This window comes from Medicago sativa, chromosome 7 (assembly GCF_051527215.1).
Source record: "Medicago sativa cultivar Bolivia chromosome 7, Bolivia_mono, whole genome shotgun sequence".
In the NCBI taxonomy this organism is placed as follows: domain Eukaryota; kingdom Viridiplantae; phylum Streptophyta; class Magnoliopsida; order Fabales; family Fabaceae; genus Medicago; species Medicago sativa.
This window is the reverse complement of record NC_140755.1, coordinates 17,839,728-17,911,089: the sequence shown is the minus strand read 5'-3', so window position 1 is coordinate 17,911,089 and position 71,362 is coordinate 17,839,728. Positions and strand designations below refer to the sequence as shown.

Genomic DNA, 71,362 nt, shown 5'->3' with positions numbered 1-71,362 from the left:
ATATGCTATAATACAAATGTTTCCTCTCGGTTATTACAAAGATGAATATGAATATGAAGATAGTGATGAAGATGATGATGAAAAATGTGAAGATTGGAAGTTGTTTATGCTAAAACTAGGACATGATGGAACACTTCCACCTGAAATAGAAAAGATTGCGAGATGTATTGTAGATAGATTTAAGGGTTTACCACTTGCAATCAATGTGATGGCTAGAACTATGAAAGGGATTAATGACTTTCATCAATGGAAACATGCACTCAACAAACTTGAAAAATTGGAAATGGGACAAATGGTGGAAGAAGAAGTCTTCAAAGTATTAAAGCCTAGCTATGATAATTTGATGGAAAAGAACTTGCAAAACTGTTTTTTGTATTGTGCATTATTATCTATTGATGATTATGATTGGGATAGGGATTGGGATGAGTTTGAAAAAGATGAGTTGATCATGAAGCTAGTTGATCTTGGGCAGATAAATGGGAGTATGTGTTTGGAAGAAATATTTGTTGAAGGGAATACCATATTGAATAAGCTTAAATCCCATTCTTTGATTAGTTCTAATTATTATTCAGTAGTCACACATCCCATGGTGAGAAATATGGCCTGTTATATATTGAAAGAGAGTAATAGGAATGCTATAGTGAAGTTCAAAGAGAGTTTGACCGAGATACCTCTCTCACATGGATGGGCAACTGATTTAGAGTTGGTTCATATGCGGGATTGTAATATAGAACAAATCCCAGAGAGCATGTCACCTAATTGTCCAAAGTTGTCCACCTTGATTATAAATAAAGTGTCCATTAGTCATGTTCCTGAGAGCTTTTTCAACTATATGAATAGTTTATCAATGCTCGATCTATCCGATAATGAAAAACTAGTATCTTTGCCGAATTCGGTGACTGGGTTGAGGTCTCTTGTTTCTTTAGTGCTCAAAAGATGTGTTTCACTGATACATGTGCCCCCATTGGGAGAATTACATGCATTGTCAAGATTGGTTATTTCAGCGATTTCCATTGAGCAATTACCACTAGGCTTGGAAAAACTAACAAATTTGAAATGGCTTGATCTATCCAAAAACATGGGTTTGAATCTGGAATTAAGATATTTTTCATACAATTTGATTAAATTGCAATACCTGGATCTCCGAGATACGCGTGCTGCGATTACAGTTGAAGATGTTGAAGGGATGAATATGCTGGAATGTTTTGGAGGTGCCTTTGACTACAAATGTTTCAACCAATGCATGCAAAAAAAACTTGAAATTAGTTTTGAGCGCATCAAAACATACAATCTCATATTAAGAAATGTATGTAGTGAATTAATAGGAGGTGATCAGTTGTGGCGTTATATCAATTCGAATAGATTTGATCCAGTTGAGCATGAAACTAGGACTATACAATTTGGAGATTGTGAAAATTTCTCCCACATACTACCTAAAGACCTTACATGTCTGCTTATAATTCAAAATAGTCATTGGGTTTGCTTATGTGATGCTCTTTCATATAACACTTCTTCTTCTTTGAGGAAAATTGGAACTTCTAATTGCCAACAAATGGAGAGCTTGTTTTGTTTATCCGGTTCTTGTTCCTTTTGCACCAAGATTCACAGCCTTGAAGTTTTGGAACTTCAATGTTTGAAAAGTTTAACCATTGTCTGTAAAGATGATGATGTTAGACAACCTTTGACACAAGGTGGCATATTCTCTTGTCTAAAACAATTTTGTATTTATAATTGCCATTTGATAGAGAAGTTGTTTACACCACAATTAGTTCTGCAACTTCAAAATCTGGAGACAATAGAGGTATGGGATTGTGCTTCAATGAAAGAGATATTTGCAGTGAGCAACAGTGATGACAATGACAGATCCATCATTTCACTTCCTAAGTTGGCCCGATTATCCTTGTACAGATTACATCAATTGAGGATCGTGTGCAAAGGGAGTATATCTTGTTGTGGATCTTCACCAGAAGTGGTTATCGTTGACTGTCCTAAGTTGGTTATCTTGTTGTGTATCCAATTCCAACCATTAAGAGATGTTGAGATTCCTGATTTTTGGTTTGTGTTTTTAATTAATGTCTGATTACATTTTGACGTTGAACTTTGTACAAAATATTAGATTATATAAATTATTACTTGTCAACGGTACAATTTGTATTCAGTTCTTGCAGATCCATCATTTCCTAACTTTTTTTTTTGGTTGATCATTTCGTTACTTTTTTATAAACAGAACGATGTGAAAATTTGCAATTACGTGTCTTTTTCTTCTATCATTTTTCCCAAATATATCATAGTTGAAAGAATATCAAATATTATAATTCTTGTTCTTGGATATAAAACAAACAAGGGTGCATGGGGAGTATAAATTTTATTTTTCAAGGGAAAAAATGTCATTTGAAATTATATATAAGTGGTATGGAAAAAAAAAAGTTGTCAACCCATAATTTTCCACGTAATGTAAAGCCAAACAAGCTTTATTAGGAAAATTTGATTTTATATATGATAATGATAAATTATAATTATATTGTTGAACCGTCATAATATTCCTAAAGGCTTAGAAGCCCTCCAGAAAGGCTCTAAGACCTCCAGAAGGGTTCTTGAGACTCTGGCGCGCTCGCCTTAAGGCATCGCCCATCTGAACTTCTAGAAACCTCTAGAAACCGCCTAAAATACACAAATACCCCTGTTGCTTGGGAACCAAGCAAACGAAACCCAAGCCCATAGCAGGCTATAAATACTACTCTTGAGAGCATTCTCAAAGCATCCAATAATCAGTCTAAACCCTAGCGTATGATTCTTAACCCTAGAATCCTTACCGTACTTTTGCAAGTACAGTTGGCGCCGTCTGTGGGAAAAGGTAAAACTAACTGATAAGTGTTATACCCTAATTTTGGACCTAAAAATACTTATTCAATTCTTATTTTCTTGCATTATAAGTCATTTGAACTGTCTCTGATCAATTGCATCTTTCTCTGCATTTTATTTCAATATTACTTGCAAAATTTACATAGAAGGGTATTTTAGTCATTTCCTGCATTCAATTCATTTTAATCCTTGAAAATTGTTTGAGTCTTTTAAATTGGTTTGTATAAGTCCTTGTTTCAATCTCATGTCAAAATTCATTTCAAAAAATATCAGTTGAGTCATTTTAAGTCAGTTTTGCCCCTAGGGGCATTTTGGTCTTTTCATGTGTTAAAGCCCTGTTTAAATTCTAAAAATTGTCTCTGAGTCTTTTAGTTTTGTTTGTATAAGGTCTTGCTTTAATTCCCTGTTAAAAATCCATTTTAAAATTGCATCTGAGTCATTTTAAGTCGTTTTAGTCCCTAGGGGCATTTTGGTCATTTCACGTAAAATCTCTGATTCATTTTAATCCGTTTTGTTGCTTTTAATCGTCTCGCTTTACGTTAATTTTTCAATTTAATTTTTCAAATTCAATTTTTAATTTTCATTTTGGTCCTTGTATTTTTGTTATTTGCATTTTAATCCCTTTTTAAGTTTGTTAAAGTCAAAGTCAAGGTTTGTTACAAGTCAAGCGCCACATGGCATCACATCATTGGTCCAAGCATTCCCACATCACCTATAAATAGGTCAAAGTTGGTCAAGGCTCATTCAACAAATCATTTTTCACAAAACTCCACAAAAATCATAAACTTTATAATTATTTTCTCTCAATTTTTTCCCTCTCTTCTAACCAACTTTCAACCACCCTAACTAACTTTCTCATCCTCTATCTCCACCCTAACAAACTCTAACCACCTCCACCTTCATCCCTAACAACCTTGAACAACCATCAAACTCCACCACAATCCTCCATAACCACCACAACCTTCTCAAAAACCGCCATCATCATCATCACCTTCACACTCAATACTCATCTGAATCCTCCGTTAACGACACCGTTCCGGTTTATACAATTACATCGACATCAATCAAAATCCATTCACGAATCCACCAAAGCACAATCGGCATCTACACCGTTCAAATCCGTATAAAACCGAATCGGTAGCGTGAAGAACAAGAGACGAGTCTGTTGCGAATAAATCGAAGCCTCCGTTCTCCGATTGAAATGCAAGCTGTAGAAACAAAGGAACCATACCAGAATTCGAAAACAGAACCGAGTCGAAAACAAAGAAGGAACGAGCAGCAACAGTTTCTGAATCACGAAGAATTCGTGAAAAGAAGAGCAAGCAGGAACAAAGGGATCGTACTTGTTCAGCAGCGCCTCAAATGAAAGCATCAACGACTGGGACCGTACGAGTCTGTTGAGATTGGAAACTTCAAGAAGACGAATTGAAATCAAAGACGGAGAAGAAGATCAAATCGGAAGAAGAGGAGCTGAAAACCGAGTCTCATAGCAGCGAAGCAGACCGATTTAGAGGTAAAAGTTTCTTGTTCCTATCTGTTTAGATCTATGCCATATGTGTATGTGTTTGTGAAAATTAATCTCGGATCTGTCATTAGCGTGAGAAACGATGTTTAAAGATGTAAAAGGTTTTGAAAACGGAGCTGTTTGGGTCGTCCGACGCGGCGGCGCCGCCCTGTTGGGCCGGCAGCCACCGTGCCGGAAAGCTGAGTCTCGTCGGAGAAGATAGGGGGCGGCGGTGTTGTATCAGAGACGAAGGGAGCTTGTTTTAACTGAGAAAGAATAAAACGTGAAAACAATTTGAGCATGAACTCAGCAACTTTCTTTTTATGTCCTTTCCATTTTTGTTTTAACCCATTCTTTCTTTGACCCACAACCCATGTGCAAACCGACCCAAACATGGATCTACCCCCATACCCTCTTAGGCCCAACGTTTTTCTTTTGCTTCTTTTCCCAGTATGCTGTTCACACCCCCCTTTCCTGCATGCTTGTGTTAAATTTCACTTTTTACACCCCTATGTTGCTCAATTTTCATGTTAATGTCCTAATCTTTTTTCTATACGTTTCTAAGTACATTTGTGGCATTTTTGCAGTGTTTTTACAAATTGAAAATTGATAAAAAATAATGTAGGAATTTTCTTGCTTATGTGTGATACTTTGTGAAGAACTAGAAAGAACCTTGCATGATCTTGGCCCTTAATCTTGAGTATTTGATATGGAACCTTACTATATGAATTTTATGAAGATTGTGACTTTGAATCTATGAAATTGGTGCTGTTTGTGAATATTTCATTAATGCCTTGTATTCCAAGTTATGTTTGTGAATAAATAATGTGAAATTTGCCTAATTTTTGTCTTAAATGCTTGGTAGTGTATATTCCTTTAATCCTCTTTGTGAAAGCTGAATTGAAATTCTTTGGGAACCCTTTGAAATATGAGGATTATAGGTCATATTCAAGCCTTTCATTGGTGATGAGTTTTTTAGGCCTATTTCACATTGTTCTTGCTTGTTTTTTATGTTAACTTTCTTACTTTTGTTATGATAGCTTTGACTTGCTTTATATCTTGTGCTATTAACTTTTTTTTGTTTCATGTTTCATACATCATAAGCATTCCATATCTCATCTCTTTCTCCACTTTAATTTCTTGCACTTTAAGTTTCATGCAAAAAATTAGAATGTAAAGACTTAGGAATTCTTGTACTTTACTTCTATACAATTTCAATTCTTGCAAGACCATAGAATGTATCTAGGCCAACGATGTAAAGGACAATGGACTCTAATAATGTACACCGACACAAGCACCGACACATACACACACTCCACTTTAGATATATAGTTAGAATATGCATGTTTAGATGTATGTTTAGGATTGTATGTTTAGATGAATGTTTAGGCTTTATACTTAGAAAAATCATTTTCAAAAAAAAACTTGAACAAATTTCATTCAAATCATTTTCCAAATAAACCTTGGGATCAAAATCCCATTGAATTTTCCTTTTTTCATTTTCTTAATCAAATTCAAATGAAAATAATCATATTTGACTTCTTTTGCAAAATGACTAATCCAACCTCACAATTTCATAAATCTCATGCCCTTAAGGCCTCTCTCCCTCTCATTCTTCAAAATCCATTTTCAAACTTAAAATCAACCGACAAAAACAAAAAACATTTTTGGAAGAGAACTACGGTGGATTTGATCCCTTAAAAGGGTACGTAGGCAAGGAATCAAAATTCCTTCAATTCAAATAAAATAAAAATTCAAACACATTCTTCTCCCTCCAATTCTTCATTTAGTAACTCTTAGGTTTAATAAACACTTTCAAATAGCATTTAAAAATAAAGCGCGCGCGTAGAAATTAAAGACGGTTCCTATAGGATACTATAGTCGTTATGGGTGCCTAACACCTTCCCGAGCCGAAAACCAAGATAAAACAATAAGTGCTAGGAAGTGATACTTTCATGTTATATTTTAAGCACTTTTTGTTACTTATTTTGCAAGTTATTTAGGGAAAAGCCGAGATAAACGTGATAATTGCCTTTTTACGCTTTAATTGCCTTACTTTACCCAATTGCGCAGGATTTGACCTCAAGACACTAAGCAAAGATGGAAAACCAAAGAAAAGTGCAAAATGGACGAATGTGCCTCATTGCTCGCGAGGCGAGCACAACAGCTCGCAGTGGCGAGCATCAATTCAAGCCAAAAGCCGTAAGCACCCTCTTGCTCGCGAGGCTAGCAGAGCTACTCGCCGTTGCGAGTAAGGGCAGTTTGACCCTCCAAAGGTGACGTGGCAGAATCTTAATGGTGAAGAAAGCATCACTCGCCATGGCGAGTAAGGTTGCTCGCGAGGCGAGCTCAAGCATAGCAGGAATTGTATAAATAGCCCCTTTGCTATTCTTTGAAGATATCTAGTTTTTTTAGTTTCTCTTAGTTCTTCATAGCTTTTGTATATTTTAGGGAGAGAAATAGGGTAGATCATATAGAGTGAGAGTGATTTTGGAAGTTGGATTCTTGATCCTTTGTTGAGACATCACAAGGTGTAATGAATCTTTCCTTTTCAATCCATCCTTGCAAGGCTTCCATGATGATGTGTAGCTAAATATCCTTTGTTGGGATGAGAGGTACTTGATCCTTGCTAACATGTAATCTTTTGATCTTGCAATATATGGTTCTAGCAATTTATATTCAATAATTGTTGTTATTCTTGTTGTTAATGCTTTCCATGAGATTCTAGATGATTTGGACATGAACTCTTGAATCTAGACCTAGAGTAGCAATATATCTTAGGTTAACTTACTTGACATCTTTGTTAATCTTTGATAATCACCATAATCAAGAGTTTAATGCTTTCGGACACCTAGTCAGGCTGGACACGGTCGATTAAGTGATCCGATCGTCTTTGTGATCGTTTAAGGGATTTGGACACGAATGTTTAAACGATACCTTAGGGTTATTTATATCGCTTTGGACACGAAGGATAGTGTAGAATTGATTGTGATAATATTGGTTATAAAGCTAGAATTTGTATGGATCATTAGGTTATGTGTGACGCTTGGTTAAGGAACTCTACTCCTAACAAGTTTCAATCCTTATTTATCTCAACTTTTACTTTTTGCAATTTAGTTTAGCTAGTTACAACAACAACAACAACAACAACAACACCGCCTTATCCCACTAAGTGGGGTCGGCTACATGGATCAAATGCCGCCATAATGTTCTATCAAAGACCATATTTGGATCCAACTCATTGACCTCTAAATCTTTTCTAATGGTTTCTCTAATAGTTTTCTTAGGTCTTCCTCTACCTCTTTTAACCTGACTCTCCTCCATTTGATCTACTCTTCTTACCACGGCGTCTACGGGTCTTCTCTCTACATGTCCAAACCATCTAAGCCTATTTTTTACCAACTACTATAGGTGCTACCCCCACTCTCTCTTTAATGATGTCATTCCTAATCCTATCATGTCTAGTCTTACCACTCATCCAACGCAACATCCTCATCTCCGCTACGCTTACTTTACTCTCGTGTTGGCTCTTAACCGCCCAACACTCCGTACCATACAACATTGCCGGTCTGACTGCTGTCCGATAGAACTTTCCTTTCAGCTTAAGTGGTACTTTCTTATCGCACAAAACACCTGAGGCTCTTCTCCATTTCAACCACCCAGCTTGAATACGATGATGTACATCAACTTCTATTTCTCCGTCATTTTGTACTATGGACCCAAGATATCTAAACCGTGTAACTTGGGGTATGATATGATCTCCAACTTTCACCTCTAAGGTAGACCCACTTCTCCTTTTACTGAAGTTACATTCCATATATTCCGTCTTGTTTCTACTCAGGCGGAAACCGTACGCTTCTAAGGCTTGCCTCCAAGTCTCTAGCCTCCCGTTTAACTCCTCCCTCGACTCACCAAGCAAGACTACATCATCTGCAAAAAGCATACATCTCGGTGCTAACTCTTAGTTTAGCTAGTTACAATTCAAACAAACAAGTACTCTTAATACTTGGAATGATAATTGATATTGAAATGTCCTTGATAGCGCACTATTCCCTGTGGAGACGATACACAAATACTTATCTTGTTTGATGAAAAACTACTTCATCACTAACCTAGACCACACTCATAAACCTAAAAAACCTTTCCGGCAATCTCGAAAGACGATGGTCGGCGAAGAACAAACCAACACCGTTACTCACATGGCTTCAAAATCTTCAATACAGCTCCTCGGAAGCGGCGATCGGTCGGTAACCAATCAGGTTCTATTTTTCTAAAATTAAGCTTATTTGATTGGAACTAATAACATGTACCCACGCCACTTTCATCAATATTTTATATATGCATAGATATCCTATGTTGATTTTAATGGATGAACGTAGGATACCTTTCTAGCCGCCATATTTTATTTATTTTATTGGTTGAAGAAGTTACATGCTTATCGATTTCATATAGGAAACATTATGGGTACAAATTAATAAGACAATTATATGTTCAAATTCAAGACTCGTGTTGTGCAATTTTTATCATTGTTCTGTTACGGCACAGTCATGTTATGATATTTGTTATGCTCTAATTACCGATCTTTAACTTGTTAATTCATATGGATGAATTACTCATTGCGTTTCAAATAAGCCTTAAGGGTAAATAAAAGAAAAATTGCTATGGATCATGTTAATATATTTATGTTCACTTTGTTCATGTTTGTTTCGTCCGTAACTATTGGATTCCCTGACTAGCACAGAAACTCCAGTAGTATAGTAATTAATATTTTGGGATGGGACTTTCATCCTTGATTTTATTACTAGTACAGCAAGGGTATTGTACTTCCCAACTAATTTTCAGGGCCTCAAGATTCAACAAACGAACTCAGTTTCTCATCTCCATCAACCCGGTTATTGGTGAATGAAGTGGAATGCATGGCTTTCTCTCAACGCCAACAGTGTCAGGAAGATTCAACCAACAGAGGAGCTCAATCCATCACCATCATAGTCATCCTTATGAACAGGTGGAGATGAATTCATTATAGTTTCTCGTGATGCCAACAACGCCATGGAAGAACGGTTTTACTTCTCATACCTCTCTTATCGTGCTATACCTTGAATTGCCTTGCTTCGATTTTAATCAACAACTTATATCTAAACCTAACAATTTAAATCGATCTTTTCTTATTCGATTATTCTGTCTTTTATCTTACTTATTCAACATCTTGTTCGGGGTTATTTGGTCCGATCGACTAACTATTGTATGTCTCAATCAGATCTTACAATTTTCTATGTTTGGCTCTGTAAAAAATTACCCTCATGACATATTTGTTAAATTCATATTGCTGCATAATTTGAATTCAACTCCACTCTCTGTCATGAATTTCAAAGAAACATGACCGGCATCAGAAGTAACACTTCCCCGTTATCAGGTTCTAAATTGTTATATTCATGAAGAGAAGTAGAAAGTAGGATAGTTGGCAATGCTTTTTTCCAAGATAAGAGAACGTGTATAACATAAAAGAATGAGTGGGCGAGTTATCTCTAATTTAATGAGGGAAGAAAGGGGAGTCGTGACTTCTAATTTAAGAGAAGTAGCAGTATAGAATAGAAGATTTAGTCCTAATAGAAAGAAGAGAGCAGAAACAGGAGTCAATCATAATTTAATAGGCAATGGAAGAATTATTAGGGAGAGATACAGAGAATAAATAGTAGGCTACTTAGTTCAGATTTAATAGAAAAACGAAGAGAGTAATACAGTGGTAGTTTTTTATTTGTAAACTTTGTCGGTAATTAAATCTCAAGCACCTTTCAACTACTCTAGGTACACCATGGCAGAAGTAAAGTGAAGTATTGTCAAAAGGTCACATATGAGAGATTCTGGCGAGGAAAGTCTTGGTATTTAAGTGGTCCAAGTGACCCACCTCTCTTTCCTGGGAACCCCTCTCATGTACCGTTTACTTTACGAACTGAACTAACTGTTTAGTAAAAACATAAATAAATAGTTTAAATAGCACCAGACTCTCACATAGAAAAATGAAATTGAGCAGAAGACTTAGTCCCGTTCATAGGAGGAAGTAGAAGACATAGAGAATAAAATACCAATCAATTTAAAATTCAAGTTAGAAGAAGGAGTATAAAAGAGGGGAGTGAGCGAGTTAGTTCGATTTTAATAGGAGAATGCTAAGTTAATGGTGCGAGATAGTCCTGAGTTAGTAAAATTGAATAAGATATTTATTCCCAATTTAAATAGAAGGATAAAAAAAAGAAGAAGAAGAGTAGAAAATATAGGCAAGCTAAATAGGACGTAGAAAGAGATTAATTAGTTCCCTTTGAATATGATTGAGGATGATTAAAACTCTTTTATTTCTTTATTTACTTTGGAAGGTCGGAAGTAACGTTATATTTCAGATGAATAAAGTTTGGAAGGCAAACAAGCCCGCTGATGAGTCATAGATAGTATTATTTATTGCCTTATTTAGTTTAGTTTTATTTTAGATTTGATTTTATTTTATTGCATTTTATTTTAGTTTAGAATATTTTACTTCAAATTGTGTTTTATTTTATTCTAGGAATAAATATATGGTGGAAGGTGTCTTGGAGCAAAAGAAAGAGGACTGGAGCAAATACAGCGCAAGAATACGAAGATACGGGACAAAAATATGTTCCCACCAAGTCAGAAGCTTGGCACGGCCAGTGCCAACATGTGGCACGACCGTGCCACCTCCAGGAGTCTCTTTTGCTTCTTTTTCTTCGGGCCCAAGTTACCCTGTTGCAGCTTTACTGTTTTACCCTTTTAGTTGCTTAGTTTCTAAGTCAATTGTAAAGCTATAAATAGAGTAGCTCTCCACCATAAACAATCATCTTTTACTTTGTTTATTTCAATTGCTATTTCAATAAAGTCTTTATTTCGTTTTACTTTCTTCTTTGCAATTTACTTTTATCGCATTCTCTCTTCTTCCCCCATGTCTACGATGAACATGAGTGAGTAGACTTCTTTGTCTTGGGATCGTTGGATAAGTCTAATGACGTAATCCGGATCAAGCCAAGTCTTAAACCCTAATTAATTGTTACCCTAATTCCTAATCTAAATTCACCGTTTTAACATGAATTAATTATTATCAAACTGTGGAAGCGAACGCGGAGGGTTTGATAATGGTTAATCCATCATCACATATATCAATTCATAAAGCGAATGCGGAGCTTTGATATCCGAACAAGTGAATTTAGACAAGGTTTGCAAAACATGAGAATAGTCTAGCAAACCTTGGGACACATAAAGTTTCGATCTTCAAGGGTCCCAAAGGCAATCACCCATGAGAATAGGTGTGGTTGATTGGAGGGATACACTCACTGACTTCGAGAGGAGCTGTGATATGCTAAAGAGAGACTTGTCCTTAGTAATTAGGATTAACGTTTAATTATAAGTTTAAGGCTTGCTTGTGAAAAGATTCGTTATTATGATGAACCAATGATCCCAAGGCTTTTTAATATTATTGTTATTTACCTTCAAAAACTGCACTCTCCAACTTCTTATTTCTTTCTCTTCTAATCAATTTCTAAAAGCTAATTGGATTGACCAACTCCCTAGCGGAACGATAACTCTACTTACTACTATTACTTCGATAGGCCGTGCACTTGCGGTTTGGCCCTATCAAGTTTTTGGCGCCGTTGCCGGGGAGTTAACTAATTTAATTAGCTTTTTTTTAGTGATTAGAATTCTCTCTTCTTCTTTCTCTTTTCTTTTTATTTTTATTTTTAACTTTTTATTTTTCTGTCATTGTTAACTTCTTGGGTTCTCAATTTTTTTTATGCGAAAAACCAGAAATCGAGTTGTAATAATCCACGAGATCGAAAGGTATTTGCATAGACGAAAGAGAGACGCACGAAATAACTCCGCCATGGCCAATCGCACTCTCAAAGAGTATGCAACGCCGTCTACGGCTGAGCCACAAGCTGTTATTGTGTACCCAACGGTTGAGGATGACAACTTTGAAATCAAGCCTGCCCTACTTAACTTGGTGCAGCAAAACCAATTCTCGGGATCCCCCACTGAGGATCCCAATCTTCACATCTCTGTTTTCCTACGAATTAGTGGAACCATGAAGGAGAACCAAGAAGCCGTAAGACTTCATCTCTTTCCCTTTTCCTTAAGGGATAGAGCTAGCGCTTGGTTCCATTCCCTCGAAGTCGGTTCCATTACTTCATGGGATCAGATGAGGCAAGCATTCCTTGTCCGTTTCTTTCCACCATCTAAAACCGCTAAACTTAGAGACCAAATCACGCGGTTCAACCAAAAAGATGGGGAATCTCTCTATGAGGCGTGGGAGCGTTTCAAAGAAATGCTAAGACTTTGTCCCCACCATGGCCTAGAGAAGTGGCTTATAGTCCACACTTTTTATAATGGCTTGTCTTATACCACTAAGATGTCTGTTGATGCAGCTGCAGGTGGAGCACTTATGAACAAGAATTACACGGAGGCGTATGCCTTGATCGAAGACATGGCTCAAAATCACTACAAGTGGACCGACGAAAGAGCCATCACTAGTTCTTCACCCTCCAAAAAGGAGGCAGGTATACACGAAGTCTCTAACTATGATCACCTTGCTTCTAAAATTGATACACTAACTGAAAAACTTGAAAAATTCAATGTTAGTGCTATCAATTCTGCTTCTACTCCTTCTTGTGAAATATGTGGTATAACTGGTCATGCTGGTGTTGATTGCCAACTAGGTAGTGCTATTAACGGTGTTGAGCAAATGAATTATGCTCAATACAACCAAGGGATGAGACAAAATCAAAATTTTTATAAAAACCAAAATCCCTATGGACAAGTAGCACCACCCGGTTATGCAAACAACCAAAGATTCACTCAGAAATCCAATTTGGAAATTTTGTTGGAAAACTCTATTGCCAACCAAAGCAAACAACTTCAAGAACTTAAAAACCAAACTGGATTTCTGAATGATTCTCTATCCAAGCTCAATACCAAGGTTGATTCTATTGCTACTCACTCTAAAATGCTTGAAACTCAAATCGCCCAAATAGCCCAACAAGTGGCTACATCTTCCCAAACACCGGGAGTCTTTCCTGGTCAAACCGAAGCCAATCCCAAAGCCCAAGTTAATGTTATATCTTTTGGGGGTAGTAAGTTAGGCGAAACTTTTGCTAAGGTTAAAAACATTGGGAAAGAAAATGTCAAGCCCTTAGGTGATAAAGTTGTGATAGAAGAAGCAAAACCACTTGAAGAAAACAAAACTCCATCCCCCTTAAATCCTGATAAGCTTAAACTAGAGGGTAAATTTGAAAAATTTGTTAACATACTTAGGAAGATTTGCATTAAACTTCCCTTTGCTGAAGCTTTGTCTAGGATGCCTCTATATGCCAAATTTTTAAAGGAAATTTTTTCAAAGAAAAGGGCTATAGAGCATAATGAGACAATAGCCTTGGCTAAGGACACTAGTGCAATCATTCAAGAAGCACCCCCTAAGCTTAGAGATCCAGGTAGTTTTGCCATACCATGTGAAATTGGGAATGAAACCATACACAAAGCCTTATGTGACTTAGGAGCTAGTGTTAGTTTGCTGCCTTTGTCTCTTCTTAAAAGGATAGGGATAGGAGAGTTGAAACCTACCGAAATGGAACTAAAGCTAGCTGATCGTTCTACCATGAAACTTGTAGGATTCGTTGAGGACATACCGGTTAAGATAGAAGGGATATACATCCCAACTGATTTTGTAGTCGTTGACATTGAAGAGGACAATGACGTCCCCATAATCCTAGGTAGACCTTTCCTTGCAACTGCAGGAGCTCTCATCGATGTTAAACTTGGTAGGATAGTCTTTCAAGTGAGTGATAAGATGGTAGGATTTGAGTTGGAAAATGTTATGAAGGGTCCCGCTCTTTACTCTTGTTGCATGCTTAACGACCATGTTGTGAAAGAACGTTTTATAGCGCCATCTACACAACATGATATCTTTGATCCATTCTAAGGACTCTTTCAAACCGTCAAGCTAATGACATTAAAAGAGCGCTTCGTGGGAGGCAACCCACGCATTTAATAGCTTTTGTTTTGTTTTCCTTTGTTTTAATTTGTTTTGTAGGTATTTGTCCAAGTGTGATTCGAGAAAAATCATGAAATTGAAAAAAATTTTGAAGCCTCCTTACCAGAGTGTTGGCACGGCCCGTGCTGAGGTTGGCACGGCCGTGCCATGGTTTGTAACACAAAATCAGCCAGGAGCCACAGAGTGTTGGCACGGCCCGTGCCAAGGGTGGCACGGCCGTGCCCGACTTCTAGCCCACTATATACCAATTTTTCTTATTCTTCTCCATTCATTCTCAAACCACAAACCTCTCTCTACCTTCAAACTTCTCTCTAACCCTCCATAACCTTCAAACCTCCATATCTCACTCAAATCTTCATCAATCTACTCCATTCTTTCACCAATCAATCACAAACTTCATCCAAAACAAAAACCAACAATCAAAAACAACTTTCATCCACCAAAACCAATAATTCACCAAAACCCTAATCTTTCAAAACCTACCCCAAAAACCACAAAACCTTAACCAATCTCCACATCCAAACCAACAAACCTTCCTTAAACATCAACCCCAACCCTAAACCAATCCTTTTCACCAAAAATCCTCCCAAACCCTAAACCTTCAAAACCAATTCCAACAAGGGTCAATGGCTTCAAGAAGAAGTGGTAAAGAACCAGCAAGCTCTCAAGGAGGACCTCCCCCAAAGAAGCAAGCACAAGTTAAGAATCATGGAATAAGCTTCAAAAACAACAAGCAAAGGGACAGGTATAAAATTCTAATCTCTAAGCACTTGCATCCTTCTCGTTATCCTGATCCCAACACTTTAGATGTGCTAGAGCTGTTTGATGATGTTTCTAGGTTGATAGGAAAGTTAGGTTGGACTGATTTGCTGAAACCTATGCGGGGTTATGAAAACTTCACTTATGAATTTTTAAGCTCAATTGTTTTCACTAAAGATAAGTTGAATTTTGATAACCCTAACCATAGAGTTGTTTTTCGGTTGATGAATATTGATTATGACATGTCACTTCAGCACTTTTGTGAGGCCTTAGGTTTTGCAAATGCAGGATATATTCATGATCATTGGGATCCTAGCCTAAAACCGGATAACTATGACCCAGCTGCCTTTTGGACACGTATCACCGGCGTTTCCAACTATGTTCCTAGAGCCAACAAAGCTAGCAACATCCACAACCCCGTACTTAGGTACCTCCAAAGGGTAATGGCTTGCACTATTTGGGGTAGAACCGAGCTAGGAAACACTAGAACCGATGAATTGTTCATGCTATGGGCAATGCTCCACAACCACCCCGTCAATACTTGTTTTTATTTGATTGATTACCTAGACTTTGTCGGTACTAGACCGGCCGGTAGAGGAGACATAGTGGTGGGTGGCATCATTACATATATAGCTAGATGTTTTGGAGTGGGTGAAGATGAGGGGATCAAACCAATTGAGGGAAACAATAGGCTTAACATAGAAACCCTTATTGCTATGAATTTCATCAAACATCGTCCACCGCTCCATTACCAACTTAAGCTAAATATGCCAATCGTGTTTTTATTGCCTAACCCATCTCGGACTACCACCGAGGTGGAAGAAAATTGGTTGTATGTTAATGATGTGCAGATTCTTGGTGAGCAAGATGATGAAGAGGGAGAAGGTGCTAACTTGCACCATGATGAAGGAGAAGGTGCTAACTTGCACCAAGAGGGGCACCATGGCCATGAAACCGGTGAGCTTAATGAAAATCAAAGATGGACATGGATTCACAATGAAATCGAGAGGATGAGCACCGAGCAACAAAGGCAAGGTGTTGAGATCTCCGGCCTTCGCAATGAAGTTCAAAGGGGCAACCGTGTCAATGATGAAAATAATGAGATGCTCCGTCGGATGATGCAACACCTCCAACTTCAAGGTCCTCCTTATGGACCTCAATAACATGTGAGCTTTCCTCTTCCTCTCTTCCCTTCTTCTCTCTCTCTACTCCTCTTCTTCTACTCCTTCTTTCTTCTTCCTCTACTTCTTCTTCTCTTTTAATTTCTTTTTCTTTGAATCATTGAGGACAATGCTTCCCCTAAGTGTGGGGGGGGCCTAATAAAGTGTCTAGAGTCGTAGTGTTCCCAAACTCTCTTGAACTTTATTCTTTTGTTTTGATTTTATAGCAAGAGGCATAACTAAGTAGCTTGTTTTTAATGTAAATATGGCATGAAAATTTTTTGTTTTGTCTCTTCTTTAAAGGTTGTTTCTTGTATATGAAAATAGTTTCTTGTGTTTCTTATGTTCTTGCTATACCCATGTCATGTTTTATTGTGAAATTCTCCAATGAGAAAAGCACCCGGTTGCAATCCTTGAGCAAATGTATGAATAGGTATTTTAAGGAACACGTTCTATCTTTAGTGTTAACTTAGACCCTTTAAAGTCTTAAGAGTAAAAGTAGTATAAGTTTGTGTGGGAAAATTAATCAAATTGTTCTTAATTGTTATATTCTTATTAATTTGTTAATGTTAAATGGGGCGGGAGAATGGCACCAACATGTGGGGGAAAGGACAATCCCTAACTTCCTAATTGTGGTGGTGACTCCCTAATTTGAACCTAAAGTGAAACAAATTCATCAATGCTAGGGGGAAAGGACAATTACATCCAAAAAGACTTCCTACGCGGAGATGAAACAAACAATAATTTTGCAGCACTGCTTAGGGTGATTTTGAATCTAGGGGGAAAGGACAATTACATCCGAGAAAACTTCCTATGAGGATAGATAGCCCCTAAGCATCTGCAGCCCCTTGTGCTTAATTGTTAAAGCTAATTTAATTTTAACTCAAATTCCCATCACTCTTATATGAAATGAAGAAAGGACTTTTCTCGGTTACTTTAGCACTAAGGATAGAACCTATTCCTCATAATATCTGTCTTATACAGGAACAAGAAAAGGGTTGGACTGCACACACACACTCACTTGAGACTTGATGTTGGGTAGAATAGGTTCATGAGAAGTATTTGAAATTGTAATTAGTGTACTTGAGGCAAAGCCTTTCTTTTGAGACATTTGTTCTTAATATTGCCATAATCAAATCTTTTGTTGCTGCTATGTTTGCTGCCTTTTTGCTTGAGGACAAGCAAAGATTCAAGTGTGGGGGAGTTTGATGAGTCATAGATAGTATTATTTATTGCCTTATTTAGTTTAGTTTTATTTTAGATTTGATTTTATTTTATTGCATTTTATTTTAGTTTAGAATATTTTACTTCAAATTGTGTTTTATTTTATTCTAGGAATAAATATATGGTGGAAGGTGTCTTGGAGCAAAAGAAAGAGGACTGGAGCAAATACAGCGCAAGAATACGAAGATACGGGACAAAAATATCTTCCCACCAAGTCAGAAGCTTGGCACGGCCAGTGCCAACATGTGGCACGGCCGTGCCATCTCCAGGAGTCTCTTTTGCTGCTTTTTCTTCGGGCCCAAGTTACCCTGTTGCAGCTTTATTGTTTTACCCTTTTAGTTGCTTAGTTTCTAAGTCAATTGTAAAGCTATAATAGAGTAGCTCTCCACCATAAACAATCATCTTTTACTTTGTTTATTTCAATTGCTATTTCAATAAAGTCTTTATTTCGTTTTACTTTCTTCTTTTCAATTTACTTTTATCGCATTCTCTCTTCTTCCCCCATGTCTACGATGAACATGAGTGAGTAGACTTCTTTGTCTTGGGATCGTTGGATAAGTCTAATGACGTAATCCGGATCAAGCCAAGTCTTAAACCCTAATTAATTGTTACCCTAATTCCTAATCTAAATTCACCGTTTTAACATGAATTAATTATTATCAAACTGTGGAAGCGAACGCGGAGGGTTTGATAATGGTTAATCCATCATCACAGATATCAATTCATAAAGCGAACGCGGAGCTTTGATATCCGAACAAGTGAATTTAGACAAGGTTTGCAAAACATGAGAATAGTCTAGCAAACCTTGGGACACATAAAGTTTCGATCTTCAAGGGTCCCAAAGGCAATCACCCATGAGAATAGGTGTGGTTGATTGGAGGGATACACTCACTGACTTCGAGAGGAGCTGTGATATGCTAAAGAGAGACTTGTCCTTAGTAATTAGGATTAACGTTTAATTATAAGTTTAAGGCTTGCTTGTGAAAAGATTCGTTATTATGATGAACCAATGATCCCAAGGCTTTTTAATATTATTGTTATTTACCTTCAAAAACTGCACTCTCCAACTTCTTATTTCTTTCTCTTATAATCAATTTCTAAAAGCTAATTGGATTGACCAACTCCCTAGCGGAACGATAACTCTACTTACTACTATTACTTCGATAGGCCGTGCACTTGCGGTTTGGCCCTATCACCCGCCAAGGGCGAGATTAAACAAACAAGAAGAACCCGCCAAATAACACGCCAAAATGAAATGTAGAAAGCAATGATCCCACAATTTAGAGCTTGAAGATGAAACACGGAGTTATTCTAACCTTTCTCGAACTTTGAGATTTGTTTTGCAAGTTTCTAACAAGGCACCCTAAACGTCAACCCTTAAAGGGATTTGGCGGGGTTCGACTAAATAAGTCGCCAACGAAGATTATGCGACCACCCTAAATGTCAACCCTTAAAGGGCTCTGGCGGGGTTCAACTAAATAAGTCGCCAACGAAGATTATGCGACCACCCTGAACGTCAACCCTTTAAGGGCTCTGGCGGGGTTCGACTAAATAAGTCGCCAACAACCTGAACGTCAACCCTTAAGGGGCTCTAGCGGGGTTCGACTAAATAAGTCGCCAACAAGTTAAACATTATGCGACCACCCTAAATGCCAACCCTTAAAGGGCTCTGGCGGGGTTCGACTAAATAAGTCGCCAACAAATTAAACAATATGCGACCACCCTAAACGCCAACCCTTAAAGGGCTCTGGCGGGATTCGCCTAAATAAGTCGCCAACAAGTTAAACATTATGCGACCACCCTAAACGCCAACCCTTAAAGGGCTCTGGCGGGGTTCGACTAAATAAGTCGCCAACAAATTAAACATTATGCGACCACCCTAAACGCCAACCCTTAAAGGGCTCTGGCGGGGTTCGACTAAATAAGTCGCCAACAAGTTAAACATTACGCGCTCGCCCAAAACGTCAACCTTCGTGAAAGGCTCTGGCGGTGCTCGACTCCAAAGTAATCTGCAAATCTACAAATAGCCCTAAACGTCAACCTTCATGAAAGGCTCTGGCGGGGCTTGACATCCCGGAAACAACTAAGGTCGCAGGGAGGCTCAGGACGACTAACGTCGCCGAGTTATCTAAAAAGTTGCAAATCAACACATCGCCCTAAACGTCAAACCTTGATAAAGGCTCTGGCGGGGTGGAAAATCTACAAATCGACTCCATGAGAAAAATGAGAGAATGGACAAATAAAGTTTCAAAATCGCCAAACAAATGAACATCAACCGAGCCGACAAAAGTCGCCGGAACATCACGCCAACTGTTGAGAATCTGAGCTAACACAGTCACCGGAACATATAAGAAAATAATCACGACAACTCAAATCGTTGAAAATCGCCGAAGCATCAAAAGTAATAAAATCGTATATGTAAATCTCCAAAACGGATTCAGCAAACAAAACCGACGCGAATTTAATGAGGAACGCCAAAACAAAAAAGAAACTTCTCAGAACTCGACACTTTAAACACCACAAATTGAAGTAGGAGATTAGCCAGCATGCACAATAAAAACAGGCGACAAACGAGCAACAATACGCTCAAATGCGCAAGCAAAATTTGCCACAGTCAGAGCCTAAGACAATCTACAAGGAAGGTTGCATTTTCAACACATAGCGCCGAATAAAACATAAATAAAACACCTTAAACAACATTCGAAAGGTCACGAAATCTGAACCGTTAGATCTCTTGATAAAACAAAGAGCTCGCCTTGTATTCTTTCGAATACTCATCCCTGAGGAATCGCCATAAAGCAGTCAACTTGTCACGACGATACAAACCACTTCGCCTTGTTCCAAGACTCGTGCTTGGGGGGCTATGAGTGGTCACCTATAAAACAATTCGCATATATACTTCCCGGGGTCTTTGAAGAAAACATAAAATCACCCTAGGGGGACTCTCCAAGTTCGGACGACAACGCCCAAAGGCACATACGTATACGTACTATAAACAAAGCATTAAGCAAATTCAAACACTTCGCCTTGTCCCAAGACTCGTGCTTGGGGGGCTGTGAACCACCAAAACCTTCCTAAAGACTTAATGACCTCCAGAAGGTCCAGTCCCATGTTGTCATCACTTCGCCTTGTCACAAGACTCGTGCTTGGGGGGTTGTGAACCGTCATAATATTCCTAAAGGCTTAGATGCCCTCCAGAAAGACTCTAAGACCTCCAGAAGGGCTTAGGCGCCCTCCAGAAGGGTTCTTGAGACTCTGGCGCGCTCGCCTTAAGGCATCGCCCATCTGAGCTTCTAGAAACCTCTAGAAACCGCCTAAAATACACAAATACCCCTGTTGCTTGGGAACCAAGCAACCGAAACCCAAGCCCATAACAGGCTATAAATACTACTCTTGAGAGCATTCTCAAAACATCCAATAATCAGTCTAAACCCTAGCATATGATTCTTAACCCTAGAATCCTTACCGTACTTTTGCAAGTGCAATTGCATTTCAAAATTAAAATAATCACCATATATAATATGACATGATGGGGCGTTGAACTTGGTTGTAGTAATAAAAATATCACAAACACTGGCACTGCCACTCAGCCATACATGTGATATACTATGGTTTTGAGGCATATATAAGGTAGTTAAATTTTATTACATATGTATTAAAATCTATATTCACCGGTCTTGTTTTTAATGTGTATTAAATATTAGGGTCAAATAAATTTTTGTCCTTAAATGTTTTCGGTCACGACTTTGGTGTCTACTATTAAGTAAACTCAGGTTTATCTATAATAAAATGTATATATTTTTTGCTGTCATGTTTTGTACATTGTATATGGTATCTACTTATCTTCTACAAAAGTTTTAATTTTGTTAACAAGAAACTAATTAAATATGATCTTTTAAGTTCTTAGCGCTTAAAAATTCATATTTAATTCATATTTTGTTAAAAAAAAAGTCTAAATTATTGCCGGATAGATTTTTGTAATACTCTAAACATCTCGGTAAAAATTATTTAAAATATATGAATGGTACATATAAGTTTACTTAAAACTTGGGACTAAATGTCTTGATGGAAAATATTTAAGTGACCAAAACTTGCTCAAAATTTTTAAAGAGACTAAAAACTAATATATGTTGAAAATAATATTTAATATATACATGATTTACCAATTATTAATCCTTGAAATAACAAACTAATATTGCTCAAAATTTTTAAAGGGACTAAAAACTAATATATGTTGAAAATAATATTTAATATATACACGATTTACCAATTATTAATCCTTGAAATAACAAACTAATATTAAATTTTAACACAAATATAATTACTTTTTTACTTTTCCATATTTTGGTTGCACACAACCTCTCTTAGTATATTTCCAACAAATCTGAAGGAAAAAAAAATTAAGATACGTATAATCAATAAAATAGCTACTTTTAACCAAATGATTGGACTCAAGTGATTGATGAGTTTTCACTATGACGAATCGTTCGGGAAAACCCAAGTTCGATTCTTGGTCAAGCTTTACTTACCCCAAGGCCGAACCAAGGCCGAACTTAGGATTACTAGGCTCATTCTTCTATGAACCAAAAGAGTAACAAAAATAATAACTACCTTTAAGATCAAACTTGCAACATGAACTACAAGTCTAAAACCCTCCATTTAACTACCAACCAAGTTAGAAGCAATTTTTTTTAAATAATTTGACTTACAGAAATTATATTTAAAGCGACTCGAATATGAGGCCTAAAAATCTCAAGGGCCTAAAGCCCTTGCTTTAGAGGCAGCCCCTTAGACTGACCGTGACTTTTCTATTTACTTCACTTCTCTATACATTAGCTGTGACTTATCTCAAGAATTACTATCGTTAAATTCACTCTCTCTTTTCTACTCAAAATAATTTCATCCTCTCAACCAAGTTTTTTCTTTCTTTCTGCACTACCGGGTTGTCCTGCGTATCGGCTTCAAACACTTTGATTGCGAATGCAAGCATAGACTTTTCGCAACCTTTATCTACTCTATGTGATTGATTCCAGCTTCTTTCTTCTCCACTTCCACCAATCTATCTTCAAAGGATCTTCATTTTAATCCAATTCCACCTCAAACTCTGGCTTCTATAGCATTCTGTTCATCAACAAGCTTAATATTCTCAACCTTGCTATGAATCCTAGCTGAAATTTAATAAACAAATGAAGATGCAAAATAGTAATGGCATGATGGAATTTCATTCATTAATAACTATTGATGCTTGCAAGCTTTTTATTTTTAAGTTTCTATAATGCTATTTAAGTTTTTATTGGCAATAAGAATAGAAAAGTCGTTTATTAATTTTTAACTTTGAAAGCCATGTATTATAGTCTTTTTTTTTTTTTGTCTTGATTAACTCCTTATTGAATTGTGATTATTTTGCTTTTTTCTTCTATTAATTTTTCTCTAAAATATATTATAGTTAAAAACAGATCAAACATTTTGATTCTTGAATATATATAAAAGGCTTAATAGCAGTTTTAGTCCACTAACTTTCTCAAAGTTGTGATTTTGGCCCCCTAAGAAGAAAAAAAAACATAAAACCGCTACGCTGACGTGGCACCCTAAGTGAGGTGCCACATGTTATTTTCTTTATTTATTTTTTGCCTTGGGGGGCCAAAACTGCTACAGTTGCAAAACTTAAGGGACGGTTTGGTAGTTTTTTTCTTAGAGGGCCAAAATCGCAACTTCATAAAAGTTAGGAGTCGTACTCAACCTAAAATGAATACAGGCTGAAGTTCAATAAAACAAATTAAAATGCAAAATAGTGATGGTATGATGGAATGCCATTCAATTATACCCTATGAAGCCCGGATACTCCAAAATGGTGCCGTACCCGTGTCGGATACGTATCGGATACCGATACTCCGCGGATACTCCGGATACCGTATCCCAGAAGTATCGGAATTAATTATTTTAATTTAAAATATATATTTTATCGGATACTTAAAAGATACTCGACGGATACACACAGATACTTATAAGATACTTCACACAGACGTATCCAAAAAAAATGAAGTGTATAAAGATGAGTTTGTGTTGTGAAAATTTTAGATACGAATCACTATAATTACTTTTCAATTAACAAATTAAATATTATGATTTTGGTGGATGAAAGTAACGAGAGAGTGGAGATTTAATCAATCAACATTAAACAAACTTTGTTTTGAGTTCTTTTATTGATACATTTGTTGATATCTTAACATATGAATGAAAATAGAATATGATTTATACAAAAACTTTACATTTTTTATTTTGATCATATGTATTTTTTTTTTTTTTTTGTAAATTGTAACTTTTATGATTATATAGTATGAGTAATCAATGTTTTTTTAAGTATTTTACACGCATATAAATTTTAATATAAATATTTTGTTAACGTATCTTAGCCGTATCGTATCCTAAATTTTAAAAATTTCGCGTATTCGCGTACCCGTATCGTATCGTACCCGTATCGCACTACGTATCCGGGCTTCATAGATTATACCTATTGATGCTTCTTGGAAGACACCTGTTAAATCACGTGTCAGACAATTTGATGACTGCAACTTGAATAACGGTAAATGCAACAAATAGCATACTTCCAACAACTATGCGCTAATTTTTTTATTGACCAAAACTTTTCTATTTTTTAACCAAGTTCAGCAATTTACATAGGAAAATTGCTGTTCACACATTAGAGAAGGCTGGGACACACATGTAAAATACGTTTTTGCCCCCTCGGCAGTTAACTGCCGAGGAATTAAAAATCCGGCTGCAGTTAACTGCCGAGGAATTCCTCGGTAGTTAACTGCCGAGGTTTTCTGAACTTAAACAAAACGAAACAGAATCAGTTCCAGTTTCGAAAATTGCTTTCAAACACATCCAAAACCACCCCAAGTGCCCATCCAATTTCGATTTTTGAGCAAAATCAAGTGCATCATCTCCATTTAATCACAAGTAAGTATCTTGACTCATTTTTAATCATAATGTTAGTTTGTGTAGTTTTTTTTTAAATTAAATTGGTAGTTTGCATGTGGTTAGGGTTGATGTTGGAATTGATATTTAGATGATTGCATGTACTTTATAATTGAATGTAGGTGTTGTGAATGTTGTTTGAATGAGTTTTAAGTACAATGTGGTTGATGTACTTAGAGATAAATGTAGTTGATGGAAATGATGTTTAGATTATGTTTAAGTCGAATGTGGTTTTAGAATGTGATGTCAATGGTTTTTAGAATGTGATGTCAATGGTTAGAATGTGGTTTTAGAATGTTGATTGTTGTTAATGTTAATGATTAAGTTATGACTAGTGTGTTTAATGTGTTTGATTATGTTATGGAAAATGATGTTAATTTATTAAAAATTTGTGTAGATATGGCCGATCAGGAGCCCATTGATCCATCTAAGATGATAGGTGGTAGGCGTGCTCAGACACAAAGCTACCGGAAGGAGAAGGAGAGGAGAAACGCACATATCCCAAAGAGGGGAAGAGGTCGGAGGGGGGTGGATGGTTCAGGGAGTTCTCAGCCTTCTGAGGCTTCTCAGGCACCGCCTGAAGAGTCGCAGGTGGTTGACCCGACCCAGGCGGTGGAGTACCTGAATTATCAGGATCACCATGATGTGACCGACGGTGGGTACGACGAGCAGTATATGCCAGAGCAGCCGCATATGCCAGAGGAGCCAGACGAGGATGACATTGCAGCAGCGGCTGCCCCGGAGGTGTTGCCTACGGACGCTCCCTTTCCTGGAGGACCGCAGGACATATCTTTGCTTCACTCTTATGCCAGTCATGTGGCATTGCCGCTTTGGTATAATAAGGATGACGTAAGTATTTTTTTTTTTTAAATGTTCTTTCTTTATGTTTAATTACGTGTTTTTTATATGTGTTTTTTTATATGTGTTTTTATATGTGTTTTTTTATATGGATGACGTAAGTAAAAACAATTATGTGTTCTTTCTTTTAGTTAACTTTTATATATGTTTTTTTTAATTCCTTTCTTTATGTTTAATTATTTTCTTTATTTTTTCTTTCTTGATTTAAATTGTTTTATTTATATGTTTTGATTATATGTTTTATTTATATGTTTTATTTATATGTGACTTTCTTTAAATATGTTGCCCATGTTGATGAGTTTTTGGGTCAGGAGGTGATGAGCATGACCCCTCAGCAGTTGTATGCGGCCTTGCAGGATGTTAGGCAGCAGATCGCGCCGATCATTACCAGGAGGAGAGCCCAGAGACCGAGGAGGAGACACCAGCAGCACCAGCATGACCAGGACCAGCAGTAGGATTAGGACTGCTAGTATTTTTAGGATTTATTTTTAGGACTTTGGTCTATTTTCATGACATTTGGCCGTTTTGTTAGTACAGTACATTTGTTGTTACTTTGTTTGGATGACATTTTTTTATGACAATTGCTCGTTTCCGTATTATATTTTCAATTTCAGTTATGTATGTAATTTGATTTGACTAGCTTTATGGTTTGGCATCGAAACAATGTGTTTACAATGTGTAAAAACACATGTAACAGGTTCTGCATTCAACAGGTTCTGCAAATTCTGGCTTCAGGATTACTCGGCAGTTAACTGCCGAGGAAAAGATGAAACCGGCGGTAGTTAACTGCCGAGGTTTTCCTCGGTACTAAACTACCGAAGTTTGTTTTTTAATTTTTTTTTTGATTTATTTTGTTTACTTAGAATTTTGTTAGAAAATTATTAGAAATTCTTTAAAAATTATTTTATGTTATTTAAAATATTGCGATAGAGTGAATTCGAATAAATATTGCGATAGCGTGAATTCGAATAAATATTACAATAGCATGAATTCGTTCGAATAAATATTGCGATACAGGTTTCGTTACATTACATAAATGGGGCATTCCAACTACAACAATTGTCTTACCTCTGAAATGGGGTAAATTCAAACTTGCCAAACAACAAGACTCAAGCTTTTCGCTCCGCATTCATGCTTTCCTTTGAAAAGAATAAATTTTTGTCAGGCTTGATTTAGATGATGGTATTCAAGTGCCAACGAAATGAGGTCCATTCCTTGACACTTAATACCATCATCTAAGCAAGTCTAACAAAAATTTAATCTTTTCAAAGGAAAAACATAAATGCGGAGCGAAATGCTTGAGTCCTCGCCGTTTGGCAAGTTTGAATTACCCCATTTCAGAGGTAAGACAATTGTTGTAGTTGGAATGCACCTTACCCTAACTAAAGACGATCTTCTGGCGGAATCAAGTTGTTGATGATATCTTCAGTTGATCTCAGCAACGTCACCCGCATATCGATCCACTGGAACTTTGTGTGCTCCCAATACATGCTCGTCACGTTTTCGTCGTTCTTTAACTCCACCCAAGTGAATGATACGCTCCCCTCGTCGAGCTTTGGACGTTTATACAAAATATTTTGCACCCTCCTTGTGTCTCTGGGGTTGACTCCTTGGTAGAATTCATTCAGTTGATCCTTGAGACCTCTTAACGCTACATCAAGGCACCGAACCTTCAACCTATGAGTTTCTCCGCCGTTGAATGTTGCATGAACGTCGATCCATCCGGCCATTGTTTCAAATCTACACACATAGAAATTTAAAAGAATCAATGAAAAACTCATTCAAACATTGCAAATTATACATAGACTCTAAAAATCATAAAAATAACCCTAAAATGTAATTGTCTAAAAAAAAAATTAACGTAAAATATAGCAAAATTATTCAAATTATATTTACTCTTAAAATAAATCATATAGTCTTACTAAAATAAAATTAAAAATATAAAACACCAAATAAAAAAATAATCCTAAAATTTTTAAATTATAACATAATCATCATGCAAACATTTTAACAAAATTAATCAACTAACATCTAATCTAAAAATGATTTATAACATGTAAATCTAATTAAAAACTAAAATAAAAAATTAATTTAAAACACCAAATTAAAATATAACCAATAAACTTTAAACTATAACATAAACATCATACAAACATTTTACTCTAAAAATGAATTATACTATGTAAATCTACTCAAAAACTAAAATAAAATAAATATACTCAAAAACTAATAAATAAAAACATTTATAACAACTAAAATTTAAGTTAATAGCATTATAATTACTTACTTGTGATTTTGTTGAATAAATTTGGTTGGATTTGGTTGGGTTTTTTAGAGAGATTTGTGAGAGAGATTTGAGACAAAAAATTTGAAGATGTGATGAATAATGGAGATGAGAAAGCTTCTGCCAGACTTGTAGCAGAAAACTTCGGCAGTTAACTACCGAGGAATTCCTCGGTAGTTAACTGCAGCCGGATTTCAAATTCCTCGGCAGTTAACTGCCAAGGGGGCAAAAACGTATTTTACATGTGTGTCCCAGCCTTCTCTAATGTGTGAACAGCAATTTTCTTTACATAGATCTATTGTGTGCTCATCTCGCATAGTCTCACAAAATATATATAGTTCCTCTTTGAGTTCCATGTTCATTTACATTCCTGAATCAAAGGTTAACCACAAAAACACTAATTGCAACTAGAAAATTAATATGAATCAAAATTAATTAGCCAAAATAATGGGAGTACTATGCAATGAAGTATACGTGTTTCCTTTAGAGTGCATATTTCTGAGCCTCCATATGACTTATGATTTCCAATCAATCTCTGAACTCAATGTGTAAATTAAACAAGTATGGCATAACACTACAAGAAAATATTGATTTTGCTACCATTATTTTACTACAAATGATTGTTTTTATTTCTTGAGAAGATTACTTATGATTAGTTTTAGTCAAAAAAATATGATTATTACTCTCTTTCTTCATCAACAATTACTCAATTTCACTGAATCCCTAAAACTCATCTGCACCATCTTTGAATCCCTGATTCATCACCATCACTGCATCACAATCAGTTGACATTGGAGTTATCGTATGTAAGAATGGTTGACGGCTAAATCAGTTGTCGGCTATCAGCTTAACATAGCTACAAAGTTCATTATACCAAGATATAAAGAACTTTAATTTGAGGCTATTATTAAGTTTTATTAGGGTCGTAGTTGAGGCTATTATTAAGTCTTATTAGGGTCGTAGTAATGTTTAATGAGAGCCCCGATTGAACTCCTTGAGAATGAATGTGGTACGTTATCTAGAAGACGGAAATGAAATATTACTATGAGCATTAAGAAAACACTAAAGAAGCGGGCTCCAGCTGCCCTCATCTGAGAAAGAATCCATCACACGATGCAGTTTGACTATGCCCCCGAAAGATATTCATTTGCCTATTGACTAGGTCAGAAATGATTGGGCGCAAAAGGAGGGGAGCCTGGATAAAGGTTGTTTCCCACCAGGGTGGGGATCTGGCGACCACGTCCGAGATCAACCCCGGAGTTGTTGCGCCTTTTACTATGTCAGAGCCAGTATTAATTTAATATTTCCATTGTGCAAATAAAAATTAATAATTTTAGCCATATAATTATCTTGTCACCTGTTTTTAAACATAGCTTTACAAGTAGATTTCTTAGGTGCTCTAAAAAAAATTAATTTCTTAGGTGATAGTTTTATCATGTATTTTGATTCTATCCAATTTGAGAGATTACCGAGCGGACACTGACTTTCGGAATGAAAGAAGGGGTGTGCAGACAGAACAGACAAGAACGACTTGACTTTTACAATTTCTACGGTTCCTTTTGTACTGAGGATATCCTCATCCCTATTCCCACACAAAAAATAACTTCACAAGTGTCAAGAAAATGTGTCAAAGTACCAAAACCATTTTGCTTGTGTTCTATTATGTTCTATAGAATGGTTTCAAACGTATTAAACCCCAAAAGCACGTCGTCTTTTATATGCTAACTATAGAGAAGGAAATAAATAAACAAATACTAGATAATGATGTGAAAGTGAGTTTACACACACATACATGGCTAATATTTGGCCAGTTTTACATTGTTAAACAAACACTTACAACAGTACTGAACTTTTTTTCTAAGTTGTACAAACAAATTCACAAGAAAAAAAAAAAGAAAATAAGAAGATGAACAAAACACAAATTATGATCAAGTAAATGCAAACAATTGCTCTAGACAGGAAGCGATTCAACTCCGGACATCTCCAAATTGTGAGAGGACATACCATTGTCATTGCTACTTTGCCCATTAATAACATTCTTGATCCTTTTTGGAATCATTTGATAGAGTTCTTTTCGATTCTTATAGAACATCAAAGCAAAGATTAAGATCCAGAAACCCAAATAAATCCAAGCAATTGTCAGCGAAATAACCATCAATGCTAAAATTGAAACAACACTTCCAAGTAAAAGAATTACCATCATGAATGGAAGGAAACTATTGATGTGAAGCTGTAACATTGTCACAAGCACCAAAGCTAGGTAGTAAAGAAAAATCACGAAAACTAAAGCCATCATCAGTAGAGATTTTCCGTTGCTTATATTCATTGCTGCAAACCCGATGATTGCAAACAATAGCTTGAAAAATTGGCCAAATAATTCTCCAACTTCATTCAATCTAGAAAGGGTTGAATAAATAAAATATTATTTGAAGAAACAAAGTGTTACCAAAAAACAGAAGAAACAGAGTAAGTTAATGTTTGAGTAGTGATTGAAAATTGAAGTTATTTACCTTGTTGAATCTGATGAAGTTGAAGTTGCATTTGAAATTGTAGCTTCTAATTCTGCCATTGTTCTTCAAACTTAACTTTTGATAAGTGCAACATATTCTTCAATATTGCTTTTATAGAGTTGAGGTTTGGAAAAAGAGCTATGACGCAATTTGGATGAGACAGTGACCCATTAAAACGATTAATACGAATTCGTTTTATACTATACTCGATTGAACTTTCTTGTCCAACGAGCAAAAAAAATTGAACCTGTCCCACCAAACAGATTCCATTTATTCCTTCATCTTTATATTTTCATATTATTAGTTTTTGTCTTTAATCTTTTAAATGTTTGACATTTTTCCAACTTGTGCATTTGAGCATAGTCACATAATTTGCAATTCATGTTGGTGCACGGTATGGGCGGATTCGGAGTACGCAATATGATAAAATTTCGGTACATATGAGGGTGTAAAACTTCAGTACGCGTCGTTTTGTAGCACTAATACTACCCGATTAAGTATAGCAAGCTATCTTAATATTGCAAAAAAGTAGTACCCACATTCCAAAATATTCTTTTATATTCACTTTTTTTTTTTTATCGATGTTATTTTGCAAGAGACTATCTCTTTCTCCAAGCTTCAAAGAGGTTTTCCTACAAAATTGATTTGCTACACCTGATGTTTTTCTTTCTCTTTTATCTTCTACTCAACTTCTTCTTCTTCATCTTTCTTCGATTTTCACCCATTTGTATTGGTTCGTCCAGTTCCTCAGTTTCCATAAATTACAAGGGAACTTGTGCGAATCAATTCACAAAAGTAGCACGAACCGGCACATAAGTATTGATTTAATATTTCCATTTTGCAAATAAAAATGAATGACTTTAATATTATAATTATCTTATCACATGTTTTTAAACATAGCTTTTAAAGTAAAATTCTTAGGCGCTCCTTAAGAAAAGTAAATTTCTTAGGTGATAGTTTTGCCTGTGATTTTATCCAATTTAAGAGATTAATTTCTAAAAGAAAAAAAAAACTTTACAAGTCTCAAGTATCCACTTACAAGATATCTTTGTTTGTGTTCTATATTCTATAGAAGGATTTCAAACGTATTAAACCGCAAAAGCGCGTCATCTTTTATATGCAATAAAAATGAGTCTCTATGACGTAGACAAGGAAATAAGATATTGCACCGTTTGACTAATATTCCAACATTTGAGTTTACACATACATACATGCCAAATATTTGGATAGTTCTACATTGTTAAACATTTTTTATGGTGTATACATATACAGTAATTATTAGATATGATGTAAAATATTTTGTTCTAAAAAACAGATGATTTAACATAGAGAAATGTTTTTTTTTTTTTTTAGAGAAACATAGAGAAATGTTAACAAGTGTCGTTACAAAAAGAAAAATGCTAACAAATGATAAGAAGTTTAAAATAAAAATTGTATCTTCGGATTTATGTATTCACTAGATTGAAACATCAAAAACAATTTTTATACTTGGAAGTTATCTATTGTTTTCATTTTTAAATTTTGGACAATTGTTAGCAACACTTTTTAAAATATTAAGTATCCAATAAAAAAGAAAATTGGTGGAAAAGAATGGATATAAATATCTTTAAAAAAAAGAAGGGTTAATAGTGTTTTACCCCCTGTAATATAATTCATTTTTGGGTTTATCCCCTATAAAATATTTTTTTTGATTTACCCCCTGTAAAATATATTTTTTTTCAGAATACCCCCCTAATAGGCCATACAAAAACGAATTTTTATTTATTTTTTTACAAAAATTTTGGTTTTTGTATGGCCTATTAGGGGGGTATTCTGGAAAAAAAAACTTTTACAGGGGGTAAATCAAAAAAAAAAAATTTACAGGGGGTAAACCTGGAAATGACCTATATTAAAGGGGGGTAAAACACCATTAACCCAAAAAAGAAGGATATAAATGAAAATAAATTTATAGCTAAATTACACCATAGGTCCTTTAAGTTTTTTTTTCCTTGAAGATTTCAAAATGGAATATATTAACAACGGCGTATAGAACTCAGTAGTACAAGATGTACTAAAGAGTCTAACCCGTAAAAGAGATAGTCACAATGTATAATTACAAAAATATGATCAGTCGATACCCAAACAAACTAAAGGGTCCAACCACCATCTCTGAGAACTATACACAAAAGTGGTGTTATTTGCTTTTAGCCACCACAACGAATGAAATTTAATCTTTTCTAGGATCTGCTCAATTGGTGTTGCAATGTTATTGAACTGTCTGTTGTTTCGCTCATTCCACACCAACCAAACACAAAGAATCCATAGTAATTGTAAGAACGAACGGTGCACCTTTGAATAACCTAAATAATGAGTAAATTGATGAAAATGATCAGTAATATTGCAAGGATCTACTCCGGAAACACCAATCCAGGTTCTGATATGTTGCCATAATGAGCCAAAAACGTTGCACTGCAGGAACAAGTGGGGTGCCGACTCATCTTCTCCACAATCCGAAATGCACGCGGTGTCAGCTGACTGAATGATACCACGCCTTTGAAGGTTGTTTTTTGTTGGTAATCTGCCCTTTAACAAGCGCCAAGCAACAATAGAAGCTTTCAGTGGAACCTGTTTATGCCATATAAGATTTTCTGTAGCGTCAATAGTGGGAACGGCCATAGATGTCAAGGCTTGATAGGCGCCTCTAACTGTATAGCCTTCATGAATATCTGGATCTCATTGCCACCTGTCAGAAACATTAAACTGGACCACAACATTAGTTAATAAAGCCCTACACTCCTCTACCTTCTCCTCCTCCCATCCCCATAAACGTCTCCGCCAAGTCCACGCCTCACCGCCTTCCTCCCAACCAAGAGCACATAAATCCGCCACAGAGCTAAACTTATTTGTTGTAAGATCAAATAAGTGAGCAAACCTCTGACATAAAGGAACATCTCCTACCCATTTATCCAACCAGAAAAAAGTATTTGTTCCATCACCTATGACTTTTGACACCCTCTCTGAAAACCATCCCCCATCCATCTCTCCTACTTCATCCCTAATCTTCGCTATCTCCCTCCACCAACAAGAAACACTCCGGCCCCCAACCTCCAACATCCCTGCCTCCTCCCCATATCTCGCCACTAAAACTCTATACCAAAACCATCCTCTATCCACCAACATCCTCCAACACCATTTTCCTAACAAAGCAATATTAAATTCCTTCAACCGCCTCACCCCCAAACCTTCATACTCCTTTTGTAAACAAATAGAGCTCCAAGTAACCCAGGAAATTTTCCTGTTATCCTCACTCCCTCCCCAGAAATTTTTTTTAAAAATAGATTCAATGAGAGAAATGATACCTGATGGAGCTTTGAAGAAGGAAAGGGCATAGACAGGAAGCGAGGTCAAGACAGACTTGAGAAGAACTAAACGGCCCCCAAAGGATAAGAAGCGACTTTGCCACCCTGCCAATCTAGTTTTAATGTTACCTATCACGGGCTCCCAGAATGATAACTTCCGAGGATCTCCTCCAATTGGCAAACCGAAAGTACAGAAACGGAATTTTACCCACTTTGCAATTAAGAATGGACGCTGCCTCAATCAACCAAGAATCCCCAATGTTTACACCAACCAGTAAACTCTTATGAAAATTAACTTTAAGGCCAGACATGTCAGCAAACAAAGTCAATACCGCCCTTAAAGTTATCACATTCACCCAACTCTTTTCACCTAACAACAAAGTATCATCTGCAAACTGCAAGTGAGACACCATCACCGATCTGGATGTTCCTACCCCGTAGGCTGTAAACAAATTATTATCCACCACCAAATTCATCATAACATTCAGGCCCTCTACTGCTAATAAGAACAAAAAAGGAGAAAGTGGATCCCCTTGACGCAAACCCCTATGTAATTGGAACTCATCTGTTGGGCTACCATTAACTAAAATTGATGTAGTTGCTGTACTCACACACTCTTTTATCCATTTCCTCCACAACACCGGGAACGCCATTTTGTTCATTACCGTATCCAGATAATTCCAATCCACCGAATCATATGCTTTTTCAAAATCTACTTTAAAAAGCATCAATTCTTTTTTTGATTTTTTAGCCTCGTCAACCACTTCATTGGCAATTAGAATGCCATCAAGAATCTGTTTGTCTTTCACAAAAGCTGTCTGAGTCTCTGACACTACCCGTCCTATAATCAATCTCAACCTATTCGCCAACACTTTGGAGAAAATTTTATATAAACACCCAACTAATGCAATAGGTCGGAAATCGTTAAGTCTCAGAGGGCTATCGACTTTAGGAATAAGAGCTATAAATGTAGAGTTTATACCTCTTGTCAGTTTGCCATTCCGATGGAATTCTGAAATAAAACGCATGACGTCACCTTTGATGTCTTCCCAAAAATCCTTGATGAAACCAAAACTCACTCCATCCGGACCCGGACTTTTAAAGCTATCACAATCCCACACCGCAGCTTTGACCTCAGTTTCTGAAAAAGGTTTTATGAGACCCCTTCCTTCATCATATGACAACTGCTTAAACAATAAATTTTCAGCCCCAGGTCTTGTTATATTTTGAGCCGCAAAAAGGTCTTTGAAATGAGAAAAGACCGCATGTCGAATTGGTTGAACACCTTCCACTAGAATTCCATCTACCATTAGCGACACCAAAGAATTTCTTCTTCGACGACTAGAAAGAATCGAATGAAAATACTTGGAATTTGCATCCCCATCCTTCAACCACCGAGTACGAGACTGTTGCCAACTAATACTAGTGCAAACCTGAGACAAAGAATGTATGTCATGCGTTATCCTCCTCATTTCCGCTATCTCTTCCTCCGATGACCCTCCATCGTCCACCTGATCATCTAACTCAACCAACCGAACCTTTAAGCCATCGATCTTACTTGGTAAATTTTTTGCATGAACAGAATGCCACTCCTTCAGAGAATTTTTGATCAATTTAAATTTTTCACGAAGTACATAACCGCCCCACCCTTCGACATGAAGATTCTGCCATTTTTCTTTAACAAATTGTTTATAACCCAGCATATCTTGCCAACATTTCAACATTCTCACCGGACGGGGACCCCAATTTTCCTCATCCACTGATAACTGGAGCTGACAATGATCAGAAATTCCTCTTAAAAGTGCTATCTGAAAACAATTGGGCCATTGAAGACACCATTCTTCGGATAAAAGAAAACGATCTAACCTGCTCATAGAGGTACCATCACCTTTGAACCACGTGTAACGACGACCACATAAAGGCAAATCCACCAACCCATTTTCATCAATAAAGAGGTTGAAATGTTGAATATCGGATGTGACATGACTTCCCCTATGCGACCATCTTTCCTCCATATTACGAACCACATTGAAATCCCCGCACACGCACACCTTCTCCCCGCCTAACAATTGTAATCTGGTTGACAAAGAAACCCACAAATCTTGTTTTGCCTGGGGTTCACAAGGAGCATAGATATTAAACAAATAAAACTCTTCATTAGTCCGAGTGAATCTGCCATGTATATGAAGCACATGATCTTGACTACCCGATGACCATACCTCCACTTCCTTCGAGTCCCAAACAATTAACAAACCCCCTGAAGCCCCAACAGATGGACGAAAAGAATAGGCATAATTTGTATCACCCCACAACGAATTACATAAGAACTCATCACACACAGATAACTTTGTTTCTTGTAAACATAATATGAAAGGACTCTTTTCTCCCACCAACTTCCTCACCTCCCTCCTCTTCTCTAAACCCCCCAACCCCCTCACATTCCATGAAACAATCTTCATAACACACACCCACCCCGCACACACCCCAACACGGCACCACAAGCATAAACTCCTCCATCCTCCTCGTCATCTCCATCCGCCACCGACATCAACACGGGGCCAAAGTCCTCTGTTTTTCGGCGAGATAATACACTAAATTTATTATGGTTGCTCCCTTTATAAGAGACTCCTATAGCTGAACCAATACACTGAACATCTGCCGCTTTAGATGCCTCACTTCCTTTTAAAGCCACCCAGTTCTTCCAGTCGTTATTCACTGAAGCCGAAGAAGAAGTTTCATTTTGAGAACTGTGACTACCGACCTCAAGAGACCTTGTAACACGCTCTCTTTGACGACGTCGATTCCTGATTTTCTGTTTCAAAACTTTCATAATTTTTGACTTTTGAAGAACCGAACCTCTTCTCTGTCCTTACTCGGCATTCTCGCCACCTTTTTAAGAGTGAGCACTGGATGACGAAGAACACCTCCCGCCTTTTTTTTAACACCTTTATTGTTACCTTTCCGGCCAATATTATTTTTATCATTCACCACCTTTTTTAATCTCTTGTTTTTAGAAGAAACAAGACCTATATCTCCTTGTTGGACGTTTCGTAACCAATCCACACTCCAAGGGCCTGAGCAACCCGTTGAACATGATTTGCTATGTTTTCTTCTTTTTCTAGCCGACCGTACTCCTTCTGTCCCTGCTAAACAAGCATCCTCCTTCAACTCAGTCTCGGCCTGTACTGCTTTACCGTTCCCCACAGCTGAACCATCCACTGCCATAATATCCTCGGTCACTTCAGGAGCTGCTGTTATCTGATGTGCACCCACGTGACTGACCGTAAGTCCATTTTGATGTATATAGTCGGACAACTCAATGGACTCCGTAGTCTTCGTTTGTACCTTTTCATTCATATTCAATGCATCACTATGAATGTCCTCTGTTTCCACCAAGTCATGCACAAGTTTGTCCGCCAGTCCCTCAACATTATTATTAATATCACCATCTTCAGGTAAGTCTGCGTTCAATTGAGATTCGGAAATAGAATTGGCTTCCTCGTCATACAGACAAACATCATCACCTAAATTGAATCCCCATTCTTCTATAATTTTTATCTCCACCCTCAGACCATAGGTCCTTTAAGTTATTTAATCGTAACCTATTGATCTTTATGTTTTTTTTTCATACCACTTAGGTCCTTTAAGTTATTTAATTATAACAAGTTGGTCCTTTAAGTTTTTTTTACTACCAATGAGGTCCTTGAAGTTATTTAACCGTAACAATTTGGGGATTTCAGATCTTAAAAGTGTAAGTTATTCGAGACCTAAAAGTTACAATTAAATAGCTTAAAGGAGTTAAACGTACGAAAAATACTTAAAAACTAACTTGCTACAATTAAATGACTTAAAATATATATATATATATATATATATATATATATATATTAAATAAGACCCCAAAAACCATATACCGACATCTCGTACGTCATTTAAAACTTCACTAAAAATCTGATGGGGCAACCTTCAAAATACTTGTTTCCTATCTTCTCTCTGATGAAGATTCTAAAATTATAAGTCAATCCGGATGCAAAAGATTATAATTCTAAATGGGGAATTAGTCACTTTAGTCCCTGAATGGGGAACGATTCATCAATTTAGTCCCTGAATGCAGATAATATGCAAAATAGTCCCTGCATGGTCAATTTCAGGGACTAAATTGACTAACGGAGTCTGCATTCAGGGACTAAATTGACTAACAAAGTCTATATTCAGGGACTATTTTGCAATTTATCTGCATTCAGGGACTAAATTGACGAATCGTTCCCCATTCAGGGACTAAAGTGACTAATTCCCCAATTCTAAATTGCATTGCATATTTTAGAATCACGAAGACTAAAAACTCATTTAATAAATACTTACAACAGTACTAAACTTTTTAAACATAATATTTAGACATAATATGAACTCATTTAATAAACATTACAACAGTACATTAATCAAAATAAGGTCAGCAGAATGAAAACATTATACAGTAGAAACTCTTTAATTTAATACTAGGTAAATTAATAAACTCTCTAAAATAATAAATTTGTCCGGTCCCGACTTGGGCCAATGTAAAAATTTGAAAAACTCGATAAAATAATAAGATAATAATTTTTCGCGAGATCCCTTTATAATTTTCGGTCCCAAGAAAATCATAAATTAATAATTCATGGAAACTGAAAAAAATATATTAAGAATACATTAAACACATTTGTTCCTCTTGTTTACATTTACTGTACTTCAAAAGTCATTATTGATTTCCAATGCATATGAACACAGTAGTTACTAATTTACGTTGAGTCCCAAGGTTCGCTGCAACGTAATTCTAAGAGGCATAGACTAATTTGCCTTTTTGTTTGGTATGTACAGTATAATTACTTAAAGACTCTTTAAATTAATAATTATTAATTTATCGATAAATTAATAACTCTCTAAATTAATAAATTTCTCCGGTCCTGACATTGTTAATTTATAGAGTTTTAAATTTTACAGCAGAATCACAAAGAACTCATTTAATAAACATATACAACATCCTTAAAAAAAAACATATACAACAGTACTAAACTTTTTTCTAAGTTGCAGAAACAAATTCACAAGAAAATAAATAAAAATACAACACAAATTGTTCTAAAACGGAAGCGATTTAACTCCAGGTAGCTCCGAATTGTGAGTTGACACACCATTGTCATTGCTATTTTGACCCTCGAATATTTTTTTTATGCTTTTTGGAATCCATTGAAAGAGTTCTTTTCGATTCTCATAGCACGTCAAAGCAAAGACAAAGATCCACAATCCCAAATAAATCCAAGCGATTGTTGGCGAAATCATCATCAAAGCTAAAATTGAAACAACACTTCCAAGTAAAAGAATCACCATCATGAATGGAAGGTAAATCTTGATGTGAAGCTGTAATATTGTCACAAGCACCAAAGCCAAGTAGTAAAGAAAAACCACGGAAACCAAAGCCATCATCAGTAGAGATTTTCCGTCGCTTGTATTCAATGCTGCAAACCCGATAATTGCAAACAATAGCTTGAAAAATTGGCCAAATAATTCTCCAACTTCATTAAATCTAGAAATGGTTGAATGAATTCAAGAAAAAATTAAATGTTACCAAAAAAACAGAAGAAACAGAGTAAGTTCATGTTTTTGTAGTGATTGAAAATTGAAGTTATATACCTTGTAGAAGCTGAAGAAGTTGAAGTTGCATTTGCAATTGTAGCTCCTAATTCAGCCATTGTTCTTGAAACTCAACTTTTGATTGATACAACACATTCTTCAATATTGCTTTTCTTATATAATAGTTGGTGTTTGGAATAGACTTGTCTCTTTGAAAGAAAAAACATGGAAAAAGAGTTATGACTTAAGACACAATCTGGATGAGAAAGTGACCCATTTAAACGTTTAATACGATTTTGTTTAATACTCGATTGTACTTCCCTCCCAAACAGCAAAAAAAGATTGCTCCAACTCATTTTTATATTCTTCAAATATTGTATTGTTCTTTTGAAGAAAGAGGTATGAGTATGACACAATTGGGATGATGAGACAGTGACCCATTGAAACGTTTAATACCAATTCGTTTTAGACCATACTCGATTGAATTTTCCCTCCCCAATAGCAAAACAGATTGAACTTGTCCAACCAAGTAGATTCCGTTTTTCTTTCATTTTTATATTCTCAGTTTTTGTCTTTAATCTTTTAAATGTTAAAATTTTTCCAACTTTTAGGCTTGATATATTTTCGTAGGGTTTAATGCATTTTCACCACCCGTCATTTGAACAAATTCCGATGTAATTTTATTTTTTGTTTAGTTTCCAAATATTGTAGTTTAAAGATTTTTTTACTGATAAACTTTTATGAAATTTTACTTACAAAAATGATGATGTGGTAGATGTTCAACCAGAATTCGCCTAAATTTAACTTACCAAATAGATGATGCCACTAAGGTTTAAATTAAATAATCTTTAAATTACGAAATGGGAATTAAAAAAAAAAACAGAGAGAAAAAGCTGAATTTACTAGGATAAGGATAGAGTACTTTTTTTTTTTCTTTCAATGAAAGTGTTCGTGACATTTTTCTTATTAATAATCTAAAAATGAAAGAATTTGATATTAATTTGAATTTAGCTGCAGCTGCTGTTAATTGATGAGCAACTTATTAATTTTTCTCCTAACAAACCTCGTATCAAGATTGAAAAAACTAACACAAATACTTTTACAATCATCAATAATAGTTCCTAAATTCACAATATTTAGTACTAGAGGAATGGATAAGATCTACAACGGTTTTGTGAAAATAATAAACCAATTACTTCACCAATAGAAACCAGAAGGCAAAGAGGAAAAGAGTATGTACGAAATACTTGAAATATACATTTGTCATCTCTGATACAAGCCCCAACTGCCGTGTAACTGTTAGAACAATAGTTAACAATTAGTTCAAAAATATTTTTGGTCACCGAAGAAGAGATTACTGAGTTGAGTTGCGGACTAAGTCGCTCTCACTGTAAGATGTTTCGTGACACTGTTTAAAGTTGTGCAAACAGACTATCAACCACGACATCCTTTTGATAAAATAGCTCAACTACAAATATATTGGAGTTCTCATGCACTATAGGATCCATTCAAGAATACATCTACAATATGGTATAAGACCACTCAAATGTGGTAGCGTGACCACTCTACTACAGTACTGCAACCACTCAAATATGGTGTTTCCATCATTCAAACCTCTATGTTCTCCAAGTGAAGTTGCCCTATTGTGTAAGTGTTGTTTTGATGATGTTGATTAGACTAGGTACGTATTTTGATGATGTATGTTGTTTACATCTCCATAGTAGTTAGCAAATATGTTAAAGTACCTTAGTCATCAATGATCTTAGTTTTCTACGATGTGTATTGTGTTAAATTGTGTTTAAGGTGGTTCATGTGTGTCAAGCTTTGTCAAAATTCTTTTTCAAACCCCTTGAACCAATTTATGAATTGATTCATTTGTATCATCGGGTCTTCTTCCTTGTCAGTCATAACAAAATGAATCGTTTCATGTATCCTATGAATCGTATAACATTGATTCGATTGAAAAAAATCTCAAATCTTTTGAATCAATTCTTTTATGTCCACTGTCCTTGTGTGTTTGATTCGTATCAATGTTCTTTGATTTGATTCAATCTTCATTTGAGCTTCAATGGTTCGATTCAAACTCTTGCCTATGTAGTCTTGAACCGATTCAACATTCATCTGGAAAACCATTGAATTGATTCATATATTCTTTGAATCATATCAATATTCATAGCTTCAGATCTACCTGTTTTCAAGGGTTTGAATCGATTCATACTTAGTATGATTCAATTCATGTCGTTTTTTTTCCCACTAAATTTTCACTTGTCACTCATGTTTATATATATATATATATATATAGCTTTACACACACACACACACACACACACACACACACACACACACACACACACACACCTTCTAACTCACTGAATCAATTTGAAAATATCACTCTAGAGTCACCAACCCCAACCCTCTCTCTCTCTCTCTCTCTCTCTCTCTCTCTCTCCCTCTCTCTCTCTCTCTCTCCTTCTTCTTCTTCTTCTTCTTCTTCTTCTTCTTCTTCTTCTTCTTCTTCTTCTTCTTCTTCTTCTTCTTCTTCTTCTTCTTCTTCTTCTTCTTCTTCTTCTTCTTCTTCTTCTTCTTCTTCTTCTTCTTCTTCTTCTTCTTCTTCTTCTTCTTCTTCTTCTTCTTCTTCTTCTTCTTCTTCTTCTTCTTCTTCTTGAGATTAAACACTTTTTCTATGAACTTTGTAGAATTTGAGGCATCGATCGCTAGGGTGCTATAAGAGTTGTACCTTGGTTTCTTTCAAGGAACTTGAATAAGGATCAATGGTCTAAAAGAAAAGAAGGCTCTCTTTTCACCTCCAAGGGAAATTGTGGGGTTGTTTCTCAACTTCTCTAAGGTTTAAGGGGATCGAAGCTTCGGACATAGCAAAGACGAAATCATGGTGAAGTAATTCAAGGGATTGCATGGAAGCTTGAGTTTCGAAAAGCTAGAGGCTCTCCAATTTTAAGAGGACTTGAATATTGGTGTTAGTGTGGTTTCTTAGGATTGAAGATTAGGAAATCGACGGAATCTTTTGTAATCATAACAAATTGTAAACATTTTTCATCATAGTGGAAGTCCTTGATAGAGATGTTTTCTATCAAGAAGAGTGGATGTACCCTTAATGAGGACGAAGAAGGGGAACCACTATAAATCGCGATGTTCTTCTTCTCTGCAATTTAATTACATATAAATTCTTTGTTGAAAACATCTTAATTTGATTGTGAACTTACCTTTTTACATCACTTAATCCCAATTACTTCAATTGAGATTCTCTCAATTTATTTATCACAATAGAGTTAAAAGTAGGCTTCAACCAAATTGATTGATCTCTCTTGTGTTCATTAGTTGTTAGTGTGATTTGAATGTATGTGTACATATTGTTGATTTTCTCCATAAGATTCATTATTTGAACTTCTCAACTCACCTTTGAATCTTTTTTGATTTTCATTGTCTTAATTTTGTTATTATCATCGCACACAAATTCAATAGTCATACTCTTGTTAATCAACGTTTTTGCAAAACGAAAAAAGCTATCCACCCCCTATAGCGCACTTCCTAGTTCGTCATATAGACCAACACCAAGGGCGTACAATATCGAAAGCTATCCACCCCCTATAGCGCACTTCCTAGTCATTCTCTTTTTTTAATTAGTTTTGTCAGGCGACATAAGATTGGAAGTTCTTTGAGTCTCCGCTTGATGTATGTCCTTTCTCCTAACTCATTGAAAAAAGATAGGTAACTTTATATTCTATATTCAATTAATTGGTTTATATATCTCTATCACCCTCACTAAATGGTAAGAATATAACCTAAAAATATGTAGTACAAAATTGAAAATAAAATTATAAAATAAAGAGAGTTGAGTATAATATGTACAAAATTCGTATTATTAAACGTTCCATTGGGTCAAAGTTTGATCTCAAATAATGATAATCTTGTTTAATTGGGGCTTGGCTTCCATTTTGCTGACTATTATGGGGACCACGGCTGCCCACTTCCTTTAAATTAAACAATTTATGGACGACGCGTACTTCATGTGGTTTTTTCTCTGTTTTTTTCTGATATATCATCTACTTGTGAAATATAGACATAATTCATAAGTCATAACAAGAGTTTGTTGCTGCTGTTTTCGAAGGACCTTCATTTTTTGGTATATTCTTTTCTCTTCGGTTCTCTTTTTGTAATGAAATTTGAATTAAGATCTATACTCTACTAGACCTTCATTTTTTGGTATATTCTTTTCTCTTCGGTTCTCTTTTTGTAATGAAATTTGAATTAAGATCTATACTCTACTAAGTTGTACAATTTATTTTATTGATTTCTATTATTTTTATTTATTTATTTTTAGATTTGAAAATTATTGGATTGTGAGTGCTGTGAATGATCAGTTTAACTATGATTTTCCTAATTTATATGGAGCTCATATTTATATTCAATTCATCAGAAAGCTAAGCTTATTTGGGGAGGTTTCAATTCATTTTCCCCTGTTTTTGATGTCCTTTATGTAGATATGAAATGAGATATGTGAGTATAATTTGTTTGTACTCTCTAAATCTAATAGTCTCAATAGGACCCGCCTACGTCACACCTCATGTTGAAGTGTGAGTTAAAAGTACTACATTGAATAGATGAGTAGATTTGAAGAATATATGATTGCTATCATTCATATACTTAATATCTTACGGTTTTAGATAGATGAAAATATATTTAAAATTCATTTCTTTGGAGCTAAAATCAGACTTCATTTTTGCATCTGAACACAACAAAAACATAGATCTAATCTAAACCAAAACTGTGATAAGCACTATTCTTTCTGCCAACTTTTCTGCTTGTAAGGCCCTTTAAACAACAGTCACAGCTTTGAGGGAAATAAGCACTATTCTTTTTAAAAGACATTAAATGGATGTTAAGGTTTGGGAGTAACAATAGTAACAAAAGTAGCCTTTTCTTTAACATTTCATTTACCATCTAGAAAAGCACATATATAATTAAGATATATATATCATATGCTAAATACAATTATTTGAATCTAGCTTTGGATTGGTGTTTAGGAAATATATTGATAATGGGTAGAAAAAAAAACGAGGACTGTCGGAAACACGTTACAGAAGTAGAAAATGGTCGTAAATGGATATGCAAGTATTGTAATGATATGTTTAGTGGAGGAGCTTCAAGAATTGAAGCACATCTGGGGTTGAATGGCAAAGGAGGAGGCATTAGGCGATGCTCCAATTATCATGAAGAAGTTCACAACAATATGGCATCCACTTCAAGTAATCCACCACCACAAGCTGTGATTAATAGAGTTTATTCAATCCAAGATCGAGGTAAATGAGAATATGCTTTTACTAATATTTTGCTTCTAAATCGGGCTTCGATCTTCTTTGTAATAAAAAATAAATAAATATTTGGCTCCTAAACACCTTCGCTATACATATTTAGTTCATGAGTTAACTAGCATAGCATACAATAGAAAGTTAGTAAAGAACTTGTTAAAGTATGTCAATTAATATTCGTTAGTATTGGGGATGTGCAGTTCATTAGTATTGTTGAACTAAGGGATTAAATAAGATAAATTCAAAGTTCTATCTTTCAGTGGAACTCGCTTCAAACATTATATTTTGTGACAACATGGTGGTACAAGTTTTTGTTGAAATTTAAAAATTGTCACAATTTTCCAGAAGTGATTGGCACTCATACCAGAAGCTCACTTAACCATCAAAATAATGCTGAAATCATGAATTTATCTGAGGGTACGGGTTCTAACTCATTATTTTTCAAAAAATGAAACAAGATTATTGCAATGAAGTGCACATTTAGTACTCTATTTGAAAATAAATGTTTTTAAAGTTGTTGCATTACGGATGACAAAATGAATGGAGTTGATGAATTTAGATTTGGATGGTAATTGATCATAGATGACAAAATGGATGGATTAACACTTCACTAAAAATTCTTTGAAAAATCCAATCAAATATATCCATTAAACATGAAATTCATCAACTCCATCTACTAAAGCATATTAATTTTTTTTCCAAGTTTCTAAAATATTTTTAAAACATTATTTTATTTTTCTTCTTTTGATGAATTCAGCCCAAAAACATTTATTTTAGTAGTTTCAAAAAACAATATTAAATTTTTTTAAAAAATTAATCATTTAAATAATACTCCCTCCGTCCCATAATAAGTGAGTCTTTTATAAAAAAAAAAAATCCCTAAAATAACCGACTCATTTAAAAGTATCAATACTTGACAAAAGCATTTAAAACTATTTTTTTATCTCCGTCACTAATACATTTTTCTTAATAAGTGTGAAATGAGCAAAGGCTCACTTAAATTGGGAGGGAGAGAGTAATATCTAGGTTTTTATCAAAAAAATAAAAAGTAATACTACCTAGATTTACATTGACTTTTGTAAATAAAAATACAGAGCTACATTGATATTTTTTTTTAATTTATTGTTAAAAGAGAGCTTCGTTGGACTTTTTAAAGTGTTATCTCATATATACAACCAGTAAACAATTTAAACACTTAAATGATTAAGCTTTTATTATGTAACATGACAAACACAACGGAGCAGGTGTGAACGGTAGCGGTGGTAACATAAGTGTTGTCGTAAGTGAGATTGATCAATTGAAACAATTGGTTCTTGATTTAGAATGTGAGGAAAATGATATTGCAAAACAACTACAATCGTTGGAGTCTCGGGGCAAAAAGCGCAAACCAGACGTTGATGTATGGCTGGAAGATTTACAAGATATGAAAGAAGATGCAAATGAGATGAATAACTTAAATGATATTCATGAGATAAATAATTTGATCGACAATATGAAACGACACAAGGAAAATAAGCCTCTCACTTTGTCGAGTGAATTTGTTGGGGGAAAATTAGATGAAAATATTCATGAAGTGTTGGAACTACTTGCTGATGATGAAGTCTTTGTTATTGGCATATGTGGAATGGGAGGAGTGGGAAAAACTTTACTTGCAACTCTTGTGGAGGATGAAGTAAAAAGGAAAGCAAATTTTAAGGATGTGTTTTGGGTCACTGTTTCTCACAATTATAGCATCTCAAAACTGCAACATGATGTTGCAAAAAGAATAGGTTTGAAGCTTGATGAAGATGATGAAAGAATTAGAGCTGACAACTTGTCTTTGGCATTGGAGAAAAAGGGAAAATCAATTCTTATTTTGGATGATGTTTGGAAATATATTGATTTGCAGAAGGTGGGAATTCTTCCAAAAGTGAATGGCATTAAAGTGATTCTAACAACTCGTTTGAAACATGTATGTCACCAGATGGATTGCCACCCATATGCTATATTACAAATGTATCCACTCAATGCATGTGAAGATTGGGAGTTGTTTATGCTAAAACTCGGACAAGATGGAACACCTAGGATACTTCCACATGAAATAGAAAAGATTGCGAAATGTATTGTAAAGAGATTTAAGGGTTTACCGCTTGCAATCATTGTGATGGCTAGAACCATGAAAGGGATTGATGACATTCATCAATGGAAACATGCACTCAATAAACTTAAAAAATTGGAAATGGGACCAGAGGTGGAAGAAGTCTTCAAAGTTTTAAAACCCAGCTATGATAATTTGTTGGAAAAGAAGTTGCAAAACTGTTTTTTGTATTGTGCATTATTATCTATTGGAGATGAGAATAGGGTGGAGATTAACAAAGAAGAGTTGATCATTACGCTAGTTGACAATGGACAAATAAACGGGAATACGTTTTTGGAAGAAATATTTGATGAAGGGAATACCATATTGAATAAGCTTGAAGCCCATTCTTTGATTAGTTTTAATGAACATTCAGTAATCACACATTCCTTGGTGAGAAATATGGCATGTTATATCTGGAAAGAGAGTAAGAGGAATGCTATAGTGAAATTGGGTAACGGATTGACCAAGATACCTCTCTCACATGAATGGGCCGCTGATTTAGAGTTGGTTCATATGTGGGATTGTGATATAGAACAAATCCCGGAGGGCATGTCACCTAATTGTCCGAAGTTGTCCACCTTGATTTTAAATGAAGTGTCCATTAGTCATGTTCCTGAGTGTTTTTTCAAATATATGAATAGTTTATCAATACTCAATCTATCCCATAATGAAGAACTAGAATCTTTACCGAACTCTGTGACTGAGTTGAGGTCTCTTGTTTCCTTAGTGCTCAATAAATGTTTTTCACTGATACATGTGCCCCCATTGGGTGAATTACGAGCATTGTCAAGATTGGTCATTTCAGAGACTTCCATTGAGAAAGTACCACTAGGCTTGGAAAAACTAACCAATTTGCAATGGCTTGATCTATCCGAAAACAAAAGTTTGAAATTGGAATTAGGGTCTTCCCTATCCAATTTGACCAAAATGCAATATCTTGATCTCCAATGTACCCTTGCTATGATTACAATAGAAGATGTTCAAGGGATGAATGCGCTGGAATGTTTTGGAGCGGCCTTTGAATGCAAGCATTACCATGTGCAAAACTTGCTTGACGTGATTTTTAGGCTTAAAACATATCATCTCATTTTTGGAAATGTGTTGGGTGAAAATAGTTTTAGGATGAAATGTTATGATTTGAAAAGTATTGTTCCAGGCTATCCTAGTACTAGGACCATACAATTTGGAGATTGTGTTCATTGTTCCCACATACTTCCTGAAGAACTTACTTGTGTGTATATAGTTGAAAATAAAAATTGGGTTTGCTTATGTGATGCTTTGTCATATAGAGCTTCTTCTTCATTGAGGAGAATTGAAACAGATGATTGCCAACAACTGGATAGCTTGTTTTGTTTATCTAGTTGTTGTTCCTTTTGCACCAAGATTCTCAACCTCGAAGTTTTGAAGCTTAGAAATTTGTTAAGTTTAACTGTTGTCTGTAAAAATGATGTTGGACAAGCTTTGTCACCGGGTGTCATATTCTCTTGTCTAAAAGAATTTTATATTTCTCATTGTCATTTGATCGAGAAGTTGTTCACACCACAATTAGTTCAGCAACTTCAAAATCTGGAGACAATAAAGGTAAGGAATTGTGATTCAGTGACAGAGATATTTGCAGTGAACAACCATGACGACAGTGACAGAGATATTTCCAGAATTGCACTTTCCAAGTTAGTAAATTTGGAGTTCAGGAATTTACCACAATTGAAGATCGTGTGCAATTGGATTATATGTTGTCAAGTTGCACCAACATTGGCCATCGTCAACTGTCATAACTTAGAAAGGCTCCCTATAATAGAAAGCCAAGATGCTGAGATTCCTGAATGTTGATTTATTGGTCAAAATGAGTAAGTTTTAATGTCAATATACATTTTGATGTTGAACTTGTACTTTTACATATCGGTGTTCATATTCATGTGTCGATGACACGTATATTCAGTTTGAACAAGGATGTATTGATGTGTTGGTATACTCTGATTAGTTTTTCTTATATTGAACAATGTTGTGCTAAATCTTTTCTACGTAGAATTTTCTCCACCCTCCACAAGTGGCTTTATTCAATCTACCTTTATGCTATGCAACTAAGTGTCATGTTTGACAATTTGAAATTTTCACTATTTTACTCGTTTTGTACAGGGAATCATAATAAGAGCCTTAGATTCATTTGTAGGAGATCAACTTCTCAAGGCTCACTTTTTTTTTTCCATTTTCTATAGCCCTTTGCAACTACAGAAAACTTCCCTTTTGGAAAAACTTTCAGCACTAGACAGCTAATGTGTTGATGCATATCAGCTTCAAGTCATTTTTTTCATTGTGATTCCAAGCAAAGATATTCAGACTGATCAATTTAGCTTTCTCACTTTACTTTTGTTCATTTCATATAGACCTAAGATCAATTAAGTTTTTATACTTTTTTATGTTGGAGACTAATTTAACAGTTTTACTTTAAGTTTTATCTGCTTTCTCCAACACTTGATGAAATGCGATAGTAAAATATTTTGCTAGAAGTGACAAAAAAAAAAAAGAGTAAAAAATTAGTATCAAAGGGTCAAAGGATAGTGGCGTAAAATAATTGAAATAAATACAACAGGGTTAACATCAAATTGAAATTAGGATGCTGAGCTGGTTCAAGCCAAGCATTCTACTGAGTAATAATTATAATCTTATACTAATCTATTTTAACTTTGTTGTATTTGTTGCAAACAAACATAAATAAAAATAGTGAAACTAATGATCATGTTCTTTATAAACATGAATGGACTATAGTATTCAAAAACTATAGCTTTGCAATCATATACATAGTATCCAAAAACTATACTATGAATAAACATATAGTGGAAACTAATGACCATGTTCTTTAGTTGGTTTTTTATTACAAGTTTTAATAATAGGGCACACATAGGTATCTCATCTCATCTCATATACATAGTTTCTGATTAGTGTAAAAGCATGGTTTGTTCAATACACTAGCAAAGGAAAGTTGAAATTTAAAGGCTTAAATGCACTTTTGGCCCCCTATGTTTCAAATAGTTGCGATTTTGGCCACCTAAGAAAAAAAATGGATATTTTGGCCCCCTAACTTTTGTGCCTCTTTTGATTTGCTGATTTTGACCAGTCAACGCCCATGTGTCACTGAGGTGGCAGACATGTGTGTAATTATTATTTAAAAAATAAAATAAAATAATTCTGGTAATTAAAAAAAATAAAAAAGGAAGGAATCATAGAGAAAGCACGTGACCTCCTCCATCTCTTCTTCTCCAACGGTACTTCTTCTCTTGCACTTCTTCTCCAACGGTAGGATATTAGGGTTTAAAAACCCCCAAATCCTACCATTCTCCATTCTGATATCCTTCATCAATTCTTCTTCTCTTAATCGAATTTCTGTTTCAATTTGTGTTCATATCCCCCTTTCTTCTCCTGTTTTCGTGAGTTGCATCATCCCCCTCTCTTAATCTTGAGTTTCTACTTGGTTTTTTTTCCAGGATCCGAAAATGGGTGATTTTTCATCTTCCTCTCTGTCTGGTGCGACACAGAAGCAAAGAGGTAACCTAGTTTGCTATTGTGGTGTTGATTCACCATTGGTGACTGCTTGGACAGATGAAAACCCAGGGAGGAGATTCTATGGATGTGGGAGATATTTTCAGAGGAGGAAATGCAAGTTTTTTAGGTGGTTTGATCCTGAAGTCCCAGATCGACAGAAGAAAATCATCAGAGGATTGCTGAAGAAAAACAATGCTTTGAGGAAGAAAGAGAGAGCTCATGTGAATATCATTGTCATTTTAGGGGTATTGTTGTTGCTATGTTTTGGTGTAATGTGCATTAAGTTTGCTAACTGATGTAATATTAGAGGGATTAGGTGAGGTGTGATGTGTTTAACTATGGTAATCTTGTTACTGGTTTGAAAAAGTTTGTAACTTATGATTTGAGAATGAAGAAGGAGTTGAATCATTTTGTACTATGTTTCAGATTGCATTAGTATTGTCATTTATTTGATTATGAATATGATTCTTATGAAGAAAAGAACCAAAACCAAGCATAAAAATAGTAATGTTCTTTCCTTACTTTGGATGCTATTTATTTCAGCTCATTTTCAAGTATACATCAGATTGATAATTTTCGACTGGGGTGGTTTCAAATTCAAATCTTTACAAAGAATGCTTCTCTGGTTCAGTGAAGAAAATGGATATTGATGAAAAATTAATATAGTTATTTTAGGGAACAATTATCAACCAAAAATGAAAATGGAATATAAGTTGTGAAGCACAGGAGACAAAGTAATACAAACATATGTGTGATGGGCCATGTTGGTATGTTTCTGATATGACTTCTGTGTTTTAATAGCTAATGAAAACTTCATGTTACTAGATATGTGTTGTGTTCTCCCTATCTATCTATCTTAGTCCTTCATTTGGCTTTTGATTATTTGAGAGTGAGCTTTCTTAATTCTTGTTTCTAACTTTGAGAAAAGGACAGAAGTTGATTAGAGTCACATTTTGGTCCCTAATTTAATCCATAACTAGTAAGTAAATTAATAAGTATAGTTTGCATGTGTACCACTGCATTTGATAATAATAAGCACCACAATAAGGCACCACAGTAAGCCTGTTGTTAGTACAGAAGCACCAGCCAACCAAATAACTGATTCCAAGATATATATATTGAAGCAAAATAGTACTTAACATAATATGATAATAATAAGAGTACTTAACATTACATGCCCATAGACCATGTCTGATGTTCCACAAAAGATAAGACATAATTCAAGTCAAAGTACTTAAAAGATTACATTCCAAAAGATGAAATAATTCAACTATTAAACACCCAAAAAGTGGAGCACATATTGTAAGCTAAGTCTCTGCTAAAACAACTGAAAATAGTCTAAGGCTTGTTGACTGATTGTTGAGTCCCAACTTGACCAACTTCTTCAATCTTCCTCTTCAAACCAGTAGTCCTTCCTTTCTTTGGCACAAATATTTCTTCAGACCCAACTAGATGTTTCCCACCTTTGACAGCATTTCCTGAAGCTGGCACACTGTTGCTTGCAGTTGGCTTAGTTGAAGCTAGCACAGAATTGGTAGCAGATGCAGAAATCTGGCTTGCAAATGCTGCAGGCTGGCTAGCAGATGCTGCAGGCTGGCTAGCAACTGCTGCAGGCTGGCTAGCAGATGTTGCAACTGGCACTGTTTTGGTAGTTGATGCTTTAGACTTGCTAGTTGATGCTTTTTTCTTAGCAAATTGCCCAATTTTGCTACCAGCTTTCTCTTTTCCTTTCTCTGTTCCTGGATACCTTACATTTGTATTGGTCTTCACATGCATATGAAATTACAGTTGTATCAGAACATAGTCAATTCATAAGCACATAATCATAATATACATATTCATAAGATGTTTACCTTATTGCCTCCCACTGGAAGTGACCTATCAGCTGCAGTTTTTCCTTTACATGTTCTGGCATTATGGCCAAGCTGTTTGCACGTCCCACACCTCACAGTCTCTTGATTTCTTTTTGTCTTACCAGATGTTTTTGGTTCATCATTTGTCTTCCTTCTCAGTTTCTTGGGTCTACCAGGAGCCCTTCTCATGTTTGGTGGTATAATAGGTTCACCAGCAACCTCTGGCCACAACTTTGGTCCATTTGAAGGCATGATCAAGTTATCATATGTAGCTAAGAATGTAGATTTCCTGTTTAATTACCAATACAGTTCAGAAATAGGAAGCAGAGACTAACAAAATTCACAAAACAAGCAAAATTAATCAGTTCAGAAATACCAAGCAGAGACTAACCTGTACCAATGAGCAACATAGTCATCTGGGTTCTGATTGTTCCACCACATACAAGTAATTGAATGAGGGCAAGGAATACCTGTAAGTTCCCATTTTCTACATGCACAAGTCATCTTTACAAGGTCAACCACAAATGTATCAACACCATCAGAGACCGAGAAATGGGCATAATCTCTATCTCCATGCCAGTGTGGAGTCCATTTATCTGCATCCTTCTTACACTTATCTAATATTTTGACTATGGCTGGACATATGTCACCCTCATACCTTAACATGTAGTCTCTAAGCCTTACAATTCTATTAGTCAAGTAGAATTTTAAACCCTCCAACATTGAAATAATAGGATACTCCCTATAATCAATTATAGCACTATTAAATGCCTCACACATGTTATTGACTTGTAGGTCACAACATGTGTGGGTGCTATACCCAGCTCTTGTCCACATATCTGGTGCTAGATCATTCATTTCTTTCCAAGCAGGCTCACTCAACTTCTTAAGGTTTTCCATAGCTTTCTTGAACTCATTCATGGTGTTGGCCCTAGCTGCTATCCACAAAGCTTCCTTCAAATGTTCACCAGAGTGTCTCTTTCTCCAATTTCCATAAAAGTGTTTGACACACAGCCTGTGTTCAACATGCTCAGATATCCCAGCAATGGTATTGACCAAACCCTTGAACAAAAAAACACATAAAACATACATTTTATAAACTGTACTGAAAACAATTACGTAAAGATATTTAACATGTAAAATACAAAATTCAAACTTTAACTAACCTTTTGCTGGTCTGAAATGAAGGACCATCTTTTGCACTGAATCCCATTTAAATCTGACAACAAGAGCTCAAGAAACCAATCCCATGACTCTTTCGTTTCTGCTTCAACAACAGCAAAAGCAATTGGAATCATTTGGTTGTTACCATCTTTTCCAACTGCTGAGAGTAAATGTCCACCATATCTTCCCTTCAAGAAACAACCATCTAGTCCAATCAAGGGTCTGCAATTATCCACAAAAGCTTTCTTGCAAGCATAGAAGCAAACATACATCCTCTCAAAGACTGTCCCTTCAGATCCAGGAGTAGTTTTGATTTTCACAGTACTATTGGGATTGCTCCTAATCAGCTCCTCGGCATAAGATCTAAGGTGACGATATTGTTCATCTATAGCACCATGTATCATCTCCAAAGCTTTAATCTTAGCCCTATACACCTGGTAACTGCTCAAATTAACCCCCCACCTAGTCTTACACTCGTCTTTCAAAGCCTTCAGTGTCATGCTAGGTGTGTGTTTCAGCAATGGGACAAGTTTTTGAGCCAAAATTTTGGTTTTGCAAAGCCTAATATTTTTGGTTATATGGCACTTGTGAGCAGAATTATAACTAGAAAGCACAAAATATGTATTGGGTTCAGCCTTGCTAAACCTCATATGATATGGACATTTAGGCATACACTTGACAATAACCCTATGATGCTCATTTTTCTTAACATAGACATTTTTCCTACTTTGTAAAGCATATTCCTTAACAGATGACTTAATTAGCTCAGCAGTAGCAAAAACTTGACCTATCTGATAATTTACCTCACCATTTTCACCATAACTAAACTTATTAAGTGTTTTTTTCTTACCAGATTCATCATCTGAAGCTGCTGGACTCTCTAGCTCTTCTGAATCACCATTTTCATCCTCAAAATCATCCAAAGTTGTAGGAACAACATTCCTTGATGATTCTACAGCAGATATCCTAGGCACTACAGTTGGAATAAAAGGAACTGGGTTCAGAGTGTGTTCAGGCAACACATCAATCCAATTAAAGTCTTCCTCATACTCACTGTCATCAAGTGATATCCCATCCAAGCTTCCATCTTCACTTCCCTCTTGGCTATCATCACCTTGGTATTCTGGATCTGTTTCAGACTCACCATCTATTCCATCTTCATTGGCTTCACCTACCACTTCAACATCACTTTCATACCTACAGTCAAGTCCATCAACATTTGGTGTTTCTACATAGAAGTCAGCTCTGCTCTCACCCTTGAACTCGTTTATAAACCTAATGGTATCTCTATCATTTTCTAGCAACTTCAGACCATCCCTGAACTCTTTTCCTGGTGTAACATACCACAACTTGTACTCACCATTTACACCAATTTGAAGGACCTCATTCTTCAAGTCAATGAGATTAATCTCATCTATGTCCCAACTTTTATCAGACTCGTACACCTCACCTTTTATGTAAGCCATCACAGGGTCAGAAATAAAATATCCTTTATGGTGAAATCTAATCTTCAATGAGTGGTCAGCAGCAACCCTAACACAAATAACAATTACATTTTCATTAAAAATTGCTACAAAGTCAGTAAAATACAAATACATCCATAAATACAGTATTCAATAGTTCCACCAACCATTTTTTATTCATAAATGTCACATGGATCCAAAATACATAGTAAAGGTTCCAAAATAGTTTACACCAACCAAGACAGTAATATTCTCAGAGAGAATTTGAGACCATGGTAAAGGTTCCACCAAGACAGTAAAGGTTCCAAAATAGTTTACAAACAAGACAGTAAAATACAAAAAAGACACTTACTTTGAGACATTTGAGACATAGTCAGGAGTATTCTCAGAGAGCATGTGATACTCCATCTTCGTCAAAACACAACCAAACCTTGCTAATTCTAGAAAACGAATGCACCTTGCTAAAAGATCAACAGAACACAGCGATTCGAGCAATAAAATGGGTGAAACGGACAGATTTGAGTTTTGGAAGTGATGACCGATTTTGGGAAGATAGGGGGTTGAAACCCTAGATTTGAGAATTTTAACAATGGAATGGAGGAGGTCACGTGCTTTCTCTATGTATTCCTTCCTTTTTTATTTTTTTTAATTGCCAAAATTATCTTATTTTATTTTTTAAATAATAATTACACACATGTCTGCCACCTCAGTGACACATGGGCGTTGACTGGTCAAAATCAACAAATCAAAAGAGGCATAAAAGTTAGGGGGCCAAAATATCCATTTTTTTTTCTTAGGAGGCCAAAATCGCAACTATTTGAAACATATGGGGCCAAAAGTGCATTTAAGCCAAATTTAAAAAAGTAATTAGAAAGCCTCTAATGCAAAAAAAGTAAATGAAAGTTTTTTTTAGATATAAAAAAAAAAGGTTTTAATGATATTAAAATATTGAGAAACTAAACCAAACAATTAGGTTCATGTGGTTAATGAACTCCACCGAAAAAACAAATTGTTTACGAGAACCTAAGTTCGCAATTTTGACCATATATTTTATTTATCTTCCATCCAAACTTTGAATTACCTCTTTTCCCTAGGAACCAGAGGATTAACACACAAAATAAATCAAGAAACTAAAGATATGAGAGGTGAAAAGATGCTAAAAAGATATTGAAAGGTTTATATGTTGGATTAATTATTTAATTAAACAATTATGGATTGACAATAATCAATTATTATAAGTTAATATTATATTATAAATTATGGTCTATTGTGTTAAACACTAATTAGTTGATGAATATATGTGATTGGGCTATTCTTTCTAAAATGGACCGTGATGGGTTGGACCATTTAGCTAAGCCCAATGAGAGGTCCCTGCCCTCAGCCGTTTAGCTATTTAAAAGTCATCCCATCAGACGGTTAATTATTCTGAACATCAGTGTGAAAACCTAGAGCTAGACAGAATGAGGGTAGTTACCCCTCTCATATTTGTCGGCGTTGTCTACGGTTATCCTTCATCAACCTAATTTAAAGGTACACAATTTCTTGTTCTTTCTTTGTTATTGATGATATGCTATAATTTGTATCTAATGATCTATGACTAAACACAAAAACTTTCATCATTATAATGATGTATCATATTAAAAACCTCTTGATGTGTTCCCCTTATATCCTTTACTGAGAGGGATTAATTGGTTGGGGAATTTACATCATCCACATCTTGTTGCAAAGTTCATTTGTACAACATTGTGAAGCTCATAATTCCCCACACAAACATCTATTGCAAATTGTATCCAATTTTGCACATGCGTAATCTAAATATAGTCAGCTAAAAAACCAATGAGAAAAAAATGTAATGTCACATAAAACCAATGCAACTTAATGCAAGAAAGGTACACGGTCTCTTCCTAAAGCGAATCGTTCAAGAAAACATGAACTCGATTCTTAATGAAAATAATACTTGATCAAACTTTACTTAACTTTCAGAACTTCAGATAACTTGGATCCCTTCTCCTAAGACACAGAGTTAACACACGAACAAAATGTACACGACGAGTTTTCAACATTTCCCATATGTACTAATTTACAGAAAATATTAATATATTTGGCATCCATAAATATTTGGTTTTTAATAATTATCAATGTGTTTTGTCAAAAAATATATAAATTATCAATATGTTGTATCACAAACAAAATTAGCGAAAATAATGTGTCACAAGTTCAAGTGTTTACTCATGTGAACAAAGATATGATGTGCAACAACAACAATGTATCAATGCATGATTTGGCTTCTTAACCCTCCGCTCAAAATGTTTTTTTTCTTTTCTTAGATGAAGTGATAATCCGCTGAAATTAAACTCACACACAACTGTGAGGTCCCGGGTTCGAACTCGATCACGACGTCCGACCTTGCAATTTCGGCATTTGCCAATTGAACTAAAACTTCTAGACCGCTCAAGATGTTAACTATAGATGAATAATTCTCTTACGGTTATCAGATCTAAAAGTAACGTCAATATATAATTTTTTTTGTCTTAAAAAAAAAATTAGAGAGCAATTTTATCTCTGGGTTGGTGATGCTTAGATTGTTTATAGAGAGTAACAACTATAATGAACCGCCATTGTAAGCAACTATACATGACATATGGCAAGTGGGTAAGATAAACTAGCCATATGGGTAACATAAACTAAGTTTAAGGCAGCAACGGCAACTATACATTTGCAAGGATAAAAAGGTATTATTGTATCAATCAAATCATTCATAATATGTTATTATACTGAAAAACTAACGACTATGTATTTTAATGTATTTTAATTAAAATAGTCAAATCTATATTAATTTAATAATTTTGAATAAAAACTAATTACAAATAAAAAATCTAAAAAATGGGGTCAAATTTGAGTTATTTATAAACAGTCAATAAGTAAAAACTAATATATTTCCCTCAAAAAAAAAGTAAAAACTAATATATGAATTCATTATATAAATGAAGTTGCTTACACTTTATTAACATTGGAGAAATTATACTTGGAATAGTGGATGCACTAATAATATATTATTTTTTTTCCTCAAAAAAAAAATAATATATTATTTTTTTTAAGAACACTCCACAGCACTTTTTTTTTTGAAGGTCACTCCGCAGCACATGTACACTGATTCTCACCTATAAAAAAAAGTTTAGTTCAATCAAATTCATGCCACTTAATAGCCATTTTCATTTTTTTTTGTCAAGTAGTCTATTAACTAAAAATTTATTTTTTAAGGTGAATATATAAAGTGTTTGAGGTTTAAACCCCGACCGTCACATATATTAAAAAATTGGTAGAAGGCAAAGTTGTGTTTTTCATTGACAGTGAGCAGAGTCATTTATACACAGTGTACACATACTACCGTTACAAAGAATCAGGAGGTAATTATGCACAAGAGATATTCTAGGAGCTAACTATGTACAAGAGATATTATAGGAGCTAAATATGTTCAGGAAAGCTTCTAGGAGGTAAATGTGATATGCAATCACATGCTGTCATGCTGATATGTAGTTAATTATCTCAATACTCCCCCTCAAGTTGGAGCATGAGGATCTCGAATGCCCAACTTGCGAAGAAGAAATTGAAATTGTTGCTTCCCGAGGGTCTTTGTGAAGATATCCGCTAGCTGCTCATGTGTGCGAACATGAAAAGTGACAATGTTGCCTGCTTGGATTTGATCTCGCACAAAGTGACAATCAACCTCTATGTGTTTGGTACGTTCATGATACACAGGATTTGCAGCAATATGAAGTGCCGCTTGACTATCACAGAACAATCGCATTGGCATCGAATGATGAACACCAAGAGATTTTAACATTGATTTGAGCCAAATAAGCTCACAACTAGCAGTAGCCATAGAGCGATATTCGGCCTTAGCAGAAGACCGAGAAACAGTTGGTTGTTTCTTAGTTTTCCAAGAAACCGGAGAGGCCCCCAACATAATAAAATAGCCGGTAAGAGAGCGGCGAGTCAAAGGACAAGTCGCCCAATCTGAATCACAATAAGCAGTAAGATGTAAAGCACTGTCCTTAGAAAGAACAAGACCTTGGCCCGGATGGCTTTTTAAGTAGCGAAGTGCAGCATTCCAATGGTCTTCTTTTGGCGTTTGCATAAATTGTGCAAGAGTATGAACAGCATAACAAAGTTCTGGGCGAGTAATAGTGAGATAAATCAAGCGACCAACAAGTCGTCTGTAACGATCAGGATGAGCAAAAACAGGGCCTGTTACAAGAGGCAACTGACGGTTCTGTTCCATGGGAAAATCACAAGGTTTTGCTCCAAGTAAACCAGATTCAGAAATTATATCAAGCGGGTATTTACGCTGAGAAAGAAACAAGCCATCTGGTCCCCTAGCTACCTCAATGCCAAGAAAGTACTTCAGCACACCAAGATCTTTCATCTGAAAGCAAGTGCTCAGATAAGCCTTGAAATTAGAAATTACGCCAGAATCATTTCCTGCAATGATCAAGTCATCCACATATACCAGAATATGAAGAATGTGATTGTCTCTTTCATAGGAGAACAACGAGTAATCAGCATAAGACTGAACAAATCCAAAAGACTTCAAGGCAGAAGAGAGTTTAGAAAACCATTTACGAGGGGCTTGACGAAGACCATAAAGAGATTTTCGAAGAAGACATACTCTTCCGCGAGAAGCACCAAAAAAACCAGGAGGAAGAGACATGTAAACCTCCTCATCCAAATCACCGTGTAGGAAAGAATTGTGAACATCCATTTGATGGAGTTCCCATCCACGAACAACAGCTACTGCAAGGAAAACTCGAATCGAAACCATCTTAGCAACAGGAGCAAAAGTCTCATTGTAATCGATACCTTCAACTTGATTGTTACCAAGAACAACGAGTCGTACTTTATGACGTTCTATAGTGCCATCAGAGTTGTACTTGATTTTGTACACCCACTTACACCCGATAGCCTTCTTTCCAGGGGGTAAATCTTCAATGGTCCATGTGCCATTATTTTCAAGTGCTTCTATCTCCTTGCTCATGGCACCACGCCATTGAGGATCTTGGACAGCTTCAGAAAAACATGTTGGGTCATGTCTGACAGTTACTGCAGCTAGAAAACGAGCATGGAAAGCAGAAAAATGTTGGCAAATGACATAATTAGCTATAGGATAAGGAGTACCTGAGGACATGGATTGAGCAAATGAAGCAGAGGGGGGTCTAAGCAGCGTGCCGTACGACAAACAAAATCTCTCAAAAGCACCGATGGTTGACGTTCTCGTGAACTACGCCGAATGTCACTTTCAGATGGTGCAAATGGACGATTAGTGTCATCAAGAGAAACAGTAGTTGATGCTTCTGATATCCGATTAGTGTCATCACTCCCCCTTTCTTTGATAGGTGCAGAAGCTAACAACTCATTTGTCCCCCTAGATGATGAGTTCATAGGAGGTTCTGGTTCAACATGTGTATCAGTAGTTTCCAATGATGTTGTGGGAGTTAGAGAATCCATTTCATAAACAGCAGGGTTCATAGAATCTGTAACATTGGGGTTAGATGTAGAAGGCTCGCTATAGGGAAAATGATTCTCATAAAAAACAACATCTCGAGAAACAAAGAAATCTCGATTTTCAATGTCGTATAATCTCCATCCCTTCTTTCCATGAGGGTACCCAACAAAGATACACTTTTGACTACGAGCTGCAAAATTGTTTCGGTCACGAGGAATCTTGGAAGCAAAGCAGAGACATCCAAAAGTTTTAATATGATCATATATAGGAGGGTGACCAAAGATAATTTCATATGGGGTTTTACCTTGTAGTATGGTGGTAGGAGTACGATTGATAAGATAACCGGCTGTAAGAATGCATTCACCCCAAAACTCAATAGGTAAGTTGGCTTGAAATCGAAGGGCACGAGCAACATTGAGAATATGTCGGTGTTTTCGTTCTACTCGTCCATTTTGTTGGGGGGTTCCGACATAAGATGTCTCAAACAAAATACCCTGTTCAGCAAAATAATGTTGGAGGCATGTGAATTTTGTCCCATTATCACTTCGAATACATTTTACTATCTTATTGAATTGGGTTTTAGTCATTGCACAAAAGTTCTTAATTAATTTTGTAACTTCTGACTTATTAGCCATCAAGTAAATCCAAATGCCTCTGGAGCAATCATCAACAATAGTTAAGAAATAAGAAGCACCAGATGAAGAAGAAACACTATACGGACCCCACACATCACAATGAATCAACTCAAATAATTCATTTCCATTACTTGAACTAACAGGAAATGATACACGAGTTTGTTTTGCTTTAAAGCAAATATCACATGGCTCATCTTTATTTTTTTGACAATCACTAATGCTAACCAAAGGAAGTAAACTAACTATTTGTGGAGACGGATGACCAAGTTGTCGATGCCACACTTGATAGGAATCAACTTTAGTCACGTGACATAGGTGAGTATTCGGCAACGTTGCATGAAACCAATCACTATCCTCGAAGTGCGGTCCTGTATCACACACAACTTGTCAGTTAAAGTGACTACACAATTTAAATCTTTGATCAGTTGTGCAAGAGATATCAAATTGCAAGTCAATCGAGGAACATATAAAACATGCTTAATAGTCATATTTTCACCAAGAGCTATTGTCCCTTCTTGGACAGCATTTGTATGTGTTCCATCAGGCAACACAACAGGAGAAGGAAAAATATTTGAGAGATCTTTGAGCAATCTCTTTTCACCAGTCATATGGTAAGATGCCCCTGTATCCAATATCCATGGAGAAAAGACTTACCCGTCAGCTTTTCATTTGAAGTGGAGTTATTATTATTTAAACTCTTGAACATATTCAAGATTGTTCCCCATTGATTATCTGTCAAGGTTGGACCAACAACATTTCTGTCATGGTGTGTCAAGACAGAATTTGGTGCAAAATGAGCAGCATTGGCAACACCAAAAGAAGCCTTGCCACACCCACGTCCTGTACTAGAATCAACACCTTTACCTTTGCTGTTACCTTTGCCACTCCATCGCCCATTATTCCACCACTCCGGATAGCTAATGATCTTGAAGCAAGAAGTTACATCATGTCCGGTTCTTCCACAACTTGAGCAGATAGATTTATCGCTTCTTGCTTTCGTTCCATTGTAAGTTGAAGGACTGCCATGGACAGCAAAAGCAACCGCCTCAGTTCGTGCGTCACACTCTTTGGTCATGTTCTTGTGACGTTCCTCCTGAACCACCAATGCATAAACTCGGTTCAGCGAAGGAAGTGGATCTTGAGCAATAATGCTGGAACGAAGCGTCCCATACAAATCATCATCCAATCCCATCAGAAATTGATGAACTCGTTCGTCTTGACGTTCCTTGCTCAAATCAGCAGCCCAGTTGCAAGTACACTTCCCACAAGTGCAAACTCTACTTGTTATATATGTAGACAACTCATCCCAAATCTTCTTTAGGTTTCCATAGTAAGCAGCAACACTCTGACCACTTTGGTTACAACGAGCCAATTCTGACCTCAATTGAAGGATTCGTGGCCCGTTGCCAATAGAAAAGCGTTGTTGTAGGTCATCCCACAACTCTTTTACCGTATCATAGTAGGTAAAAGTAGAGCGAAGGGAAGATTCTGAGCATGGATTTAACACTCCACCAATCCTCGATCTCGCTTGCATTTGGTTGTGTCACAGTACCATTTAAGAAGCCCAATTTGTGCATACTGGTCTCCCATTCCTGATAATTATCACCCTTCAATGTAACAGGACAAATATTCATACCAGGATGATCGGAAGGATGCAGATAGAATGGTGAGGTCGGATCGATACCGACATGCTTCTTTCCGTTTAAATCACCATTTGGCTTCTTCGACCCATTCTCTGTATCATCGATCTGGTTCTTCTCGTTCTCATTTTCCTCTTTATTCCCAGCCATGGTATGTTGTTAGATACCGGCAGAAAGAAATATAGCAGCGGAAAAGAAAACAAAATTGGGTTTTTTTTTGGATAGAAATCAAATTGGGGTTTTTGTAACCCGCTCTTGAAGTAGATAAAATAGTCACAAGGAAGGGGGGGGGGGGTTGAATTGTGACCCTTTAAAAATAACCTGTAACTTAAAAAATAATTCTCAAGAGAAATCTTGGAATGGTTAAGTTAACAGCAGACTTCAGAACGTTCTGATGTCTGAGTGTAAAAACAGTTTCAGCAAAGTAACTGTGTTTGTGTGTGTTTGTGTTTGCAGTAAGTAAAAGAGTATACGGAAGAAGGAAAGAACACACAGGGATTTATAGTAGTTCACCCAATGTGGGCTAGTCTACTCCTCACAGTTTTTGTGAGATTTTTCCACTATGATGCTTGAGATAACCTCTCAAATCCTGCACCTTACAATCTGTGTTCACCTGAACACTTACAACCTGTATTCTCTAAGCCTCAGCAGGCTTGCACCTTGTTGCTAAGTTACCCACTTAGACTTTTACAATTCTTGCTCAAGCTAACACTTTAGTACCCCTAAAGCTAGATGAGACTTTGTTACAATTTGTGTGAAAGTTTGAATGTTTGTGAATCAGACAAACAGAAGAAGAGAGGAAGGAAGAAGTTATCTGTGAATAAGATAACAGAGAGGAAGAGAGAAAATTGATTTACACTATAAAGAAGGTAAGAATAAAGCCTTCAGTGATGATCAATTGAATTGCAAGAGCTTCAAACAAATTAAGTTGTTTTCTTGTATGCTTTGCAATGGTGCAAGTAATGCTGAGCCTTTGATCTCTATTTATAGAGTTTTTGGGCTCATATAGCTGTTGTAAGGTGACCAATGGTGTTATGCCACGTGTCCTGGGCCCCACAAGCTTTTACTTGAAAATCTGGGTGAACATTCTGACCATCAGAATGTTGTTGAGTTCCCAGGATGAACATCAGAATGTTGCTGTGTTCTTCATCAGAATGTTGGATATTCATGATGTTCTTCATCTGGGTTCATCATGGATGAATGTTGGATGAATATCTGGGCTTGCCTAGCATGTGGTATGAGATTTGTATGAGTTTTATCCTCCAAAAAGTAGCCTTTCCATATGCATCCAGTTTTGCTGGAAGTGGGATAAAGTACACCAAATCTGTCTTGGACTTTGTGCAGGAGAGAGAGAGAGAGCAGTGGATCTGCAACTTCAGGCCCATGCTTCAAAGAAATCTGCTTGTTTACAGCTCAGAGGTCAGGTTATCTCTGATGCAAGATCTCTTTTGCTTTGCTTGCTAATTTTTCACCAACTACACTGTTCATTGGCTGAAGCATGCGCAGACATGAACATTCTGACCATCAGAATGTTCCATTTGTGCTTACTTTAGGATGATTTGTAAGACTACCTTTTAATGTAATCAATCCTAATAGTAAGGACATAACTGAAGTGCAGTGAATGCAACATCTAGGATTAAATTCACATTGGAATATTCCTAGTACTTTAATGTTCATAGTCTTGGATGAACATTAAAGATCCTTTACACATGATTCCTTGTTCATGCCTTTATTTGTTGATAGGCCCATGCAAATGTACTTTTCTGGACCTTTCATTTATGTCAAATGTACTAGTATGTTCTTCACGTTCTTGATGAACCTGGGTTTGCTTATCAACACCCTTCTGGGTTTCCATCAGAACGTTCAGCTTTCTGATCAACATTCTGAACAACCTTCTGAACTAACTTTCTGAACTCAGATTTAGTTCATGATTTTAAATGTCCTTTGATTTGGTATGATTTAAACCTGTTCCTGTCTTAGTAAAACACTCAAGAGCACAAGTTAAATACCAAGGAATTAATCAAAGTCCATTTAATCCTTTAATCATTTAAAGTTTATCATCTTTAAAATTAATTAGGGATTTTGCCTCAACAATCTCCTCCTTTTTGAAGATGATAAACTTATGATTTAGGATTATGGATTTTGATTATATATGAAGAATTTCAGAGCTTAAAAGAAAATTTATTTTAATGCTCCCCCTCATTTTTATAATCCATTATGAGTTTTTAGAAGTTATAAAAGCTCCCCCTCATTTTTATAATCCATAGCATAAATAAAAATATGCAAATTTGAACCAACATCAATATTCATTCATTACTTATCATTCATGAAGTACAATTATATGATGAACATGGTTCAAAAACAAAAAAGAAATTCAAAGTACATATGATCATGCAAAAATGAAGTTTTATAAGACTTCAATAATTATTGATCACTTAGCCTACTTAGGGCCTAATACTTAGAAAACTTAAGACATAATATCCTAAAGCTTCTCCCCCTTTAGTCATCTGCAAAAAGGATAGGGAGTAGGACCAGAAATGATTCAGGGAGTTGAATCCCCATAATCTGAGGATGGTTCAGACTCAAAGACAGATGGATCATCAAAGATTGGTGGATCAATGGCCAAACCAGGAGCATGAACATTCTTAGTCCAGTCAGCAAGTGCACAAACAATTTTGTGAGTTTTTGTTGAAACTCTAAGAGCCCTAGCAGCCATCTTTTCAGCTTTTGAAGGCTTGGTAGGTGTAGCAGCATCAGAAGGTTCAACTTTGTCTTTGTTAGCAGTCACAAAGGTGTTCAAAGAGTCAAACAGGGCAAACATGTTTGGAAGTTTGCTTGTGGTGTTTCTGGTTTGAGGTGGTGGTGGTGTGGATGAAGGAATAGTGCTTGGAGTTGGTAGGGAAGACACTAGATATTTGCTGATTCCAGCAATGGATCCCATGGTTGAGGTTGACAAGTTCACAAACTGAGCATGTTCCATGTTCTGATCAGAGGGAACATTCTGATGAACCTGAACATTCTGATTAGGTTGAACAAGATGCTGAACTTCCATAGAAGGCAAAGATCCTGAATCCAGTGGATTTGGATCTGCTGACAGCTGCTCAGTGGGAACATTCTGATCTCCAGCTTCCTGAACATTCTGATCAGTATTGTTTTGAACATTCTGATCATTGTGTTGAAGGTCTTCTCCCTGAGCATCTTGAAAGATCTCATTGTAGAGATCATTTGTGGTATCTTCAATGTTGAGATCAAAGTCAGAATGAGTTCCAACATTCACTTGAACTTCATCATCAACCTCCATTGTTGACTTCCAAGAGTGTTTGATGCCAGGATTTCAACAACTTCCTGTGTATCATTATCAACTTTCTGAGTATCTTGCTCAGTATTTTCTTCAACTCTTAAATCTCCAGAAGGTCCTTCAACACCTTGATTTAGAGTTGCTTCAACTTTCTGATGACGAGCAGATTCTCCAACATTCTCAACAGCTTTTCTAGCAAGCATGGCTTCAAATTCCTGACTGCTTGCTTCAACCAATTCTCTTGCATGTTCAGCAATATGAGCAAAGATTTCTTGAGCTGGAGAAGGTCTTTCTTTCTCAATTTTGTGAGAGCTGGAGCCAGTTTCCCTCTTGGCAGACTTGTCAGCTCTTTGTTTCTTCCTAACTTCCTGAACATTCTGATCTGCAAGTCTCTTCACTGATCCAGTTTTCTGAGGGGTAGTTATGTTGGTGGAAGTGAGGCGTAGTTGACTAATGGTTTTAGCTGTGAACTTCATGAAAGTATCCAAACTTTCTTCTCCATCTAGAGACACACCAACAGCTTTGAAGATGGGTGTCAGATGCATCCCATATGGTAAACCAGCAACTTTTTGTTTGAAGGAGAAACATTGATCAATCATGTATTGAATCATGATGTAACAGAGATTCAAGGGAGTCTTGTTCATAAGATGATAAAGGATGCAAAGGTCTAGATCAGTGATTGCATCAAAGGTTCCACATCTAGGTAAGATGGTGTGCCTAATCATGTTATGAAGGATTTTGGGAGCATCTTTGAGGTTTGTGGAGGTAAAATCAAGGTTTGGTTTGGTATACTCTTGGATGAGTTGCTCACGTGTCACATCTGAGCAAGAAAACCAAGTGTTAAAGAGTTGATTACCTTGATTGGGAATGTTCAGAATGTTTGAGAGAGAGTTTTGAGTGACTTGGAACTTTACTCCTTTGACTGTGGACTCTAGGAATTTTTCTCCTTTTTCTTCCTTGACTCTCATTGATGCATAAAACTCTTTTACCAAGTCCTCAAAGGTTGGTTCTTGTGTAGAGACAAATCCTGACCATCCTTGAGGATCTGTGAAAACTTCCAAGTTCCAACCCTTTGTTTTGAGACTTTCAAAATCAAAGAACTTTGCTCTGCTTAATGGCCTAGCTGCCATTTTCTCCAAGTTTTGGACCTTCAAAGCAGAGGCAAGTATGGAAATGTCCTTGCCTTTTCCTCTTCTCAAGGAGGGGACTTCTTCCTCAACATTCTCTTCTTTTCCAACTTCTTCATTTTCCAGAGATGGAGAAGCAGTTTTCTCTAGAGGCATAGCATCAGCAACAATCTTCTTCCTCCTTTGGTAAACCTTCTTAGCAGTTTTGGCCATTTGAAGAAGAGTTTCACCAGTTTTTTCAGAATTTGCTTCCTCTCTAGCAATTCCTTTTCCCTTGCAGAAAGTTCTTCCTCAACTTTCTCTGTTTTGTCAGACTCATCCTTTTCAGAGTTTGTTCCTTCCTCAGAAGCTGCTTCCTTTTCATTCTTCTCATCATCAGAGACTAGGTCCATGTGAGAAGTGGTTGGTGTTGATGAAGATCCTCTTTTCATTCTTGTTGATCTTCTAGTAGCCTTAGGTTTTGGTTTGGCAGATTTTTTAGAGGATTTAGGTTTTGGTGAGTCAAATAGAGGAATGATCTCATCAGGAAGAATGGTATGAACAGCAGTTTCGTTGAGTGGAGAATGATCAGAGGGTTGATCAGCAGCGTGTGGTGGTGATTGGGAGTGAGCGCGTGAGGTAGTTTTGGTTCTCGCCATTCTCGTTAGAAAAACAGAGTGTTGAGAATTTTTGAGAGAAAAAGAGTGTTTGAAGATGTGATGAAAGGTTTGGAGTTGGTTTAAAGATTTATAGACCAACTTGTAAGAGTGGAAAGAGGAAATGAAGGAGTGTTGGCAGTTTTATTGGGAAAGATGAAAACTGAAAAGTTGTGGGAGAGAGAGAAAGAACTAGCCGTTTGACAAGATGGAAGGGGAGTGGTTGAAATGATTTTTAAGCTTTTGTCTAATGGACATAGCTTTAGCATAACAACCCTTAATCAAACATTAAATGCTAGAGATTTTGAGAAGATTACTGGATTAAATCCCATGATTTCCTGCGTACAGGATTTTTACCCAGAATCCAAGATTGAATGTTCTGAACCTTATGAACATTCTGACCTGAACTATCAGATGAACATTCTGATGAACATTCTGATCGTATGAACATTCTGATGAATATTCAGATTAAGATTGATCTTACTGATTTGAATCAGATAACATCAAGGGGGTAAGTTTTAGGCCCTTAGTGATTAATGATCAATCTTTATTGGGATTTTTAATGATTTGCAATTTTTCTTTAAGAAAATTGAATCTATCCTCAACAAGGGGTTTTGTGAAAATGTCAGCTAGTTGATTTTCTGTATCAACAAAGCTTAATACAATACTCTTTTTCTGAACATGGTCTCTAATGAAATGATGCTTAATTTCAATATGCTTAGACCTAGAATGCTGAATAGGATTCTTAGACAGATTAATTGCACTTGTATTATCACAAAAAATAGGAACATTTGTGTACCTTAATGAGTAATCTTCCAACTGATTTCTTACGCATAAAATTTGAGAGCAACAACTAGCTGCAGATACATACTCAGCTTCAGTTGTGGAGAGTGCAATGGTGTTTTGCTTTCTGCAAGACCATCCAATTAATGCTTGTCCAAAAATTGACATGAGCCACTTGTACTTTGAAGGTGAGAAAAACACAAGAAGGGGGGTTGAATTGTGTTTTGAAAAATTCTTCAATTCTCCTAAAACTGAACACACTGATCAGAAGCTAAGTGAGACAGCTTCTGAAGTGATGGTCAGAATCTAAATGCAGCGGAATAAAACAGAGAGAGTGAAGAAGAACGACACAAAGCAATTATACTGGTTCCTTCCACAATCCGGAAGTAGTCCAGTCCCCCTTGCACTTCCAAGGAGATTTCACTAAGAGTAATATCTGATTACAATTGCTCAAGCACACAAGCAAGAGACTTCCATTGCTCAAGCACACAAGCTAGAGACTTCCTTTGCTCAAGAACACAATCAAGAGACTTCCTGCTCAAGCACAACTGCAAGAGACTTCCTAACTAAACAAAATTACACAGAAAATTGTTTAAGGTTGAACACTTGATATACAATCAGAGGTGCTCACAATATAAATCAGATACAGACTCAATGGACTTAAGAATTTCTAAGATATGACTTTGAGACACAGAAATTCTAAGTGAATGCAGAACAATTTCAGCAGAGGTTTGGCACTTGTAAAAATGTTGTGAGTCTTTCGTTCAGCGTTCTTGCATTACCAAATCTCTAGGTCTTTACTCCTTTATATAGAGGTGTGAAAGAGATGTTGTGAAATTGCCAGCACACCAAAGAGTCGTTGTTGAAGCTTGATCTTTCACCAATGATATTTTGCCTGATTTGGTTGTTGTCCTATGAAGAACAAATTTGAAATCCATTCCTTATCCAAAGGAACATCTTTGCAGGCGAATCCGTATTCTGAAGCTGTTTTCTTGTCTTGTAGCGTGGACACAAAACAGAGTAGTGGAGAACGTGGTTGTACAATTCGTACAAAGTACAATGTCAACGCTTTCGTCCAAATTGCAAGCACATGCCTTCAAACACCTTTGAAATGACCGTTGCAATGTTCCACTAATTTTCTGCTGTGTTTTCGAATCCAATAGACAGCTTTTGCAATGTAGATTCTTCAATCTTTGAATCTTCTGCAAATCCAGTTGATCTTCAGCTTCTGGTGAAATGACTTCTGATGAGGCAGCTTCTGATGATGCAGCTTCTGATGATGCAGCTTCTTCTGCTTCTGATGATGCAGCTTCTGATAATGTGGCTTCTGGACCTCTTGTCTTCAGGAGCACTATTCTTCAGGAGCGCGTTTTACTCTCTTCAGGAGCAGCTTGACTTCAGGAGCGCTTTCCACTTTCAGGAGCGTATTGCCTTCAGAATCGTCTAAGCTTCATTTCCATTTGCTCTTTATTTGCTCATTCAGAACCAATTAATGATGTAACTTTAACTATGGTCCTGTGCACTTTGAACAAATATTAGCTAGTCCAATTTACAATTTTTAATACCTTGTTATCATCAAAACTCTTTGAGGTTCATTGTTAAACACATTTTGTTCCAACAATCTCCCCCTTTTTGATGATGACAAACAATAGTATTTAAAAATTGGTCAATTGTTGTTAATCTAATTAACGAGTTGACTTTAGGGTTTCTGAGGTTTGTAAGCTCAGAGTCCGAGGTTTGTAAGCTCTAACTCCCCCTGAGTCTGATAGCCTTTAAGGTGAGGTTTGTAAGCTCCCCCTAAGTTCTATCCAGGTTAATTAAATTCATTTTTCGCACAATAATATCAGAGCTTAAAAATTTGAAAGAATTGACTTATAGATAAGAAGAATGGTTCAATTAATTTTATTTGAAATTTGATACTTCACCCTTTTTGATACACCCTTTTAAGGTAAAATAAAAGGATAGAAATTTTTTCAAAATTTTCAAATATTATTAATGGGGCTCAGAGCCTTTAAATACTATCACATATACTCCCCCTTTTGTCATTAGCAAAAAGACATAAACAAAAAGAAGAGATGAGAAAAACATAAGATTAAAGGTTCAGAGCATAATTCAAATAATTTTAAAGCATATTAACCATCTTCAAGGATTAAATAAACAAGCATAGCAAGCATTATTATCAAAGCAAATAATAACACACAAGGTATGAATAGTTAAGGATTTTCAGAAGCAGGAAGAATTCAGAAGCATATAATATCAGAAGCGAAAGACTAAGTCAGAAGCAGAAATGAACAAAGAATATCAAAAGCCTAAAAAAAACAGAAAAATAAGCTACAAGTGTGCAACTATGGGTTTGGCTTATTTCTCTAAAATCTTCTTCAGAAGCTCTTGAACATCAGCATACTTCTTGTCCATATCTTTTCTGTAGTTGTCTTCTCTGATCTTGGCTTCTTGCATATCAGCTTCCAATTTTGATATCTTCAGCTTCTGCTCTAGTAGCTCTGTTTCAAGCCTGTCATTTTCTTCTTTGAGCACCTTGTTCTCCTGAGCTAGAGCCAGGTTAGGTGCATCAATCTTCTCCAGGATCTCAGAAGGAATAATCAGATGCAGCTCCTTAGGCAGGAATTCATCAGGTTCTGTGCCTCTGATACTGAGTGGAATCTTCACCCAAGTACCAAGAACTACAACATCTCCAGTATTCTCTTCTATTCCATTCAACCAATCTTCCAGCTTCTGCTTGGCTTGCTCTTGAGCCTCAATGCAGGAATCATGCAAAGCTGAAATCAGGTTGACGGCCCTTTCTTTTATCCTTCTCCATTGCTTCTGATAGCTTATTGTATGACCCAAGTCATTTCTACCTGCTATCAGTCTGAGAACTTCAGAAGCAATATCTTCCCACACATCTTTTAGTACTTGAGAATCCAGGTAAATGGTGGGAGGTGAAGGTTGTTTAGAAGGTTTTGGAGGGGCTAAGTGTATAATGGGTAGGTTTGATGATGATTGGTCATTTGTGGTGAAGGATTGGCTAGTTGATGGTTGGTCAGGAGTGGGGTCAACTACCATATCAGAGGCATGATCATTTTGATCATCCTCAGAGTCTGTGTCCATATCACATACACCAGTATGATGAGTGATCTTGATAACTT

The 71,362-nt window shown here is 36.0% G+C and overlaps 7 protein-coding genes, 2 long non-coding RNA genes and 1 other non-coding gene across 11 annotated transcripts in view; 4 read left to right on the top strand and 6 right to left on the bottom strand.

Moving 5' to 3' along the window:
• The window catches only part of LOC146904731 (putative disease resistance protein At4g10780), a gene marked incomplete at its 5' end in the record, with an annotated part of 2,829 nt that extends 749 nt beyond the window's left edge, over positions 1–2,080 (top strand). The window contains one exon of the mRNA XM_085728357.1: positions 1–2,080. This exon is cut by the window's left edge and continues 749 nt beyond it. Coding sequence (XP_085584483.1) covers positions 1–2,080 — 2,080 coding nt within the window.
• A 10,531-nt stretch (positions 2,081–12,611) lies between these two features.
• Positions 12,612–12,718, bottom strand: LOC146904730 (small nucleolar RNA R71). Its single transcript, XR_015020799.1, has one exon. It is a non-coding gene; the product is annotated as a small nucleolar RNA R71 (small nucleolar RNA).
• An 11,523-nt stretch (positions 12,719–24,241) lies between these two features.
• Positions 24,242–25,396, top strand: LOC146904729 (uncharacterized). The gene is made up of 2 exons (XR_015018782.1): positions 24,242–24,517; positions 24,933–25,396. It is a non-coding gene; the product is annotated as an uncharacterized LOC146904729 (long non-coding RNA).
• A 929-nt stretch (positions 25,397–26,325) lies between these two features.
• Positions 26,326–27,844, bottom strand: LOC146904728 (uncharacterized). Its single transcript, XR_015020013.1, has 2 exons — positions 27,681–27,844; positions 26,326–27,133 (listed from the first exon to the last, which is right to left on the bottom strand). It is a non-coding gene; the product is annotated as an uncharacterized LOC146904728 (long non-coding RNA).
• Positions 27,845–32,293: 4,449 nt separating this feature from the next.
• LOC146904727 (uncharacterized) lies at positions 32,294–32,842 on the bottom strand. Its single transcript, XM_085728356.1, has one exon. The coding sequence runs from the start codon at positions 32,840–32,842 to the stop codon at positions 32,294–32,296; it is 549 nt and encodes a 182-aa protein (XP_085584482.1).
• A 5,607-nt stretch (positions 32,843–38,449) lies between these two features.
• Positions 38,450–39,326, bottom strand: LOC146904726 (uncharacterized). The gene is made up of 2 exons (XM_085727296.1): positions 39,190–39,326; positions 38,450–39,082 (listed from the first exon to the last, which is right to left on the bottom strand). Exons 1-2 carry the CDS (start codon positions 39,246–39,248, stop codon positions 38,638–38,640), a joined length of 504 nt encoding a protein of 167 aa, XP_085583422.1. The 5' UTR covers positions 39,249–39,326; the 3' UTR covers positions 38,450–38,637.
• Positions 39,327–43,122: 3,796 nt separating this feature from the next.
• On the top strand, positions 43,123–48,603 carry LOC146904725 (putative disease resistance protein At4g27220). Of its 2 annotated transcripts, XM_085727294.1 has the most exons (3): positions 43,123–43,270; positions 44,172–44,447; positions 45,701–48,603. In XM_085727294.1, the coding sequence occupies exons 2-3, from the start codon at positions 44,186–44,188 to the stop codon at positions 48,403–48,405; spliced, it is 2,967 nt and encodes a 988-aa protein (XP_085583420.1). In that variant the 5' UTR covers positions 43,123–43,270; positions 44,172–44,185; the 3' UTR covers positions 48,406–48,603. The 2 variants fall into 2 exon arrangements, with proteins under 2 accessions (XP_085583420.1, XP_085583421.1); XM_085727295.1 differs by lacking the exon at positions 43,123–43,270 and having other exon boundaries at positions 44,050–44,447.
• A 1,463-nt stretch (positions 48,604–50,066) lies between these two features.
• LOC146904724 (uncharacterized) lies at positions 50,067–50,411 on the top strand. The gene has a single exon (XM_085728355.1). The coding sequence runs from the start codon at positions 50,067–50,069 to the stop codon at positions 50,409–50,411; it is 345 nt and encodes a 114-aa protein (XP_085584481.1).
• Positions 50,412–51,453: 1,042 nt separating this feature from the next.
• On the bottom strand, positions 51,454–55,003 carry LOC146904723 (uncharacterized). Its single transcript, XM_085728354.1, has 5 exons — positions 54,948–55,003; positions 53,135–54,665; positions 52,360–53,030; positions 51,969–52,257; positions 51,454–51,879 (listed from the first exon to the last, which is right to left on the bottom strand). Exons 1-5 carry the CDS (start codon positions 55,001–55,003, stop codon positions 51,454–51,456), a joined length of 2,973 nt encoding a protein of 990 aa, XP_085584480.1.
• A 9,912-nt stretch (positions 55,004–64,915) lies between these two features.
• On the bottom strand, positions 64,916–67,436 carry LOC146904722 (uncharacterized). Its single transcript, XM_085728352.1, has 3 exons — positions 67,077–67,436; positions 65,682–66,990; positions 64,916–65,607 (listed from the first exon to the last, which is right to left on the bottom strand). The coding sequence occupies exons 1-3, from the start codon at positions 67,434–67,436 to the stop codon at positions 64,916–64,918; spliced, it is 2,361 nt and encodes a 786-aa protein (XP_085584478.1).
• Between the last annotated feature and the right edge of the window lie 3,926 nt (positions 67,437–71,362).

Excerpts from the sequence above, each read along its gene's own strand:
- LOC146904727 (XM_085728356.1), bottom strand. The coding sequence starts at position 32,842 with ATGGCCGTTCCCACTATTGACGCTACAGAAAATCTTATATGGCATAAA.
- LOC146904726 (XM_085727296.1), bottom strand. The coding sequence starts at position 39,248 with ATGGCTGAATTAGGAGCTACAATTGCAAATGCAACTTCAACTTCTTCA. Across the intron at positions 39,083-39,189 it reads ACTTCTTCAGCTTCTACAAG|ATTTAATGAAGTTGGAGAAT; the intron begins GTATATAACTTC and ends AACCATTTCTAG.
- LOC146904725 (XM_085727294.1), top strand. The coding sequence starts at position 44,186 with ATGGGTAGAAAAAAAAACGAGGACTGTCGGAAACACGTTACAGAAGTA. Across the intron at positions 44,448-45,700 it reads TTATTCAATCCAAGATCGAG|GTGTGAACGGTAGCGGTGGT; the intron begins GTAAATGAGAAT and ends ACAACGGAGCAG.
- LOC146904724 (XM_085728355.1), top strand. The coding sequence starts at position 50,067 with ATGGGTGATTTTTCATCTTCCTCTCTGTCTGGTGCGACACAGAAGCAA.
- LOC146904723 (XM_085728354.1), bottom strand. The coding sequence starts at position 55,003 with ATGGAGTATCACATGCTCTCTGAGAATACTCCTGACTATGTCTCAAAT. Across the intron at positions 52,258-52,359 it reads TATGTTGCTCATTGGTACAG|GAAATCTACATTCTTAGCTA; the intron begins GTTAGTCTCTGC and ends GTAATTAAACAG. Across the intron at positions 51,880-51,968 it reads TTCCAGTGGGAGGCAATAAG|ACCAATACAAATGTAAGGTA; the intron begins GTAAACATCTTA and ends ATGCATGTGAAG.
- LOC146904722 (XM_085728352.1), bottom strand. The coding sequence starts at position 67,436 with ATGGCGAGAACCAAAACTACCTCACGCGCTCACTCCCAATCACCACCA. Across the intron at positions 66,991-67,076 it reads AAGTTGAGGAAGAACTTTCT|GTTTACCAAAGGAGGAAGAA; the intron begins GCAAGGGAAAAG and ends ACTGCTAAGAAG. Across the intron at positions 65,608-65,681 it reads GGCATCAAACACTCTTGGAA|ATACCACAAATGATCTCTAC; the intron begins GTCAACAATGGA and ends TCAACATTGAAG.